The sequence below is a fragment of the Salvelinus fontinalis genome, chromosome 6 (assembly GCF_029448725.1).
Source record: "Salvelinus fontinalis isolate EN_2023a chromosome 6, ASM2944872v1, whole genome shotgun sequence".
NCBI classification, from domain to species: Eukaryota; Metazoa; Chordata; class Actinopteri; order Salmoniformes; family Salmonidae; genus Salvelinus; species Salvelinus fontinalis.
In genome coordinates, this window is record NC_074670.1 from 34,499,826 (window position 1) to 34,557,083 (window position 57,258).

Genomic DNA, 57,258 nt, shown 5'->3' on the forward strand with positions numbered 1-57,258 from the left:
GTCCCTTTGAATAAAAGTGTCTTATAAATGGCATATTTCATATTATCTCAATGTTATGTGTGCTATTGTCCTTCTACTGTCTCACTCCTGCATTATTAATACAGTCACGTACTTGTCATTTATGTGAGGACTAATGTTATACACCTGAACAGCTCTCCACTGTTTACAGTTGAATGTGTTCACTTGTCTGGGATCAAAGTCAGCCTACGTTACTGAGCCTTATACTATCGGAGCCCTGGAAAGCTATGGGGTTTGTGTGTGTGTGGGGAGGGGGGGGGGGGCGTGTTTAACTTTACATGTGGGGAGCAGAAGTCCCCACAAGAATAGTAAACAAACAAAAATGTGACCAACTGGGGACATTTTGTTGGTCCCTTCAAGGTCAAATGCTATTTGTAGGAGGTTAAGGGTTAAGGTTATAATTAGTGTTAGAGTTGGGATCTAAGGTTAGGGTTACATATCATGATATATAGTGTGTGAAAAATAACAGGCATTAGCATACAAATAGCGAAATAAAACCTGATTAAATTAACTTGAAAGCCTTTACTGTAGTTATCTTTTAATACAGTCATCTCATTTGAAGCATCGTTATATTCTTCGCTTGTTAGTAACGATTGCAAAGAAATTAGAAACTTTTAATTGTAGGAATCACATTCGTTTTGAAGTTATCGGGGTCGCAGAAAGACGGATAAACATCTGGATTTTGTGTTTAGCGTAGATCTGTGAATACAGTGACGCAGAAGGGCAAAAAAAGCCTCTGAAGATGCACTTAGAACAGCTAAGTGCGGTCTGAGGCAATCATTAAATAACAATTGTTTTTAAGAGCAATTTTAGAAATGATGGTTTTGGGAAACAGCTCGTAGATTTAACGATGTTCCTACGAAGGTACTAAAGATGAACAGATAAGTATTGATACGGTACGGTGTGACTCATAAAGATAGTTCATAAATAGTTGCACAACCTAGTTACAGGAAATGAGGAGAACTATTTTTCATAACGATGCTCTGCTTGAGGAAATGGGTAGGATTTATTTCGCAATGATCAATCGTTCATCCAAATACAACCCAAGATTGGAGTAATTTGTACACACTATGCACATTTTGAAAACAACAAATATTTTACCTTTATTTTACCAGATTCTCGTTCGCAGCAACAACCTGGGGAAGAGTTGCAGGGAAGAAGGGTTGAATGAGTTAGTTGGAAGCTGGTAATGAATAGATGGAGCATTTGGCATAGCATACCACATAACTTAGTTCGGAGACATTTCTTTATAGTACTGCACCGGTTGTTCCATGTGTAAACACTTCATGGGAACTCTGTTTGGCGAACCCTATTATCAAACATTTGCACAATGCACAGTACAAAAACCAATAATCCAGTAATTACAGCAGCTTGATGAAACTCATCTTGGTCATTCAATAAGTCCTCACATTGACATCAGCATTAAAGTGATAGATAAAGGGATAGTTCACAAAAATAAACAAAAACTTAAACAAAAAAGTAAATTATCACTTTAAGGAGAGTGCTTGGATTTCTCCAGAATCTATGTATGTTATGACACCTCATGAGTTTGAGCTTTTATTTTGGGGTCCTGAATTAGAAATGCACATGATTCAGCAGTTTTGACAGTATCATAAATCATGATTTTTAATATATGAGTATAAATCTCTCATTGTACAGCATTCACAGGTCATATCATATTCACTGATATCAATTAACAGCATAATATTAGATAAAGGGAACCTGAGTTTACAAATAACAAAAATGTATACTTGTTTTATTTATTTAATTAACAAAGTTATGCAACACCCAATTCCCCTGAGTGAATACGTAACACGTAAGCAAAAACCAAACACTGCATTCCACAGTAAGAACCTCATACCAACGGTCAAGCATGATGGTGGTAGTGTGGGCCAAAATTCCTCCACAGCGATGTGAGAGACTGATCAACAACTACAGGAAGCATTTGGTTGCAGTCATTGCAGCTAAAGGTGGCACAACCAGTTATTGAGTGAAATAACTTTTTCACACAGGGGAATTGGGTGTTCCATAAGTTTGTTAATTAAATAAATAAAATAAGTATACATTGTTTCTGTTATTTGTAAACTCAGGTTCCCTTTATCTGACATTAGCTTTTGGTTGAAGATCTGATAGTATGCAGGATAAAAAATATGCAAAAACAAATCAAAGCAAAGACTTTTTCACAGCACTGTATGTTCTAGTAGTCATTGAGAGACTCTAAATGTGCATTGCATATCCATAATACCAAATGGTTCTATCGGCCATGTCATGAACAAGATATACTGTATAGTGTACTTTAATCGAAATGCATAATAAGCTATTACTATTTGAGGCTACAAGACTGTTATTTTATTTCTGAACACAAAGAAAACAGTGTTAGTGCTCATCCCACATATACCATTGTATACAAGTACAGTATATACTACTGTATATAGTATTTCTTATAATTTTGTTCTCTTTTTCTTTAGCCAATGTTGGTCTTTAATACAGGGCCGATATTGACAATTCTATGATCTTTGAATGGGTGCCATATGCCCAGTAAACTTCTGCATATACACTACCGGTCAAAAGTTTTAGAACACCTACTCATTCAAGGGTTTTTCTTTATTTTTACTATTATCTACATTGTAGAATGATAGTGAAGACATCAAAACTATGAAATAACGCATATGGAATCATGTAGTAACTAAAAAAGTGTTCAACAAATCAAAATATATGACAGCTTTGCACAAACTAGGCATTATCTCAGACAGTTTCATGACGTAGTCACCTGGAATGCATTTCAATTAAAAAGTGTGCCTTGTTAAAAGTTAATTTGTGGAATTTATTTCCTTCTTAATGCGTTTGAGCCAGTCAGTTGTGTTGTGAGAAGGTAGGAGGGGTAGACAGAAGATAGCCCTATTTGGTAAAAGACCAAGTTCATATTATAGCAAGAACAGCTCAATTAAGCAAAGAGAAACGACAGTCCATCATTACATTAAGACATGAAGGTCAGTCAATACAGTAAAATTTCAAGAACTTTGAAAGTTTCTTCTACTGCAGTCGCCAAAAACCATCAAGCGCTATGATGAAACTGGCTCTCATGAGGACCGCCACAGGAATGGAAGACCCAGAGTTACCTCTGCTGCAGAGGATAAGTTCATTAGAGTCATTAGAGTTAAGTTCATCATGTTATTTCATAGTTTTGATGTCTTCACTATCATTCTACAATGTAGAAAATAGTCAAATAAATAAAAACCCTTGAATGAGTAAGTGTCGGAAAACTTTTACCCGATAGTGTAAGTTTGCTTTCAGAGACCATTCGTGATTGATGCTAAAGAGTCCAAATGATTCATCCAGATGTGACCCTCCCCCATAGAGACTGAGATGTCATCACTCCCAGGCCATCAACAGCTTGGTGAATGGCACAAAGGCACCGTGGCCAGCCTTGCTGCAAGGGAAGGGAAACAGACAGTCACCACATGGCAGTTAGATTTCAGCACCTTAGAGTAAAAACGAGGCAGACCATTAGGTAATACAACACAGTGTTATAAAAAATATCCTTACAAAATATCCCTTTTCCAATAAAGAAAAGAAATACACTACATGACCAAAAGTCTGTGGACACCTGCTCATTGAACATCTCATTCCTAAATCATGAACATTAGTATTTAGTGGTCCCCCATGTGCTGTTATAACAGCCTCCACTCTTCTGGGAAGGCTTTTCACTTTTCATATTGGAACATTGCTATAGGGACTTGCTTCCATTCAGCCACAAGAGCATTAGTGAGGTTGGGCGCTGATGTTGGGTGATTAGGCCTGGCTCGCAGTCGGCATTCCAATTCATCTCAAAGGTGTTCAATGGGGTTGAGTTCAGGGCTCTGTGCAGGCCAGTCAAGTTCTTCCACACAGATCTCAACAAACCATTTATGTATGGTTCTGGATTTTTGTACAGGGGCATTGTCATGCTGAAACAAGAAAGGGCCTTCCCCAAACTGTTGCCACAAACTACAGAAACGTTTAGAATGTCATTGTATGATGTAGCAATATGTTTTCCATTCACTGGAACTAAAGGGCCTAGCCCGAGCCATGAAAAACAGCCCCAGACCATTATTCCTCCTCCACCAAACTTTACATTTGGCACTATGCATTGCGGCAGGTAGCGTTCTCCTGGAATCCACCAAACCCAGTGTGATCAATCACTCCAGAGAATGCATTTCCACTGCTCCAGAGTCCAATGGCAGCGAGCTTTACACCACTCCAGCCGACGCTTGGCATTGCGCAGTTCCCGATGAACAGTTGCTTCCAATGGCAGTTTGGAACTTGGTAGTGAGTATTGCATCCGAGGCCAGACGATTTTTAGACGCTACGTGCTTCAGCACTCGGCGGTCCCGTTCTGTGAGCTTGTGTGGGCTACCACTTGGCGGCTGAACCGTTGTTGCTCCCGAGACGTTTCCACAAGGGAAGCTTTAGCAGGGCAGAAATTTTACGAACTGTCTTGTTGGAAGGTGGCATCCTATGACATTGCCACGTTGAAAGTCACTAAGCTCTTCAGTAAGGCCATTCCACTGCCAATGTTTGTCTATGGAGATTGCATTGCTGTGTGCTCGATTTTTTTTTCTTTCAGTGGCTGAAATTGCCGAATCCACTAATTTGAAGGGCTGTCCACATACGTTTGTATATATAGTGTTATAGTGTACTTTTATCGAAATGCATAATAAGCCATTACTATTTGATGCTACAAGACTGTTATTGTATTTCAGAACACAAAGAAAACAGTGTTAGTGCTCATCCCACATATACCATTGTATACAAGTACAGTATATACTACTGTAAATAGCATTTTATATCATTTTGTTCTCCTCTTTTGACAAACATGTGCTACTCACGTTTGATTTCAGGTTGATATTTGCATGTTAAGTCAACCAATGACAATGTCAGCAGCACAAGTTGAAGTGTGTCTTGAGCACGGAACCATATTTGCTATATTCTTTTTTTTTTTTATAAAATACAAACAAGTCGATAATGACAGTGACAGACAACCATAAGAACGGAGGACGATGTACAATACATGACGATACTCAAACCGACAAACACACATGATACAACACATTTGGACAAGACAGTTATCAGCAATGCCATGGTGTAGTAGCCTAATACAAAAATAAACAAGGAAAAACTTTGTTTGCTTACCCTCTATTGCCTATGGATCATTTTACCCTTATGGTAGCATATGTTCATTTTAATTTATATTGTTCAATAACAATGTTGTGGACTTTCTCAAATAAGTATTGCCAGGAATTGCTAATTAATTGTTTAAACAGGTTGGGTGTTAGAAATGTAGAACTTTGTGTTTTGAATATTAATATTTTACTATTTAATATTTTTTTTTACCTAGCAGAAGTATTGTGTCATTAATTGAGGGGATATGGACATTGAGGTCACCCAAGATGATGAGTTCGGGGTGAATAGTAGTTTGATGGGAAAGCCAGCCTTGAACCTGTAGCCAAAACAAGCTCACTGTCTGACAGTACCAAAACAGATGCGTTATGTCCTCCTCCTCTTCATTACAGAACCTTAATTTAGAGTCTTGCTCAATACACCAAATGGACAGCATTTTCTTTGTTGACAGCTAAAAAGAATCACACACAGCAGAACGAGAGAGAGAATATCTGCACATATGTGATGTTGTACACAATTTTCGGGGACCACTTTTTGCTTGTGGGCACTACTTTCAGAACTACTGGCTAAAAATAATCCAAAAGTACCAGAGAATCCCTAACTGAAAGGCTCTTGAGTATCTATTGGTGTTTTGTATGTGACATTAAGGACTTGCTTCCATGGTATTGGGTTGTCAAATACATCTTCCTAACACATTTCACATTTGAAATGTGTATGGAATTGCAGATAGGTGATGGAAATTCAAAGTGAGTTGATTTTAGATTTTTGTGTCCATTTTTTGTTTTTTACAGTAGGATGGCATACGGTTAAATTATGCATTACTTTCTTCATCTTAGCTTTACATGTGGGGGATATAGCAGACAGCAATTGTGCATACATATGATTTGTACAAACATCACCATAGGCTCTAAACAATGTTCCAAAATCAAATAACTTTCCATCTTTCCACATCCACAATGTCATTTATAAAATAAATATATTTTTCAATAAACAATTGTTTCAAGTTCATAATTGTTACTTGTGTGTGTGAGGAGCCTGGAGGCCCTACTACTGTAAACAACAGGATTCAGTGGATAACTTATTTAAAGTAAATAAACCCTTCAGTTATAACTAAAAGCACTGTTGAACCGTTTCCTGTCACCTCTAAAAATAGAGATATATTTATACTCCACAGTAGAACTATAGCAATTCTACCAATGTAAAAATGCAAGGATGAAACATCCCTTACGCACAGAATAACTGATTTAAGGCTACAAATTCTTGGTAAATAAAGAGAGCACTTACCATTCAAAGTAGCACTGTCCCCTGTGTGTGCCATCTTGCTGCCCGTGTTCAAGTGTTTCCAGCTCCACTCCCATATGGAAGTCTGGCTCCCCGTCCAGGTGGCCCAGGTAACGAACCGTGCCTGTGCTGATCCGTCCCGAGGGCAGCAGGACTCGAACCCGGTGTCCCGTCCGCAGGTCTAGGGGGGAGTGAGGCACAAAGACCCGGTGTGGACCGATGTAGCTCCTCCAGGAGCCCCCACTGGGGGACATAAGGTTTGCTCTTTTTAGATGGCTTAAAATGAATAGGATTTCAAGGGACATTACACTCTAAAATCAACGTTTTCAGATCAGACCTGGGTTCAAGTACTATTTAGGGTTTTTTCAAAGACATTTTGAAGTAAGGATTTGGATATTTGTCTTTTGAATAATATACAGGCAGTTTATTTTCCAATACAAATATTTAAATACTCCATGCATTTGAACCCAGGTCTGTTTGGTCCTAAGGGTGTTTGAAGTTATGTATTTGTAAACAAATATTAGAAAACTGTTTCAAATCGTAGGCTATTTATGGGATTATTTAAAAAACAATACATTCAAATACTTCAAAGTGGTTGATTTTAGACACATTATTTTAAAACACTCAAATAAATAAAATAAATATTTCAATTACAAATACTTAACTACGCATGTATTTTAACCCAGGTCTGTTTGGCTATGTTTACACAGGCAGCCCAATTCTGATCTTTGTTTCACTAATTGATCTTTTTACCAATCAGATCAGTTCTGAAAAAGATCTCATGTGATTGGTCAAAATACCAATTAGTGGGAAAAATATCAGAATTGGGCTGCCTGTGTAGACACAGCCTTACAGATCTCAAAAGTAGTCATTGTTTGTGTAGATACAGCTACATGCCTCAACTCCAAATTAATGGAAAAGATAAAGCACTGCAAATCTGGAAGGCACATGCTGCATTCCATGGACCAATTTTAAGGTCTGAATACAAGTGCCAAACATTTTTAAGCGTAATGGCCTTTTGACACAGCTGGGAGCAGATGAAGAGAAATGGCTCTACCTGGTGGCTGTAGACAGAGCAGAAATGCGTCTGGAGCCAAATGCTGAGTTCAATGAGACCTGACTGCCAGACAAGCTGCTTTGGCATGTGTCGCCTGTTGATGACATCGTCTCAGACCCTCGGCTTTGGTTGGAATGGCTCAAGCTGCCTGTTATTTTAAGTCATGGATAAGATTATTCTTTCCTATTCAAAACACAGATATTAAAGGGAGATTACACTTCAGAATAAACATTTGTCCGATGTTTTCAGACCTCAAAACTAGTCCAATGGTAAGATGAATACATGTTCCAGGACTTTGAGTGTGTAGATCTAGGTATATGCCTTATCCACAAATGAATGGAAAAGATAAGCACCAAATAAAATCTGGAAAGAGGAAAACGCTTATCTTTTCCATTCATTTGGGATTAAAGCATATAGCTTGATCTACGCAACAAATGGCCTGTGACGTGGACCTATCTACTTTTGAGGTATGGAAACATCTGACTAACTTTTATGCTGGAGTGCAATGTCCCTTTAAATCCCATATGATGGTTACAGCAAATCAAGTACTGTTGATCATGTGATTTACTTGAGCTGTCCTGGTCCTTTTCATCGTAAGGATGTCTGTTCTTCACCTCTGACTCGCCAAGGTCCTCGAAGCTGCCCACCTGAAGTAAACTTTCAGGCCTGGCTACAGTCTCAGAGATCAGCTGATCAAAATAAAACAAAGTTGTCATTAAATTATTATTATGACTAAATGATGAAACACACACACACATAATCATACAGGCGCGCAAAACACACACACACACACACACATTCAGACACACGTTACGTTACGTTAGTCCATCGTATCCGATGATGACTACCACATCTAAGTTAATGGTGAATTCTTTGGTGACTGTCCAATCCGAGATCCACAAACTTTATTGCAGGTAGGGCATATGCAGTCTGTTTGGCATATGTTTGGCATATGCAGGCATGGTTGTATGTCTCCTGAACTGTTTTTGCTGTCTCTTTGTGCTCTCCTCTTCCCACCTCTGTACACCGCTCTGGCAGAGCTGCCTCCAGGTGGAACGGTCAGCAGCAGCATCCTCCAGGTCTGTGCGTTTGATGTTGCACTTCTTCAGCAACATTTTCAGCTGGTCCTTGTAGGGCTTCATCTGCCCCCCCTGCAGACCGCCGGCCAAGATGTAGCTGGCCATAAAGGATCTTCCGCTGCAAGCGCTCCTGAAAATTTCTATTGACATGCCCAAGCCAGCGCAGTTGGTGTTGGGTGACCATAGCATGGTCTTAGCAAGTATTTCTGCATGGGGCACACGGTCACACCAGGTAATTCTCAGGATGCGCTGAATCGCTGGAGCTGCTTGTTGTGGCAACTGTAAGTGACCAAGGATTCACAGCTGTAAAGAAGTGTGGTGATGCAGACGGCTTGATAGACGGCGACTTTGATGTGGAGGTTGAGATCCCTGTTTTTGAAGACCCTGCGTCTGAGTTTCCCAAAGCCAGATGATGCTTGCTTGATCCTATTTTGAATTTCGAGGTCGATGCTGCAGTCCTTCGAGAGGATGCTGCCCAGGTATTTGAAGGACGTGACTATTGCCAGTGATTTGTCTTCAATGGTGAAGACAGGCATGATGGGTGGAGAGCTGGATATCCATTGGAAGACCACCTCTGTCTTGGTGGTGTTGATAGACAGTCCCATCCTGCTATAGACCCTCACAGCCGCTACAAGGACATACTGAAGGTCTTCTGGAGTGTGGGCCACAAGAGAACCGTCATTAGCATACTGCAGCTCAAGAACCTGCTCCGACACAACCTTGGTGGTTGCTTGGAGCCTCCTGATGTTTAGGATGTTATGTTTAGCCTCCAGTATTTATCCTGCAGTAGTTTATGTGTCGGGGGGCTAGGGTCAGTCTGTTATATCTGGAGTATTTCTCCTGTCTTATCCGGTGTCCTGTGTGAATTTAAGTATGCTCTCTCTAATTCTCTCTTTCTTTCTCTCTCTCTGAGGACCTGAGCCCTAGGACCATGCCTCAGGACTACCTGGCCTGATGACTCCTTGCTGTCCCCAGTCCACCTGGCCGTGCTGCTGCTCCAGTTTCAACTGTTCTGCCTGTGGCTATGGAAACCTGACCTTTTCACCGGACGTGCTACCTGTCCCAGAGCTGCTGTTTTCAACTCTCTAGAGACAGCAGGAGCGGTAGAGATACTCTGAATGATTGGCCATGAAAAGCCAACTGACATTTACTCCTGAGGTGCTGACCTGTTGCACCCTCGACAACCACTGTGATTATTATTATTTGACCCTGCTGGTCATCTATGAACATTTGAACATCTTGGCCATGTTCTGTTATAATCTCCACCCGGCACAGCCAGAAGAGGATTGGCTACCCCTCATAGCCTGGTTCCTCTCTAGGTTTCTTCCTAGGTTCTGGCCTTTCTAGGAGTTTTTCCTAGCCACCGTGCTTCTACACCTGCATTGCTTGCTGTTTGGTTTTTAGGCTGGGTTTCTGTACAGCACTTTGAGATATCAGCTGATGTAAGAAAGGCTTTATAAATACATTCGATTTGATTTGATGTTGAATAGGTTTCCATCCAGCCTGAAGTCCACCGCAACCGCGCTGCAGTCCTCAAGCTCCTTGTGGAGAAGTTGGGTGACACATAGGAGGAAGATGTTAAACAGTACAGGTGCCAGCACACACCCCTGCCTCACACCGATGCTTACTCCAAATGGCACTGACTCCTGCCCTCCTATGGCAACCCGAGCCATCATCCTATCATGGAACTGGCAAAGGATGTTGACAAATTTGTCTGGACAGCCAAATTTGAGTAGAATGCCCCATAGTAGTTCCCTGCTCACAGTTTGGAAGGCCTTGAAGAGGTCGACAAAGGCCATGAAAAAGTCCTGATGTTTTTCATGGCACTTCTCCTGGAGTTGCTGTGCCGTGAATATCATGTCGACCGTACTCCTGTTCTTTCTGAAGCCGCATTGTGATTCTGGCAACAGTTCCTCTGTGATGTTGTTCATCAGCCTGTGCAGCATCACCTTGGCCAGGACCTTGCCGGTAACAGCCGGAAGGGATATCCCCCGGCTATTGCTGCAGATTAACTTGTCACCCTTGTTCTTATAGATGGTGACAATGTTTGCATCCCACCACTGTTGGGGGACAATCTCTCGGTCCCAACCTCAGTGATGTACTGGTGGAGCGTTCTGGTGCAGAGTAACCTCCCTTCTTATGTAGCTCTGCCGGGATGCTGTCAGTGACAGGAGCCTTGTTGTTCTTGAGGGAACAGAGAGCTAATCACGCCTTTTGGATGGTTGGTGAATGGTTGACGTATTGAACGAGTGGACGGACAGGCAGTTCTTCCAGGATGGAGTGGTCTGTAGGAGAGTCAGACCATCGGCTGTTTCAGGGGGGTGATGGAGCGACTTTTAGGGACATTGTGCAAATTAGGGAAATTGTGCATGTCGTTTTTGTCGGCATAAATTTGGATTTCCTGTGCCTAAGTCGTCTACCATTCATTCTGTAGAGCACGCAGGGTTGCTTGCACTTCCTTGAGTGTTGCACGCCACTGCTGGCGGAGGGTAGCAGATGTGGGGCTGTTGAGAGTAGCCCTGTGTGCTTTGTGTATAATGTCCAGTAAGGTTGTTGTGGTCTCAGAGTTCTCACCGAACCAGTCCTGATGTTTCCTACCTCTGTAGCCAATGGCGTGGCCCGCTGCCTGATAGAGCACTGAGCTAATAGATGCCCACTCCTGGTCCCTGGGTCCTCTGCGCTCAGAAGAGGCTCAGTCTCCCTCAGTCTTTCAGCGATAGAGCGACAGAACTCTTCCCTTACTGTAGCTTTCTCCAGCTTGGTACACACACACACACACACATACACATACACACACACACACACACACACACACACACACACACACACACACACACACACACACACACACACACACACACACACACACCTGATAACGGAGTTCCTGCTGTTTCCTCTGCGTTTCCACAAACTTCCTCTCCCATGTTGCCCTCTCAAATGTGATCTGGGTCTTGAGGGCCTGGATCTCCCTCTCAGCATTGGACAGTCTCCTCTGCGTGGCACTGCTACAATGACTTCCTGGTATTTCCTGACGCGCAGAGGCTGGAAATCCATCATCCAACACATACAGAGACCAGAATTAGAGCATGCTATTCTATTCTATTCTACAACAAACATAGATGAGATAATTAGAGTGGTCCTCTAGAACACCAATCTTATGCCAGTCTGTATCACTGAAGCCTACATTTTGTTCTGTTTTCATTATTTATTGAGGACAACCCTCATCGTTACCTGTTTTTTGTTTCACTTGATGGTTGTGATCCTTTCCTGTCCTGTGAGGTTCATTGGGCATGTATTTAATTGAGTAGTATGGGCTCACCTGCATCAAAAATCAATGACAGTCAAACAGCATTTCCAGAGCAAGAGGGTTGTCAAATATATAATTGTCAGATAGGACACATAGCCCATGGTCCTAGATCAGTTTGTGCTGTCACGTTCCTGACCGGTTTTCTGTTATTTTGTATGTGTTTGACGGTCAGGGCGTGAGTTTGGGTGGGTATACTATGTTATGTGTTTCTATGTTGGTTAAAGGGTGACCTGATATGGCTCTCAATTAGAGGCAGGTGGTTTTCATTTCCTCTGATTGAGAGCCATATTAAGGTAGGTGTTTTCACATTGATTGTTGTGGGTGGTTGTCTCCTGTGTCTGTGTTTCGGTTTCGTTCGTTCGTTTTGTATGTAGTCTGTTTCCTGTTCATGCGTTCTTCACGTTATATGTAAGTTCGTGTCCAGGTCTGTCTACATCGTTTATTTGTTTTGTAGTTTATCAAGTGTATTTCGTTTCGTCTTCGTCTTGTTTAATAAATCATTATGTCATATTCCAACGCTGCATTTTGGTCGAATCCTTGCTCCTCCTCTTCGGAAGAGGAGGAGGAAATCCGTTACATGTGCTGTATAGTTACCGCCTATGGTCATTGTCGTGCTTGGCTAAGTGTTGCACAAACAGATCTGTGACCAGGCTGTAGGACACACACTCACCCAGAAGAACCTGCAGGTACATAACAGACCCTTGAATGTCCATGCAAACGCACGCCACAGGATGTGCGCCGCCATGCTGTTGTAGTATCACCTCACATTGTCCTATCCTACCTGAGAAAAGAAAGCTGTTGTTGAGGTGTGCCCGTAGGACATCCTTTTACTGTGTAACGCAAACATTCTTGTGTATCTCTATCTCTACTGTGTGTTCCAGAAGTACACACATGTTAATATGCTGACTGGTTTATGCTATGGAGTGGACAGTGTTGTCCCCAGTGACACCATTTGGATTATTTTAAAGGTTCATGTTGGAGATTTCAACCCAGCATTTAGAATGTGACGCTCTGAGGCTTATAATACAGCAGTACTATTTAATAATAGAAGTTCTCTACTAAGTTGTTGGTGACATGTGTAAGGTGTGTTCGTAATTCCCTGAAATATAAAATCAAGCCTGGTCTCTGATCTGTTTGTGCTGTCTTACCAACTCCTACTGTCATTTTTTGGTGTAATGACTATATGAATTGACGAGACAGCACAAACACATCTGGGACCGGGCTATATGATATCGACACTGCATCCACAATTCTACCACCTCCATTCGGATGATGTCTCTGTAATACAGCTAATTCCGGAGATTCATTCACTGAGAGCTTCAACAAACCATTGCAAACGAACATGTAATAGCACTAACAAACATGCAATAGCACTAGCAAGTATGTAATAGCACTACCTTTTATACAGACAAATAGGAGGCTAAATACAGACCTTTCCCAACAGCCAGAAGGTGAAGAGAATGAAAGTCCCGAATGTCAGAATGAAAATAGCTCTGCTCTTTTCAGGTCAATGCCGTCACACTCCGTGGTGAATGCTAGAACACCATATAGTACCCACTGACCTGCTGCTATGTCCATTGCCGTGAGAGCAGTGTTGCTCACGACTAAATCTTATCTAATCTTCTTAGTCGGGCTGTGTCCCGGGCCATGTACTTCCAGACAGCAGCTTCATTTTGCCTCCCGAGCCTCCTCATAAAAACACAGTAAGTGGGTGGTGTTGTTGATGCAGTTTAATGTACTGTCAATTCCAATCATTTTACAAACTACCGTAGGCCTATCTTGATGAGCCGGAGGAAAATGAAGTGTCTTCCTTTCAATGGCATATTCGAGTAGACAGTCCTGAATTGTATCTACTGGCTGATATTTTCCGTAACATTTGATAGTCATGCACAACACACTGTATTATATAGGGTTCTATCATATTTATGGTATCCATATTCGGACAGCCAAGACATGCTTAGGTTGTCCTAATATGGACACCGTACAAAATAATGACCCAAAGGTCAACGGCATGTGTTTGCTTTAAGCACAGACACCCTGTCACTCTCAAACACAGCCCTTTGTTTGCATATAATTTTGCATTGATGGTCTTTGTTTATGCAATAAATATATGAATGGTCGTGGCTCTGAATGGCCATACAAAACGAGTTGTTTTCTTTGATTCGACGTCTTGCCATTTTGCTTACCTTGTGCAGGATATATCTGTTTTCCATCCTAATTTGTTTGCATCTGAAGAGTGAATGGGATATTGTGGCACTTTTACATGAGCGATAATACCCAATCATAATCAAACATATTACAATACACACTTTATAGTTTCGGCAACATTCCCATTTTCACTTGACATTGCAATGTGATTGAATCTCAGTTCAATGGTCACATTTTTGTACCCGTCAAAGGAGAAATTAAAGTGATAGGAATTCTGAGGTAATGGTCTTCAATCCTGCTATCTACATGTGTGATCTTTCGTATGTTTTTACACTTTCTCTGTATGTACAACACCGTTTACACATATTTACAATACAGTACATTTCATAGGCACCGGATACTGGAAACACTCCTGATTTGAATGGCTACTGTGTAACATTAGAAAAGCATTAGATAATAAAATATACTGTATACTAATTTCACCCATTTGCATTAGAAATGATGCACATTTTGTCCGACAAACATATTGACACTGACCATCATACTTTATTTTTTTCACTTTCCTTCCGTTGTCAATGACTGCTAGGAAAGCCAGTAAACACAAACATGTAAACTTGTCTCCCTTGAATAGCTCAAACTGGTTTTGCATTGGACAGGTCTCGCCTGGAAAATGAGATAGGTCACAGGTCATTACCATTACTAATGGTGTAGTCAAATTATTACTGGGTTGTTGTTGTGGAGAAATATTATTTAGTGACGGATAACTCTGCTTTCCGAGTGGTGACTGGTTCTACCTTTTTCATACGCATTCATTACCTGTACATTATTTACAATAAATCCCCACTGAAATAAGTAAATCATGCTTTCATTACTTGGAACAAGAGATTTATTTACATGTGGCCTGTAATTCAGCCCATATCAACTTTCATCACTCGTCATACTTTTGGGGCATCGAGCATGACAGCGTTATTTTCTCCTGGCTTCCTGTTCTTCTCTCCATTGTGGAGAAGAATTGTCTGGTTTCAAAGTCAAACAGAGCATTCAAATTAAATGTGAGCCTGTAGGTATTATCTGGGAGGGTGACTGTTTTGTTTTTGAATAGTCATATAATTGTAACCCTCACACACTCACCACTAAGGTATAATGTATGCAGGTGTCACGTTCCTGACCTGTTTTCTGTTGTTTTGTATGTGTTTAGTTGGTCAGGGCGTGAGTTGGGGTGGGTATTCTATGTTGTGTGTCTAGTTCGTCTGTTTCTATGTTCAGCCTGATATGGTTCTCAATCAGAGACAGCTGTCAATCGTTGTCCCTGATTGACAATCATATATAGGTGGCTTGTTTTGTGTTGGGGATTGTGGGTGGTTGTTTCCTGTCTCTGTGTTTGTGTTCTGCACCAGATAGGACTGTCTCGGCTTTCACGTTTGTTTATTTTGTTATTTGTTAATGTTCATCGTTTAATTAAACATGTTGAACACTAACTGCGCTGCATTTTGGTCTTCTCCTTCATCCCAGGAAGAAAGCCGTTACAGCAGGTCATATACAGTAACTGCAAGGACGGTAGGCCAGGTGTTCTCACCTGGCCTATCTAGTTAAATAAAGGTGAAATAAAATTAAAAATTAAAAGGAACACTCAACTACTATTTTCCAAGGCATGTCCTTTTCTGTCAATAGCTGGACAAATGGGAGGATGTGCTGAAGCACAATACAGTGTATGCCTACCTCATCTGGCTATTGGCTTGTTGGTAAGCTCTTATTATTGTTGTCTTTTACACTGAGGAAACATTTTGCATGATGATACTTGGTGATAACAGATGAATATGCCGGCTGGGACAAAGTGTACAGGAAACATATAAAACAAATATATAACAAATGTAAAGGAAACATATAAAACGAACATATAACAAATGTGAAGGAAACATATATAACAAATGTAAAGGAAACATATATAACGAACATATAACAAATGTAAAGGAAACATATATAACGAACATATAACAAATGTAAAGGAAACATATGAAACGAACATAACAAGTGTGAAGGAAACATATATAACAAACATAACAAATGTGAAGGAAACATATTTAACAAATGTAAAGGTAACATATATAACGAACATATAACAAATGTAGAGGAAACATATATAACGAACATAACAAATGTAAAGGAAACATAACAAACATATAACAAATATAAAGGAAACATATAAAATAAAACATATAACAAATGTAAAGGAAACATACACTGCTCAAAAAAATAAAGGGAACACTAAAATAACACATCCTAGATCTGAATGAATGAACTATTCTTATTAAATACTTTTTTCTTGACATAGTTGAATGTGCTGACAACAAAATCACACAAAAATTATCAATAGAAATCAAATTTATCAACCCATGGAGGTCTGGATTTGGAGTCACACTCAAAATTAAAGTGGAAAACCACACTACAGGCTGATCCAACTTTGATGTAATGTCCTTAAAACAAGTCAAAATGAGGCTCAGTAGTGTGTGTGGCCTCCACGTGCCTGTATGACCTCCCTACAACGCCTGGGCATGCTCCTGGTGAGGTGGCGGATGGTCTCCTGAGGGATCTCCTCCCAGACCTGGACTAAAGCATCCGCCAACTCCTGGACATTCTGTGGTGCAACGTGGCGTTGGTGGATGGAGCGAGACATGATGTCCCAGATGTGCTCAATTGGATTCAGGTCTGGGGAACGGGCGGGCAAGTCCATAGCATCAATGCCTTCCTCTTGCAGGAACTGCTGACACACTCCAGACACATGAGTTCTAGCATTGTCTTGCATTAGGAGGAACCCAGGGCCAACCGCACCAGCATATGGTCTCACAAGGGGTCTGAGGATCTCATCTCGGTAACTAATGGCAGTCAGGCTACCTCTGGCGAGCCCATGGAGGGCTGTGTGGCCCCCCAAAGAAATGCCACCCCACACCATGACTGACCCACCGCCAAACCGGTCATGCTGGAGGATGTTGCAGGCAGCAGAACGTTCTCCATGGCGTCTCCAGACTGTCACGTCTGTCACATGTGCTCAGTGTGAACCTGCTTTCATCTGTGAAGAGCACAGGGCGCCAGTGGCAAATTTGCCAATCTTGGTGTTCTCTGGCAAATGCCAAACGTCCTGCACGGTGTTGGGCTGTAAGCACAACCCCCACCTGTGGACGTCGGGCCCTCATACCACCCTCATGGAGTCTGTTTCTGACCGTTTGAGCAGACACATGCACATTTGTGGCCTGCTGGAGGTCATTTTGCAGGGCTCTGGCAGTGCTCCTTCTGCTCCTTCTTGCACAAAGGCGGAGGTAGCGGTCCTGCTGCTGGGTTGTTGCCCTCCTACGGCCTCCTCCACGTCTCCTGATGTACTGGCCTGTCTCCTGGTAGCGCCTCCATATTCTGGACACTACGCTGACAGACACAGCAGATTTTCTTGCCACAGCTCGCATTGATGTGCCATCCTAGATGAGCTGCACTACCTGAGCCACTTGTGTGGGTTGTAGACTCCGTCTCATGCTGCCACTAGAGTGAAAGCACCGCCAGCATTCAAAAGTGACCAAAACGTCTGCCAGGAAGCATAGGAACTGAGAAGTGGTCTGTGGTCACCACCTGCCGAACCACTCCTTTATTGGGGGTGTCTTGCTAGTTGCCTATAATTTCCACCTGTTTTCTATTCCATTTACACAACAGCATGTGACATTTATTGTCAATCAGGGTTGCTTCCTAAGTGGACAGTTTGATTTCACAGAAGTGTGATTAACTTGGAGTTACATTGTGTTGTTTAAGTGTTCCCTTTATTTTTTTGAGCAGTGTATATAACAAACATATAACAAATGTAAAGGAAACATATAAAACAAACATATAACAAATGTGAAGGAAACATATAAAACAAACATATAACAAATGTGAAGGAAACATATATAACAAATGTAAAGGAAACATATAAAACAAACATATAACAAATGTAAAGGAAACATATAAAACAAACATATAACAAATGTGAAGGAAACATATATAACAAACATATAACAAATGTGAAGGAAACATATAAAACAAACATATAACAAATGTGAAGGAAACATATAAAACAAACATATAACAAATGTGAAGGAAACATATATAACAAACATATAACAAATGTGAAGGAAACATATAAAACAAACATATAACAAATGTGAAGGAAACATATAAAACAAACATATAACAAATGTGAAGGAAACATATATAACAAATGTGAAGGAAACATATAAAACAAACATATAACAAATGTGAAGAAAACAACACATAGGGTGTGATGGAATTAATTGTAAAGTATATTTATATCACATGTCCTTGTAATTTCGGTAGGTTGGTGGGGGGATTTTTCTTAACGTTTTTCAATTACAGAATAAGTTTAAACTAATATGAAATAATGTATTTGAAATACAAATACAGTAGGTAACTTAATATTTTATATTCTTACAATTTCACTACGATAGACACTTTCATGAGTGCCAACGATAACTTTGACCATGAAAACTAACATGGAATGGATTTGTGCAAAGAATGATATTTGGTTGTAATATGTACAATTCCACAAGAGAACTAAAAGCTATACCAGCCTGTGTTTGTCTTTTCTTTTAGGGGTTCTTCTCATAAAACGGTCAGGTTGATTAGAAGGAGGGATTTTTTTGTCACCTGAGTGGCCCAGGTGCCTTTGTGTGGTGCCCAGGTTAGGTATCCCACATTCCAAGAGCCACAATGCCACAAAGAGGTAATTGTTGTCAAAGGGGTTTATTCCTGACAGAGGGGAGTGGGGGGGGGTTCACATTGTGTTGAACAGAAACCAGAATGTTCCCCAAAATCACCTCACCAGTATGGGAATTATCTCACAAGAAACCCATGAGGCAGCAAAGTTGTAGGAGACTGTGGGGCCATTTTGTTTGGAAAAGAAAAGGAATGAGGGGATAGGTAAATAAAGAGAGGAGATGTATAATATTTATCAGATTGTTTTGGGTTGCAGATGTTAATGATGTGACTATGACCTGTTGTATCACTTTGCTCCATTGACATTTTTTCATAAATGTGTCTGATTACATAATTGTATTAATTAGTCTCACATGACCATCTGTCAACTGGCCAGCGGACTCAAGATTTGGTCCTGGTTCCTGAGATTATAGGTGTGGATTGAGTTAGCGGGCCGGAAGTTTACCCTAATTTGATCTCTGGGCCCTTGTATGGTAGTTTTAACCCACCCACCCAGCTCTCTGCCTGTAGTCTCCTCCTCTCTGCTAGTTGTGACTAGTAATTGAGTGGGTGTGCAGGTGAGTTTCCACTTAATAGGTTGCCTCTCCTGTGCTGTCACTAGGAAGAACAGAGGGTAGTGACACTGGGAGAAAAGGAGAGCGGAGAGACGGAGAGAGAGAGGCTCTACACATCATCCGAGGCTGATACAGACAGTTTCATCCTCAGACTTTTGCTCAACGCGACACACGGGTAAGCGCTTGTTGTTGTTTTTTCTGAAAACATTTAGTTAAACAATTGGTTTGCGTTATTTTGTTTCCATTACCTGCTTATCTCAGGCTGATTAAGTTCAACAAGGAGGGTTGCCATGGTTGCTTAAAGATGATAGTGTAGAGAATAATGTTGCTTAGGTTTACTTCACAACAATAAATATAAGGTTATGTTACTGGCATTGAATGCTTCCATATTTTCACATAGTGCAGTGCCTTCTGAAAGTATTAAACTGAGATGTTTTGTCCCTGGCCTACACGCAATACCCCATGATATCAAAGTGGAATTATGTTTTTTGACAATTTTACAAATTAATAAAAAATGAAAAGCAAAAATGTCTTTAGTCAATAAGTATTCAACCCTTTTCTTATGGCAAGCCTAAATAAGTTCAGAAGTAAAAATGTGCTTAACAAGTCACAAAGTAAATTGGATGGACTCTGTCGAGCAGTGAATTTCGAACACAGATTCAGCCACAAAGACCAGGAAGGGTTTCCAATGCCTCGCAAAGAAGGGCACCTATTGGAAGATGGGTAAAAAAAAAACAGACATGGAATATCCCTTTGAGCATGGTGAAGTTTTTAATTACACTTTGGATGGTGAATCAATACAACCAGTCACTACAAAGATATAGGCGTCCTTCCTAACTCAGTTGCCGGAGAGGAAGGAAACCGTTCAGGGATTTCAACATGGTGACTTTAAAACAGTTACAGACTTTAATGGCTATGATAGGAGAAAACCGAGGATGGATCAACAACATTGTAGTTGCTCCACAATACTAACCTAATTGACAGAGTGAAAAGAAGGATGTTTGTACAGAACATAAATATTCCAAAATATGCATCCTGTTTGTAATAAGGCACTAAAGTAAAACTGCAACAAATGTGGCAAAGAAATTAACTTTATGTATTGAATACAAAGCCGTGTGATTGGGGCAAGTCCAACATCACCAAGTAGCAGAGTTGTGGACTCGAGTCACATGACTTGGACTGGAGTCTGACTTGAGTCACACATTTGATCACTTGAGGCTTGATTTGACAGAAAATGAAATAACTTGAGGCTTGACTTGGACTTGGAGCTTTAAGAGCAGTTGAAGGCCACGGAAGGAGTGTTGTATGGCATTGAAGCTTGTCTGGAGGTTTGTTAAGACTCGATATTCAACTTTGACTTGAGACTGATGACTTTACATGATCTGGCCAGGTTTTGTAATGTCCACACAGCCAGAGACAGTAGCCACAGCATCTCCCTTGCAAAAAAACCTGCAACAGATTGGCTAGTGAAACGCACACTCTGCCTTCTGAATGGACCAGCAAACTGCCAATTGACACAGGCCGGGTGAGCTAGCGAACAGATTGCTGATTTAATGTATATGATCAGGGGCAAACGTCAAATTGTAGGGAGAGAGGATTGCCATAATAAATAAATATGCAGGTGCAAAAAAAATTGGTGATCATGAATATTAACAGTTTACTTTGCAAGCTCACCAGTAATTGGGCATTACTTTAGTGCCTTATTGCAAACAGTATTCACGTTTTGGAATATTTTTATTCTCTACAAGTTTCCTTCTTTTCACTCTGTCAATTAGGTTAGTATTGTGGAGTAACTACAATATTGTTTATCCATCCTCAGTTTTCTCCTACTGGTCTTTCAGGAAGTCAAAATTGCTTGAAATTGATCATTTACTTATGAAGCTTGTATTTGAAATTTGTTGTTAAAGTGTATTATTAGTCTACTGCAGAGAATATGCACCATCGGCACGTCTTTCCACTTGTGCTCTCCAAACTCCCCCAGTGGAGAGCACTTTGTTCTCTTGTTGAAATGGTTGCTGTTGCTTTCACACGTTTAGATGAATATGTCATCAATAATCATTAAGTCTCATTAACACGAATGTACCTATGTAACAATGGATGTGGAAATTGCCTTTTACATCGTAGAACCCAGTTTATGGGCTGTAATTGCAAATTGGTTAATTGTATGGTCCTATGGTCTTTTGGGCTATTGCCTGTCTATATTTAGTTATTCTGATTGTATATTTTGTATGATAAGGCACTTTCACTATTGGATCACTAGGACCTGTAAATAAATCTACACTTTGAGCCCGTCAACCTGCCTTGCCTTCTGCTGATTTCATACCCTTAAGACTGCTACAAGGTGCCTATTTTACAATTACAAAATTCAAATGTGTTGTAGACAAAATAATGAAAAGGGCTGCCTGGTGTACTCAATAAATATGCTAATATTTGTAGTTGAACAAGTCATTGCATGTATAGATTTGTTTTACTTGACTTGAGACTTGACTTGAAAAAACTTGTGACTACTTGACTTGACTTGCTCTTAGAATGCACAAGTTAGACTTGACTCAAGACTCGAGCCGTTCTACTTGGGACTTCACTTGCGACTCGGACCCCTTGACTTGAGACTTGCTTGTGACTCAAATAATAGTGACTTGGTCCCACCTCTGCTGAGTACCACTCTTCATATTATCAAGCATAGTGGTGGCCCCCAAAAGGGAGTTTTTTAGGAAAGAAAGAAATGGAATAGAGCTAAGGACAGGCAAAATCCTAGAGGAAAACCTGGTCCAGTCTGCTTTCCAACAGATACTGGGAAACAAATTCACCTTTCAGCAGAAAGTTCCTGAGTGGCCTAGTTACAGTTTAGTCTTCAATTGGATTGAACATCTATGGCAAGAGATAAACATAGCTGTTTAGCAATGATCAACAACCAACTTGACAGAGCTTGAAATGTGCCAAAGGTAATTCTAACATGTTTTGACTCATGGGGTTGAATACTTATCTAATCAAGATACTGTATATTAGTGTGTTTTTTTGTTTTTTTTATTTAACCAATTTTATAATTTTTCTTTCACGTTGACATTACAGAGTATAGATCATTGACAAAAAATTACAATTAAATCCATTTTATTCCTACTTTGTAAAACAACAAAGTGTTTAAAAAAAAAAGTGAAGCAGTGTGAATACTTTCTGAAGGCACTGCGTATCTATAGTATGCTTGTGTCACAATTAATATAACATTTGACAGTGGTTTTATCTAAAACCCTCACTACATCATTTGTTATTTTAATTGAACTGTGTGTAGGTTAGGTTTAAGTCCGGGCACTGGCTGGGCCACTCAAGGAAATTGAGAGACTTGTCCCGAAGCCACTCCTGCGTTGTCTTGGCTGTGTGCTTAGGGTTGTTGTCCTGTTGGAAGGTGAACCTTCACCCCAGTCTGAGGTCAGGAAAGCTCTGGAGCAGGTTTTCATCAAGGATCTCTTTGTACTTTTCTCCATTAATCTTTCCCTCGATCCTGACTAGTCTCCCAGTCCCTGCCACTGAAAAACATCCCCACAGCATGATTCTGCTACCACCATGCTACACCGTAGGGATGGTGCCAGATTTCCTCCAGACATGACGCTTGGCATTCAGGCTAAGAGTTCAATCTTGGTTTCATCAGACTACAGAATCTTGTTTCTCATGGTCTGAGAGTCTTTAGGTGGCTTTTGGCAAACTCCAAGCGGGCTGTCATGTGCCTTTTACTGAGGAGTGGCTTCCGTCTGGCCACTCTACAATAAAGGCCTGATTGGTGGAGTACTGCAGAGATGGTTGTCCTTCTCAAAGATTATCCCATCTTCACAGAGGAACGCTAGATCTCTGTCAGAGTGACCATCAGGTTCTTGGTTACCTCCCTGACCAAGGCCCTTCTCCCCCGATTCCATGTTTGGCCGGGCAGCCAGCTCTAGGAAGAGTCTTGGTGGTTCCAAACTTCTTCCATTTAAGAATGATGGAGGCCACTGCAGAAATGTTTTGGTACCCTTCCCCAGATCTGTGCCTCGACACAATCGTGTCTCGGGGCTCTATTGACAATTCCTTCAACCTCATGCCTTGGTTTTTGCTCTGACATGCACTGTCAACTGTGGGACCTTATATAGAAGGATGTGTGCCTTTCCAAATCATGTCCAAACAATTGAATTTACCACAGGTGGACTCCAGTCAAGTTGTAGAAACATCTCATGGATGATCAATGGAAACAGGATGCACCTGAGCTCAATTTCGAGTCTCATAGAAAAGAGTCTGAATACTTATTTAAATAAGGTATTTCTGTATTTAATTGTTAATAAATCCTGTTTTCACTCTGTCAATATGAGGTATTTTTTATTTCATACATTTTAGATTAAGGCTGTAACGTAACAAAATGTGGAAAAAGTTAAGGGGTCTGAATACTTTCCGAATGCACTGTATATATATATTATATTTGAATATATTATATTTCATATACTTTAAGCAATATAACATTTTTCCTTTACACAAACACCTATAACTAGACCTACTTTTTTAAAAGTGGGCTATTTGTCACGGATTCCCCCGGTACTGCTGCTCATTCCGTGCACCAGTTCCGGAGGTCTACGTCACCGGCCTCTAGGTCGTCACTGAACTATCTCATTACGCACACATGATTCCAATTCCCATTGATTAGTAATTGTATATATGTGCCCTCTGTTCATCAATGTCTTGTCACTTATTGTTCCCATGTCCGTTGGTCTGTGATACCTGTGCTTTGTTATTTCGGCTTTCTTGCTGCGCGTATTGTTCACTTGTTATTACGGGTCTCGTATCGTGTATTGTTGTGCATTTGTTATTACAGGTCTCGACCCGTGTAGTGTATTGCCGGTCTCGTCCTGTGTATTTATTATAGGTTTTACCTCGCTCTTTTGTTTGGGTTACATCCCTGTGTTTTTGCATACGTGTTTGTTTTGGGATTCGTCCCCGTGCCTTTCATGGCATGTTGTATTTTTGGGTGGAGTATTAAAAACCCCTATTACGTATTCCTGCACCTGTCTCCGATCACTTATACAACGTGACACTATTAGCCACTGTTTGACCCTCAGTCTCCATGGTGTTGGGCCCAAAGGAGACTGTGTGGTTGGTTCCTAGGGAGGGATGGAAACATGCCGTGCTTAGATATATTGCCCCGGGGACATCACGAGGAACAAACACATTTTAATTGTGCTCATGGCTGAACGGCTGCCAACCGACACTACCGAACAAAACCATATCCTTTGATGACACACGCATGTGTCTGATTATTTTGGCAATGATTATTTTCTTAATATTGTAATTTACCAGCCACAATGTGGTTGTGAGTGGATGGTTGTTTGACAGTTCAACATCTATTATCTATTCCTAACTCTCTTTTCTACCTCTCTTTCCTACACTTAACCAAATTTAACTTACAAATCAGGCGCTGCGGCCACTGCAAACCATCATCAGATCAGTTTCCCCCATAGAACAATTAGGGAATTGTTTGCAAATGAACCCTCAGATAGATGATGGCATAAGATCAAAGGATAAGTCCAGGTGGGACATAATGAATGGACATGTGTAAACAGTCTGATTGCTCCACTGAATCTGACTTAGGTTGTGTGTCAACGGAAAAGGCATAATAGACCTTATGTGGTTTGTGGTATTACTTTTGTCCTCTACATGCTCCAGGTAGCATTATTCAATAGTCAGGTAACCACGATGCTACAAGACAATAAGGAACCTTTATATCACAATATTCAGGGTGTCACATTTCACTGTTTCTCAGTTTACTTCTAAATGTAAGATCTTCTGTGCCTAATTCGTACTGTAGCCGTGTTAATCGTTAAAGGGACACAGTCGTTATTCATATTGTTTTAAGATTATAGGGGGTCATTTTCTTGGGAACTTTTCTTCTTATCGTTTGTGCAAAAACACCATAGTCACATACTGTATGTACTGTAGATACTGGTATGGAGCTGGAGAAAATGAACATCATGTTAAAACTTATACTGGGTCAAAATGAACTCATCATGACTTCTCTTTCCCTTTCTAGACTGGACTAAGGGCTCCTACTCCATCCAGAAGACTATGGCCTCAACTGCTTCTTTTAAAGGCACAGGTATGTTTACTTTCTAAATATGCCCATTGCCTAAAAAATGTGCATAGACACATACTGACTGATTCTTGAATAATATAACTTCTATAACTTTAATCAAAGTTATATAAGTTACCCATTGATTATTGAAGAATATAACTTATATAACATTAATCAAAGTTATATAAGTTACCCATTGATTATTGAAGAATATAACTTATATAACATTAATCAAAGTTATATAAGTTACCCATTGATTATTGAAGAATATAACTTATATAACATTAATCAAAGTTATATAAGTTACCCATTGATTATTGAAGAATATAACTTATATAACATTAATCAAAGTTATATAAGTTACCCATTGATTATTGTAGAATATAACTTATATAACATTAATCAAAGTTATATAAGTTACCCATTGATTATTGAAGAATATAACTTATATAACATTAATCAAAGTTATATTGTAACGGCAGCCTTCCTCCTCTTCATCTGAAGAGGAGGTGTAGCAGGGATCGGACCAAGACGCAGCGTAGAGCGTGTTCAACATGTTTTTAATAGACAAGACGAAAACTGTGAACACTTACAACGATACAAAATAACAAATGTGGCAAACCGATACAGCCCTATCTGGTGCAGCGAAAACACAGAGACAGGAAACACCCACCCACAATCCCCAACACAAAACAAGCCACCTATATATGATTCCCAATCAGAGACAACACAAAACATCTGCCTCTGATTGAGAACCATATTAGGCCAAACATAGAAACAGACAAACTAGACACACAACATAGAATGCCCACCCAGCTCACGTCCTGACCAACGCTAAAACAAGCACAACACACAAGAACTATGGTCAGAACGTGACATATAAAAGTTACGCATTGATTAATGAAGAATATAACTTATATAACATTAATCAAAGTTATATAAGTTGTACTATTCAAGAAACTATGGGTAAATATCAATAATTGAAATGGACAGATTTTCAGATCCCAGATTGTATCTTTAAGATTCTAGACTGTATCTGCAACTGCAGTTAAACTGCAAAATGCCTGACGTAAAAAAAGTGTTATGTTATGTTGGACGCAGTATTTTCAGCATACTGCAGTTATACTGCACTCTAACTGGAGTTATACTGCAGTTATCCTGCACTCTGAATGCAATCTTTTTTCGTAAGGGAATGACTCATCTAGCCGAACAAAACAGAGGCTTACTGCCTACATGAATGTGACAAAGCATGGTTAAGAGCTTGTTATGTTTAATAGACAGGACCTGCCAAATGATGACAGCTGTATGCCTCTCCTATCTGAACAGGCCTCCTGCTCTTCTTACTACTGGGACTGCAGCCATCGTCATTTATTTCCGGGCAAAACACATCCTCAAGTTCCAATTCAACGACCAATGCTGTATCAACTGTGATGTCACCAGGCATGAGTACTGACTCTGCAGCAACTATCATGACAGCTACCACAGCTCAAACTACAATGTCGTCTGCCATTTCCTCTACGAATGCTACAATGTCGTCTGCCATTTCTTCTACGAATATTACAATGTCGTCTGCAGGGTTGGGTAGGTTCCTTTCTAAATGTAATCCATTATAGTTACTAGTTACCTGTCCAAGATTGTAATCAGTAAATAACTTTTGGGTTTCCCAAACTCAGGAATGTAATCTGATTACCTTAGATACAGTTACTTTTAGATTACTTTCCCCTTAAGAGCCATTAGAAGAAGACAAAAATGTATGTTACCAATTGAACGAAATCTTTTGCAGAATAAATCAGTGTTAAAGTTCACATAGCTGGCCATATATGCATGTTACATTTTACTTTATGGGTTGGATATGAAGGCTTCTTCTAACCCATTGCTTTCTACTACATATATTAATATGATTAAATTATATCTTCACATTGAAAACCAAGGTCTATCAGAATTCCAGTCAAAACACCAGTCTCAATGTCAACAGTGAAGAGGTGACTCCGGGATGCTGGCCTTCTAAGCAGAGTTACAAAGAAAAAGCCATATCTCTGTCCAGTGTCTGTGTTATTTTTCTCATCTTGATCTTTTCTTTTTATTGGCCAGTCTGAGTTATGGTCCCATGTGGCTCAGTTGGTAGAGCATGGCGCTTGCAATGCCAGGGTTGTGGGTTCAATTCCCATGGGGGGACCAGGGTTCACTTCCCACGGGGGGTCGCTTCTTCACTGTTGAGACTGGTGTTTTGCGGGTACTATTTAATGAAGCTGCCAGTTGAGGACTTGTGTTTGTGCTTTTCTTTAAAAAACAAGGACAGTTCTCAGTGATCCCAAAGTTTTAGAACACCTACTCATTTAAGGGTTTTTCTTTATTTTTATTATTTTCTACATTGTAGAATAATAGTGAAGACATCAAAACTATGAAATAACACATATGGAATCATGTAGTAACCAAAAAATTGTTAAACAGATTCTTCAAAGTAGCCAGCCTTTGCCTTGATGACAGCCTTGCACACTCTTGGCATTCTCTCAACCAGCTTCACATGGAATGCTTTTCCAACAGTCTTGAAGTAGTTCCCACATATGCTGAGCACTTGTTGGCTGCTTTTCCTTCACTCTGCGGTCCAACTTATCCCAAACCATTTCATTTGGGTTGAGGTCAGGTGATTGTGGAATCCAGCTCATCTGATGTAGCACTCCATCATTCTCCTTCTTGGTCAAATAGCCCTTACACAGCCTGGAGGTGTGTTGGGTCATTGTCCTGTTGAAAAACAAATGATAGTCCCACTAAGAGCAAACCTGACGGGATGGCGTATCGCTGCAGAATGCTGTGGTAGCCATGCTGTCAAACTAGCCTTCGCTTTGGCTCCCCCTCCTGTCCAGCTCAGGAATTCGGCGTCGCAGGCCTTCTAGCTGCTACTGAACCTACTGCTGGCAAACTCTCTTCACTCATCAACCCCGGACTTGACTTGTCATGTCACGTGTGCTCCCTCTCCGGCCTCTAGGTCACCAGGCTGCTCATTATGGCGCACACCTGTCACCATCATTACGCGCACCTGCGCGTCATCAGAATCACCTGGACTCCATCACCTCCTTGATTACCTGCCATATATATGTCACTCCCTTTGGTTCCTTCCCCAGGCTTCATTGTTTCTGTTTCAGTTTCCTGTCTGTGCGATGTTCGTGTTTCTGGTTTTGTTTATTAAATTATGCACTCCCTTGCTTCCCGACTCCCTGTGCACATGTTACATGACATCATTACACACACCTGGGTCCAATCTCCAATCTATCACTGTATTTATACTCCCTCTGCCATTTGTCTTTGCCGGATAATGAACTTATCCTCTGCAGCAGAGGTAGCTCTGGGTCTTCCTGTGGTGGTCCTCATGAGAGCCAGTCTCAACATCGCGCTTGATGGTTTTTGCGACTGCACTTGAAGAAACTTTCAAAGTTCTTTAAATGTTCCGCATTGACTGACCTTCATGTCTTAAAGTAATGATGGACTGTCATTTCTTTTTGCTTATTTGAGCTGTTCTTGCCGTAATATGGACATTTACCAAATAGGGCTATCTTCTGTATACCACCCCTACCCTGTCACAACACAACTGATTGGCTCAAATGCATTAAGAAGGAAAGAAATTCCACAAATGAACTTTTAACAAGGCACACCTGTTGATTGAAAAGCATTCCAGGTGACTACCACATGAATATGTCATCAAGGCAAAGGGTGGCTACTTTGAAGAATGTCAAATATAAAATATATTTTGATTTGTTTAGCACTTTTTTGGTTACTATATTATATATGTGTTATTTCATAGTTCTGATGTCTTCAATATTATTTTACAATGTAGAAAAAAAAGAGAAAAAAACTCTGGAATGAGTAGGTGTGTCCAAACTTTTGACTGGTACTGTATATATACAGTTAAAGTCAGAAGTTTACATACACCTTAGCCAAATACATTTAAACTCACTTTTTCACAATTCCTGACATTTAATCCTAGTAAAAATTCCCTGTCCTAGGTCAGTTAGAATCACCACTTTATTTTAAGAATGTAAAATGTCAGAATAATAGTAGTGAGAATTATTTATTTAAGCTTTTATTTCTTTCATCACGTTCCAAGTGGGTCAGAAGTTTGCATACACTCAATTAGTATTTGGTAGTATTGGCTTTAAATTGTTTAACTTGGGTCCAAAATTTTGGGTAGCCTTCCACAAGCTTCCCACAATAAGTTGGCTGAATTTTGGCCCATTCATCCTGACAGTGCCGGTGTAACTGAGTCAGGTTGGTAGGCCTCCTTGCTCGCACACGCTTTTTCAGTTCTGCCCACAAATTTTCCATAGGATTGAGGTCAGGGCTTTGTGATGGCCACTCCAATACCTTGACTCTGTTGTCCTTAAGCAATTTTGCCACAATTTTGGAAGTATGCTTGGGGTCATTGTCCATTTGGAAGACCCATTTGCGACCAAGCTTTAACTTCCTGACTGATGTCTTGAGATGTTGCTTCAATATATCCACATAATTTTCCTCCCTCATGATGCCATCTGTTTTGTGAAGTGCACCAGTCCCTCCTGCAGCAAAGCACCCCCACAACATGATGCTGCCACCCCTGTGCTTCACATTTGGGATGGTGTTCTTCAGCTTGCAAGCCTCCCCCTTGTTCCTCCAAACATAACAATAGTACATTTTGCCAAACAGTTAAAAAAAAAAAACATCAGACCAGAGGAGATTTCTCCAAAAGTACGATCGTTGTCCCCATGTGCAGTTGCAAACCGTAGTCTTGCTTTTTTATGGCAGTTTTGGAGCAGTGGCTTCTTCCTTGCTGAGCGGCCTTTCAGGTTATGTCGATATAGGACTCGTTTTACTGTCGATATAGATAATTTTGTACCTGTTTCCTCCAGCATCTTCACAAGGTCCTTAACTTTTGTTCTGGGATTGATTCGCACTTTTTGCACCAAAGTACGTTTATCTCTAGGAGACAGAACGCGTCTCCTTCCTGAGCGGTATGATGGCTGCGTGGTCCCGTGGTGTTTATACTTGCGTACTATTGCTTGTACAGATGAACTTGTTACTTTCAGGTGTTTGGAAATTGCTCCGAAGGATGAACCAGACTTGTGGAGGTCTGAGGTCTTGGCTGATTTCTTTTGATTTTCCCATGATGTCAAGCAAAGAGGCACTGAGTTTGAAGGTAGGCCTTGAAATACATCCACAGGTACACCTCCAATTGACTCAAATTATGTTAATTAGTCTATCAGAAGCTTCTAAAGCCATGACATAATTTTCGGGAATTTTTCAAGCTCTTTAATGGCACAGTCAACTTTGTGTATGTAAACTTCTGACCCACTGGAATTGTGATAGAGTGAATTATAAGTTAAATAATCTGTGTGTAAATAATTGTTGTAAAAATTACTTGTGTCATGCACAAAGTAGATGTCCTAACCGACTTGCCAAAACTATAGTTTGTTAACAAGAAATTTGTGGAGTGGTTGAAAAACTAATTTTAATGACTCCAACCTAAGTGTATGTAAACTTCCAACTTCAACTGTATATATATGTGTATATATATAGATATATATACAGTATATATATATATAATTTATAAGTCCAAAAATGTATGTAGCCACTACATATTGCCCCTTTAAGTCTATCAAAAGTGTGTGAGTTTGAGCATGTGTCCATTAGGCCTTTTATATCAGCATTAATTAGATTGAACAATAAAAGCCCCACTTTTATTTCATAGGCTGGTATCTGCACTATGCAACTGTTACAAGAGCACATTTTTCACTGGCTGTCCACTGGTTTCAAAAACAATGATTGATAGGCAGCTTAAACTTCTTGAATTTAACCATTGTTGGGTTCAAATACACATTTAGATTTGTGAACAGCCATGCACAACAACCACAATCCGTAAGGCGCAAATAGCTAAATGAGAGAGGGGCAGTGTGATTCACATCAATGCGCTATGTAGATATCAATAATAAGTGATATCCGTATCACCCGTAGACTACACCACTGCTGTCATCCTTACCTCCAAGCGTTTATTCAAGTTGGATAATCTTTGGATGCTGACAGGAGTCGCACCATTGGAAGACATAGCTTGGACCGGAGCCTACAAAAACCTATTTTCCCGCGATCGATCAAACACATTTGGTGTGTCATCATAGTGGTCTCTGACTTGTGGTCAGACTTGCTCTGGTGGAACAAACTTTTTTTGTCATTGCTGATTTAAATGTCGATAAGAAGTGTCAAAGAACAACAATGTAGGGCATACGGGATCTGTGAAATGTGTATAGGTGCGGAGCTTTTGTGAAATAGCACAGTTACAAGTGGAAATCAAACTGGATGGACAACAGAAATAGAGGAAGGACTAAGAACAAACAAGAGAGAACTATTATAAAGTAGACTGTGTCTGTAAAATGTGTATAAGATGTATAAATTGAAGGTAAAAACCGAAATGTTTATCAGTTTACTCCAATTGGGGGATCGGTGGTAGGGTTTGCAGGGAATAATAATAAAGGTATATTCTTTTAAAAAGTATGTATGTCTATATAGGTATGTGTATGTATATATGTGTATATGTATGCATACGTGTATGGATATATATATTTACCCAAAAAAATATGGGGGATTGAAAAAAAAAAAAAAAAAAAAAAAAAGAAGTGTCAAAGATTTTCTTTTGCAAACGTCCTTTATGAATTTAAAAGTAATCCTAGAAGTAATCATCTCGTTTTTCAAAAGTATCTGTAATCCGATTACAATATTTTTGTTGGTAACGTAACGGATTACAGTTACCGATTTTTTTGTTTTTTTTTGTAATCCCTTACATGTAAAGGATTACATGTAATCCGTTACTCCCCAACCCTGGTTGTCTGGCATTTCTTCTATGAGTACTACAATGGAATCGGACTCAGCAACCATGTTGGCAGCTACCACAGTTCAACATACTGCTAATACGGCTACCTCTATCTCTAATTCATCCAATACAGTGCCTTGCAAAAGTATTCATCCCCCTTGCCGTTTTTCCGATTTTGTTGCATTACAACCTGTAATTTAAATTGATTTTTATTTGGATTTCATGTCAAATTGGTGAAGTGAAATTTTAAAAAATTACTTGTTTCAACAAAAAAAAAGTTAATAAAACTGAAAAGTTGTGTATTCACCCCTTTGTTATGAAGCCCCTAAATAAGATCTGGTGTAACCAATTACCTTCAGAAGTCACATAATTTGTTAAATACAACCCATCTGTGTGCAATCTGTGTCACATGTGTCACATGATCTCAGTATATATACACCTGTTCTGAAAGGCCCCAGAGTCTGCAACACCACTAAGCAAGGGGCACCGCCAAGCAAGTGGCACCATGAAGACCAAGGAGCTCTCCAAACAGGTCAGGGACAAAGTTGTGGAGAAGTACAGATCAGAGTTGGGTTATAAAAAAATATCTGAAACTTTGAACATCCCACAGAGCACCATTAAATCCATTATTAAAAAATGAAAAGAATATGGAACCACTTTAAGCCATACACAAACGAGTGGCCAGAAAAAAATCCATTGCTTAAAGTAGGCAAACATGTTTGGTGTTCGCCAAGAGGCATGTGGGAGACGGAAGAAGGTACTCTGGTCAGATGAGACTAAAATGTTGCTTTTTGCCCATCAAGGAAAACGCTATGTCTGGTGGAAAGCCAACACCTCCCATCACCCTGAGAACACCATCCCCACAGTGAAGCATGGTGGTGGCAGCATCATGCTGTGGGGATGGTTTTCTTCGGCAGGGACTGGGAAACTGGTCAGAATAGAAGGAATGATGGATGGCGCTAAATACAGGGAAATTCTTGAGGGAAACCTGTTTCATTCTTCCAGAGATTTCAGACTGGGACGCAGGTTCACCTTCCAGCAGGACAATGACCCTAAGCATACTGCTAAAGCAACACTCGAGCGGATTAAAGGGAAACATTTAAATGTCTTGGAATGGCCTAGTCAAAGTCCAGACCTCAATCCATTTGAGAATCTGTGGTATGACTTAAAGATTGCTGTACACCAATGGAACCCATCCAATTTGAAGGAGCTGGAGCAGTTTTGCCTTGAAGAATGGGCAAAAGTCCCAGTGGCTAGATGTGCCAAGCTTATAGAGACATACCCCAAGAGACTTGCAGCTGAATTTGCTGCAAAAGATGGCTCTACAAAGTATTGACTTTGGGGGGAGGGGTTGAATAGTTATGCACGCTCAAGTGTTCTGTTTTTTTGTCTTATTTCTTGTTTGTATCACAATTAAATATATTTTCCATCTTCAAAGTGGCATGTTGTGTAAATCAAATGATACACACCCCCAAAAATCTATTTTAATTCCAGGTTGTAAGGCAACAAAATAGGGAAAATGCCAAGGGGGTGTATAATTTCGCAAGCCACTGTATAGGTTCAATGACAACAGCCATGACCTCCACTTCAAGAAGTGTAACCATTGACAACTCAGGGAATACAATGGCGGGTAATTTAAAATGCTGATTGTTTTATGAATTATCATTCAGGATATTCGGTAGATATATTATTTTGCCACTTTGGTCTCACACTACATGTTGTCCTTGCTAACACAGGTAGTGGAACCACAAGCACGGACAATACCACTTCATGGGGCACCAGTGGCATGACCATGGTGAGTCTAGTAGTTTAGTAGTCTAGTAGATTTAATATATGATATGATATTATGTTAACACTTTATTTGAAGGGGGTATGCATAATGCATCTATATCACCTTTATGAAACCAATCATGACACCTTTGTGAATGTTGCAGTATCATTAATAGCAACCTTCATTACAGATTTTTTACTCAACATCATTCATGAGGCCACTAAGTAAATAGTCCTTGGAATTATTGCAAATTGTTTTAGAAAATAATTCAGCTGAATTTGCTGATATGCGCCTCTTTTGCACCGTAAGGGAGTCTAAACAAAGAGCTCTTTATATTTTGTACATATTTTTGATGATTTTAAGTGTTTTTTGTTTTTGCTAAGTCATTTAGTGTTTATTGGGTATATCTGGTTGTTTTCACCCATGGAGTTGAAGGACTGATGGCAAGTCTACTGGTGTGGTTTGGCTATACCTAGCTAGCGAATGTTTGCATTTAAAAGATCTCACTAAGCACCGGTTTCTTGACGAACGAGACCGGACTGCATTTTGGAAATGGGGATGGCTGATGTGGACTGATGTGTGGTGAACTTTTTTGCGCTGTAGCAGCTTCAGAGGCATCACCCAAGTGGGTGCTACTCGTTAGTTGTGGAGGAGTACTAAGTCCAGGCTACAGAGATGTTGAGCTGAGGACGACATCAGGGCCAGCAAGCCAACTGCATCATCTGGCATCGATCATCTGGCATCACCATCATCAAATCATCTAGCCTAACTCCAGTCGGTTATCAGAAGCCCCAGTCTCTGTCATAAGTGGGTACACTCTGTTGTGACGGAACTCTCAGAGCTGGCTTCATCACCATCAACATCAATTTCTTTGTTTTTAATCTACCTAATTGTTATGTCAATGTACATTTTTCCTTTTTAATCTGTTGCCCTATTCTGCAATTCAGCTTTTAGCTGCAAATGTGTAGTTTACAAGATTAAATGAACCAATGAAACAATATACCCTTCATATACTGTATAGCAATATATCCCACTCATTATCTACATTTCATTGATACACTGTAACCTGAATCATTTTCTCCAGCAGAGAGACAGGTCATACTGTATTAGTTGACAAGTCACATAGAAAAGGTGATCTTGTACAATGTTGCATGGGGCAGAAATGGGCATTCACACACAGTGCTACACAAATACCTTTTTACTGTAGGCTGCTGCTTTACAATAGATTCTACCCTGATATCTGATTATTTATTTGACTCATGTACTGTATAAGGATACTGCAACTGATTTTTTTTTTAATCCCGTAAACTTTGCTAGCTAAACACTGTATGGAAAATGGTATTTACCATTATTTACCGTCTACCATCTACTAAAAAGAACAGCTTTGAAAATTGTATCTAGTATTTTTTGCTGTTGGATTAAATGTTAGATAAAATGACTAAACGGTGAGTCTATCATTATCTGACTAAACTAAACTAAACTAAATGTTCTTATGGTATTTCATGAAAAACTTTTGCATGTATGACTCAGGGGTTAAATATGTATTCAACTCCAATTAATGCACAATGAAAGGTTCTGAACATAAGATAATGGGTATTACTCAGTGTTTTGAAAATGCACCCCCTTACATCTGAAAAGTGATTGAAAAAAACTATAAGTGAATACAGACAGTTTTTTTTTCAGTTCTACCACTGAGTGTACATAACCACAGTGCGTGTGTGTTGGTGGGTGTGGGTGTGAGTGAGGGGGTTGAGGGGATGGTGACTGGGCCAATGTTTGTGTCTGTGCATGTTGGCACCGAGGAATGAAGTAACTTGGTGGGAGAGATTGTTTCATGATACATGTAGTCCGCTTTACCATCCTTTTAATGCCTTATCTGGGAGCTTTCCTCAAGACAAGTATAACGGTCGTCATATTCGTTCTCCTCCTCCTCCTCAATCAGCTCCTGATTGGCTGGCGGCTCTGGCAGCTCCTGACTGGCTGGCGGCTCTGGCAGCTCCTGACTGGCTGGCGGCTCTGACAGCTCCTGACTGGCTGGCGGCTCTGGCGGCTCCTGACTGGCTGGCGGCTCTGGCGGTTCCTGACTGGCTGGCGGCTCTGGCGGCTTCTGACTGGCTGGCGGCTCTGGCAGCTCCTGACTGGCTGGCGGCTCTGGCAGCTCCTGACTGGCTGGCGGCTCTGGCAGCTCCTGACTGGCTGGCGGCTCTAACGACTCGGGGCAGACGGATGGCTCAGATGGCGCCGGGCAGACGGATGGCTCAGATGGCGCCGGGCAGACGGATGGCTCAGATGGCGCTGGGCAGACGGATGGCTCAGATGGAGCTGGGCAGACGGATGGCTCAGATGGCGCTGGGCAGACGGATGGCTCAGATGGCGCTGGGCAGACGGATGGCTCAGATGGTGCTGGGCAGACGGATGGCTCAGATGGTGCTGGGCAGACGGATGACTCAGATGGCGCTGGGCAGACGGATGGCTCAGATGGCGCTGGGCAGACGGATGACTCAGATGGCGCTGGGCAGACGGATGGCTCAGACGGCGCTGGGCAGACGAGCAGTGCAGGCGGCGTTGGGCAGACGGCCGACTCTGACCTGCTGAGGCGCACAGTAGGCCTGGTGCGTGGTGCCGGAACTGGTGGTACCTGACTGGAGACACGCACCTCAAGGCTAGTGCGGGGAACTGGAACAGGGCACACTGGACTCTCGAGGCGCACTATAGGCCTGGTGCGTGGTACCGGAACTGGAGGTACCGGGCTGAGGGCACGCACCTCAGGGCGAGTGCGGGGAGAAGGAACAGTGCGTACAGGGCTCTGGAGACGCACAGGAGGCTTGGTGCGTGGTGCCGGAACTGGAGGTACTGGGCTGGAGACACGCACCACAGGGAGAGTGCATGGAGGAGGAACAGGGCTCTGGAGACGCACTGGAAGCCTGGTGCGTGGTGTAGGCACTGGTGGTACTGGGCTGGGGCGGGAAGGTGGTGCCGGATATACCGGACCGTGCAGGCGTACTGGCTCCCTTGAGCACCGAGCCTGCCCAACCTTACCTGGTTGAATGCTCCCCGTAGCCCGTCCAGTGCGGGGAGGTGGAATAACCTGCACTGGGCTGTGTAGGCGAACCGGGGACACCATGCGTAAGGCTGGTGCCATGTACACTGGCCCAAGGAGACGTACTGGAGGCCAGATATGTAGAGCCGGCTTCATGGCACTTGGCCTAATGCTCACTCTAGCCCGGCCAGTGCGGGGAGGTGGAATAACCCGCACCGGGCTATGCACACGTACAGGAGACACCGTGCGCTCTTCCGCATAACACGGTGTCTGCCCGTACTCCCGCTCTCCACGGTAAGCATGGGAAGTGGGCGCAGGTTTCCTACCTGCCTTCGCCACACTCCCTTTTCTTCACGGGCTTCTTACCGCGTCGTCGTGCTAACCTCATTCGCCGGTATCCCTCTGCACATTGCTCCATCGAATCCCAGGCGGGCTCCGGCACTCTCCCTGGGTCAACCGACCACCTGTCTATTTCCTCCCAAGTGGTGTAACCCAGATCCGGCTCCTGCTGCCGAGCTAGCTCCTCGACACACCGCCTCTCTGCTTTTGCTGCCTCCAGCTCTGCTTGGGGCGTTGATACTCCTCTGGCTCTGCCCAGGGTCCTTTTCTGTCTACCTCGTCCTCCCATGTCCATTTCTCCTGGTCCTGCTGCTGCTGCTGCCCGTTACCCCGCTGCTTGATCCTTTGTTGGTGGGTGATTCTGTAACGGTCGTCATATTCGTTCTCCTCCTCAGACGAGGAGGAGCATGGATCGGACCAACACGCAGCGAGGTATGTAGACATAATGAATTTAATAGGCAAGACGAACACTGACACGAACTACACTTGATAATTTACAAAATAACAAACAAACGACGTAGACTGACCTGAGCATGAGAACTACATATAACGAAGAATGCACGAACAGGAAAAACGAATGAACGAACGAGACAGTACCGTGTGGTGCAACAAAACACAGACACAGCGACAATCACCCACAAACAAACAGTGAGAACAGCCTACCTTAATATGGTTCTCAATCAGAGGAAACGTCAAACACCTGCCTCTAATTGAGAACCATATCAGGCAACACATTTAACCAAACATAGAAACACATAACATAGAATGCCCACCCCAACTCACGCCCTGACCAACTAAACACGTACAAAAAACAACAGAAAACAGGTCAGGAACGTGACAACAAGCAATTTCACATCAATTAGCATGCACGATGTCACCCTTTATAAAGCACAGTTTTTGAGGGAATTAGCCAGTTATGTCACATTTAGTAATGCCCTTTAAGTTGTTTAAGTCCTCCTTTATGCACCCTTTATTGTGGAGTATGACACATAAGTACAGTTGATCTGTGTAGTGCAGACTTGATGTATGCTGTATAGACTTTCTAAGTAGTACTTCATTCAATCCGAAATTACTGTTGTTTGACTGTTTAGAGAAATCATACATAGATGCGGTGCTCAGTATCTGATTGTCTCTCTCTCTCTCATTCTCTCTCTCTCTCTCTCGCTCTCTCTCTCTCAAAGATATCCTGTCGCCAGTTCTCCTGTAACTCCTCAGACTGCTACGATGTGTACATGAACATGACTTCTGTTTCATGCGACGCTAACATCACCTTCTGTGAGGTACAGTATGCGCTATGCGTGTATTGCAGAATTTTTGAATTTGAATAATACAAATGTACTTACATTTCTCATGCAACTTTTGCATGCTATAGTTCATATTGCATCTGCTGTCATTAATTCACGTCACACCTATTTTAGATGCGATCTTCCTGGCCCTAATACTAAAAGTTTCACATAATTTTTATTATTTTAAGTCAGTTGCATTTGTAACAACTATACCGGAATGTGGTTCTAACTCCATCTTTTATTCCCTTGTTGAACAATAACAAAACATTTAAATGTATTTGCTTTTAAGAGTGTGCTAACAAAATGTGTGTGATACCTTCTCAGCTGAAGAGACAGGAAGACATGACTTACACCGGTGGCTGCAGTTCCTCCTGCAGTAATGCCTGTGTCAACGACACTCAGACCAACTGTTCGATGGGATGCTGCAACTCCACTGGCTGTCTTAGCTCTACCCTGGCCTCCATTGTTCTCACAAACACTACAACAGGTAAACCGTTTTTAGTCCCCCCCCCCCCCAAAAAAAAATTACAATAAAGAAAACCAATGTCCTGTGGCCTACGGTGGTCCACTGGTTTAAACCACTGCCTCTGGATCACATGCACTGTGTACCTCCGAGAGCATGGGTTCAAATCTGTCCCACTGCTCAAGCACCTTCTCTCCTCCTTACTTTCTTCTCTAGCCATCCTGTCTATTAAACACAAAAAATACCTAAGGGACTAGCCCCCTCCATACATTTTTGGGGGATATCTAAGTGCCCTGCATTATGATTGTTTTCTATGCTATTCTGCAATTCTTCAGTTTCCTTGTAAACTGTGTGCAAGACTCAATAAAGTCAAAGTCAAACCGTACTATGGTGTCCTTTGTGTTAGAATTGGTGAGCCTGTAAAAACCCTGTATTTTACTGTGAGGGATCCATGCTTACATGTATCACCACCACATTGGGAGACTGTTACTGTATGGGGCTGAGCTATATCTGCTGGTCTGTTGAACTATTCGTTTTCTGACAATGCATAGCATCTTATCACTATTCCTTTCATTTCAACACATCTGTAAAACGTGCTATTTATTTTTGATTAAATCTGAATTGTATTATATGAGCATGAAAGTACAATGCACTATATACAGTGCAAGATTGAGACATGAGTCATCTCAAAGATACTTATTTTATTTGTTCCTCCAGTGACTACAGTGATGATGACCACCACCACAACAACAGCAGCAGCCACCACTACAACTGCTGAACCAACCGATGTAAGAACTAGCTTTTGGGCAGCAACTTGATGTTCTCAGGTTGATGTAGGCCTACAATAGTAAATTTCCCAATATGTTAGGGTACATTTATATACACATTAAACGGGCAATCTGGGAGTGTGTGTGTGTGTGTGTGTGTGTGTGTGTGTGTGTGTGTGTGTGTGTGTGTGTGTGTGTGTGTGTGTGTGTGTGTGTGTGTGTGTGTGTGTTAGAGCTGTGACGGTCATGGAATTTTGGATAATAGTTATTGTTCAGGCAAGTGACAGCGGTCACCATTATAATAGTCTTAAAGACACATTTTCTCCTCTCCTCCGCTCCCGTGCTGCTGTTGCAGGGAGGGGGAGTTGTCTAGACAACCAAAGACACCTTGCTTGTTTCAGCAAGGAGCAACACTGTTTAATCACTGAGTTGATGTTAACGCGGAAAAGGGCTCAACTGCATGAATGCCCGGTAGTCCCGTCTTCAGTGAGCTATCTGTTTGTCGTCGGCTCTAAGAACCGGCTCGCATATCAGAAGAGCCGAATCTATTTATAAAAATATAACAAAAATTAAGATATGAATAATGAAAAGATTTAAATGAATAGAATTAACTAATTCTAAGAACAAAAAAAGAAAATAAATGATATAGGCCTAAATGCTCAAGCGCACACACATTCGTTCTGACTATCTGCTCAGACTAACAGCCTCACCTGTTGCTCCTGTCAATCAGACACGCAGTGTAAACCAAGGAACCAAAGCCGTTGAGAGAGAGGAAAACTGTGAAAACAACAGCTGGAAAATGAGTCGGAAGCACAGTAGCATTTGGATGCATTTTAATAATGTAGACAATGTTAAAGCACAGTGTAGAATTTGCCAAAACAAAATCTCATATAAAGCCGGTTCTACGCACAATCTACACCAGCATATGCGAACTGTGAAGCTAGCTGTAGCGGAGCTTCAAGAAACTAGCGGGCCTGCTAGTGATAGTGGTGGAGCCAGCACCTCCACACGTGGAGATATATCCACTCAGTCAAGTAGGCCTACTCCGTGACCCACAGCAACGCAGTCTTCTATGGACCAGTTTATGCCCAAAGTCTATGTCTGTAACAAAACAAGGCCAAATTGATATTGCATTGGCTAAAATGATTGCCACCGATTTCCAGCCATTTTCGATCGTGGAGGACAGAGGTTTTAGAAATTATAGCAATAGTCTAAATCCAATGTACACAAATCTAAGCAGGAAAACCCTTTCAAATTCATTTATTCCACAACTGTACGAGAGCACACAGGCTTCAGTGCGGGAAAGAGTCCAAAAAGCGACTGCAGTTTGCCTTACCGCTGACTGCTGGACATCAAGGATAACCACTTCTTACATGTCGGTTACATGTTACTTCATTGAAGATTTTTTGATGTCTAGCTGTCTTCTGGACTGCTTAGAGTTCAGCGACAGACACACCTCAGAGAACTTGGCAGACGAACTGTTGAGAGTGTCCAGAGAATGGCAAGTAGATGGAAAAGTGGTCTGTTGTGTTAGCAACAATGCAGCTAACATAACCAAAGCCATGAGCATTTTTAAATGGAACCCTCATCCATGTCTTGCCCACACAATCAACCTGATTGTTAGAGATGCTCTGGAGGTGATGAAGCCCACTGTGAACAAAGTGAAAGCAGCCTTGGAATACTTCTACGGGAGCACAATAGGTGCTGAAAAACTAAAGTCTACGCAACGCCAGATGGGGATGCCTGAGCTGAGGCCTAAACACGACTGCACTACAAGGTGGAATTCAACATTTTATATGTTGAAGCGGTTTCTTGAGTCAAAGGATGCCATCATCTCTACCCTGACCATTGTCAATGCACCTGTTGATGCTCTGACCCAAGAGGAATGGGAGGTGGCGTGCAGAGTCCTGGAACCCTTTGAGCAGTTCCCTGTTGAGATCAGTGGAGAGAGATACAGTAGGCAGTTATTACTACATCATAATTTAATCCAGTACTATATATGTATGTGGGCAGTAGAGGAGAATGTAGTATCAGTAGGCAAAACATGAACCTGAACTAATAAGTTACTGTTCTCTCTTATCAGCTATTTGACAGCCGCAAAAAATGATACTCCTGTGTAAGGGTCTGCAGCGAATCACAGCCAGCTGCCAGAGAGAAGCAAATGTAACCACAGGACATTTGACAGAGTTGATTGACACACTATGTTCATCAATGGACAGAAAGTTCCACAGAATGGAATATAATCACGTGCTTTCAGAAACCGCTGCACTTGACCCCAGGTTTAAGAAGTTAGCCTTCACTGATGCCAGAGTAATTGATGAGGCTCTTCATAGAATAACTTCAGCAGCAGGGAGGGACAGCCCCAGCAGTCAGCTGGCTCAGGTACCAGGGCAACAGGAATAAGAGGGAGCAGATGGAGCAGAAGCACCACTAGTGGTGCCACAAACATCTGCTGTTTGGATGCTGTTTGATGAGAGAGCAACTGGGGATGCAGCACGAAGGAATCCCTCAGCTGGTGCCATAACGGAGCCTGTCCTTCAAAGATCTGCAGATCCTATGAGCTGCTGGAAGAACAAGGCCTCTGTCTACCCACGGCTTACTAAAGTCATGACAGGGAGACTCTGCATAGTAGCCACATCCGTTCCCTCTGAGAGGGTCTTCTCGAAAACGGGACAAATAATTACTGAAAGAAGAAACCGCATTAGCCCCTCGAAAGTGAGGCAGCTTGCATTTCTGAATGCAAATCGCTCAAAAGCAAAATATGGTCAGCATTGCTGTGTGCTGCTGGTTATAACATGGCAATAAAGAAGAGAGAGAAAAGAGGGACCAGTTTAATGTTTTAAGTCGGATGCCCTCAGTTTTGCACATTGTTATTTATTTATTTTTTGATATGGTGCAATATTCTATTATTATGTTGTTCAGATTGTATTTGTTTTGAATGGTTAGATTTATATGCATTTTGTTTATATACATTCAAAAGTTATACTTTAAATGCAAATGTTTAATAGCATTCTTTTTCACAACAAACCAATGCTTTTTAAATAAATTCTGGTTAAGGTAGAGATGGTTTCATTTAATAATTGAATTAGAATTGTTTTACACCAATCATAGTCAAACTATCACAAACTGTTTGACTTGAAAAAATACAAAACATGTTTTTTTTAAAGAGACGTTTGGGAGCCAAAAGAACCGTCTCTTATTGGTGAGCTGAGCCGAATGAGCCGGCTCACTGAAAAGAGCCGGAATGCCCATCACTACTCTGAAGCTTTGTCAGAGTGATCATTGCGTTCTTGGTCACCTCCCTGACCAAGGCCCTTCTCCCCCGATTCCATGTTTGGCCAGGCGGCCAGCTCTAGGAAGAGTCTTGGTGGTTCCAAACTTCTTCCATTTAAGGATTATGGAGGCCCCTGTGTTCTTGGAGACATCCAATGCTGCAGAAATTGTTGGGTACCCTTCCCCAGATCTGTGCCTCGACACAATCCTTTCTTAGAGCTCTACGGCGGTTCCTTCGACCTCATGTCTTTGTTTTTGCTCTGACATGCACTGTCAACTGTGGGACCTTATATAGACGGGTGTGTGCATTTCCAAATAATGTCCAATCAATTGAATTTACCACAGGTGGACTCCAATCAAGTTGTAGAAACATCTCAAGGATGATCAATGGAAACAGGATGCACCTGAGCTCAATTTTGAGTCTCACAGCAAAGGGTCTGAATACTTATATTTTTGCTCATTATGGGGTGTTGTTTGTAGATTGCTGACGAATTTAAAAAATACAATCCATTTTAGAATAGGGCTGTAACGTTGCAAAATGTAGAAAAAGACCCAGAGTTACCTCTAATGCCCAGGATAAGTTCATTAGATTTACCAGCCTTTACCAGCCTCAGCCCTCCAGGCTGTGTAAGGGCTATTTGACCAAGAAGGAGAGTTATAGAGTACTGCATCAGATGTACATTATGCCTTGAATCTATGCTATCGTGCCTGTAACGGCTTTTTTCCAGTCCTAGCTGGTGCAGAGAAACACAAAGACAGGAAACAATCACCCACAAACAAACAGTGAACACGGGATACCTTAATATGGTTCCCAATCAGAGACAATGACAAACACCTGCCTCTGATTGAGAACCATATTAGGCCAAACAAGAAACCCAACATAGAAACACAAAACATAGAATGCCCACCCAGCTCACGTCCTGACCAACTAAACAAAGACTAAACAAAGGAAATAAGGTCAGGAACGTGACAGTACCCCCCCCCCCCCCCCCCCCCCCCACCCCCCAAGGTGCAGACTCCGGCCGCAAAACCTGAACCTATAGGGGAGGGTCTGGGTGGGCATCTGTCCACGGTGGCGGCTCTGGCGCTGGACGTGGTCCACACCCCACCATAGTTAACCCCCGCTTCCGTGGCCTCCTCTTAACGGCGACCCTCCAAATTAACCCCACTGGACTGATGGGCGCCTCTGGACGGAGGGGCAGCACCGGACTGAGGGGCAGCTCCGGCCTAAGAGGCAGCACCGGACTAAGGGGCAGCACCGGACTGAGGGGCAGCACCGGACTGAGGGGCAGCACCGGACTGAGGGGTAGCTCATGATTTAAGGGCAACACACACCACTGGGCGAGTGCTGGGAGGAGGAATAGGGCGTACTGGACTCTGGAGACGCACAGGAAGCCTGGTGCGTGGTGTTGGCACTGGTGGTACTGGGCTGGGGCGGGGAGGTGGCACCGGATAGACCGGACCGTGAAGGCCTACTGGAGCTCTTGAGCACCGAACCTGCCCTACCTTACCTGGTTGAATGTTCCCCGTGGCCAGGCCAGTGCGGGGAGGTGGAATAACCCGCACTGGGCTGTGCTGGCGAACCGGGGACACCATGCGTAAGGCTGTTGCCATGTACACCGGCCAGAGGAAACACACTGGAGACCAGATGCGTTGAGCCGGCTTCATGGCACCTGGCTCAATGCCCAACCTAGCCCGGCCGATACGTGGAGCTGGGATGTACCGCACCGGGCTATGCACACGTACAGGAGACACCGTGCGCTCTTCCGCATAACACGGTGTCTGCCCGTACTCTCGCTCTCCACGGTAAGCCCGGGAAGTTGGCGCAGGTCTCCTACCTGACTTCGCCACACTCCCCCTCCAGCTCTGCTTTGGGGCGGCGATGTTCCCCTGGCTGTGCCCAGGGTCCTTTACAACGTGAACACTACAAGTAACAAAACAATAAATGTGAAAACTGAAACAGTCCTAGCTGGTGCAGAGAAACACAAAGACAGGAAACAATCACCCACAAACAAACAGTGAACACAGGCTACCTTAATATGGTTCCCAATCAGAGACAATGACAAACACCTGCCTCTGATTGAGAACCAAATTAGGCCAAACAATAAACCCAACATAGAAACACAAAACATAGAATGCCCACCCAGCTCACATCCTGACCAACTAAACAAAGACTAAACAGAGGAAATAAGGTCAGGAACGAGACAGTGCCCAGAAACGTGCTAGACGGCCAGTTCTTATAGCCTTTAGCCGTACCCTTATCCTACTTCTCCTATGTTCCTCTGGTGATGTAGAGGTTAATCCAGGACCTGCAGTGCCTAGCTCCACTCCTATTCCCCAGGTGCTCTCATTTGTTGACTTCTGTAACTTTAAAAGCCTTGGTTTCATGCATGTTAACATTAGAAGCCCACTCCCTAAGTTTGCTTTATTCACTGCTTTAGCACATTCTGCCAACCCGGATGTCTTAGCCGTGTCTGAATCCTGGCTTAGGAAGACAACCAAAAACCCAGAAATGTCCATCCCTAACTATAACATTTTCCGCCAAGATAGAACTGCCAAAGCGAGCGGTGTTGCAATCTACTGCAGAGATAGCCTACAGAGTTCTATCTTACTATCCAGGTCTGTACCAAAACAATTCGAGCTTCTACTTCTAAAAATTCACCTTTCCAGAAACAAGTCTCTCACCGTTGCTGCTTGCTATAGACCAGCCTCTGCCCCCAGCTGTGCCCTGGACAGCATATGTTAATTGATTGTTCCCCATCTATCTTCTGAGCTCGTGCTGCTGGGTGACCTAAACTGGGACATGCTTAACACCCTGGTCATCCTACAATCTAAGCTTGATGCCCTCAATCTCACACAAATTATCAATGAACCTACCAGGTACAACCCCAAATCCGTAAACACGAGCACCCTCATAGATATCATCCTAACTAACTCGCCCTCCAAATACACCTCTGCTGTTTTCAACCAAGATCTCAGCGATCACTGCCTCATTGCCTGCATCCGTAATGGGACTGCGGTCAAACGACCACCCCTCATCACTGTCAAACGCTCCCTAAAACACTTCTGCGAACAGGCCTTTCTAATTGACCTGGCCGGGGTATCCTGGAATGACATTGACCTCATCCCATCAGTAGAGGATGCCTGGTTATTCTTTAAATGTGCCTACCTCACCATCTTAAATAGGCATGCTGTCACGCCCTGGCCTTAGTATTCTTTGTTTTCTTTATTATTTTAGTTAGGTCAGGGTGTGACATGGGGAATGTTTGTGTTTTGTTGGTTTTGGGTGTTTTTATGGTAAAGGGGTTGTTGGGTATAGGATATGGGTTTGTGTGGAGTACATGTGTCTAGTGTTGTCTATGTATGGTTAGTTGTCTAGGAGAGTCTATGGTTACCTGAATGAGTTCCCAATTAGAGACAGCTGATTTCGGTTGTCTCTGATTGGGAGCCTTATTTAGGGTAGCCATAGGCTCTCATTGGTTGTGAGTAATTGTCTATGTCAGAACGTTTGTAGCCTGTGTGTGTGTGCACGACGTTTATTAGCTTCACGATCGTTTGTTGTTTTGTATAGTTTGTATCAAGTGTTTTGTGTTTATTTTTCGTCATCTTTTTTTATAATAAAAGAAGATGGCTTATTTTCCAACTGCTGCGTTTTGGTCCGTCAATCCGCCACACGATCGTGACAGAATTACTCCCCATTATAGGACCAAGCGGCATGGAAAGCGGCAACAGGACCTACCTACACAGGATTCATGGACATGGGAGGAGATACTGGATGGTAAGGGGCCGTGGGCTCAACCGGGAGAATATCGCCTTCCTCGTGAAGAGCTGGAGGCAGCTAAAGCCGAGAGGAGGCGATATGAGGAGGCAGCACGGAGACAAGGCTGGAAACCCGTGAGTACAACCCAAAAATTTCTTGGGGGGGGCCTTAAAGGGAGTGTGGCGAAGTCAGGTAGGAAACCTGCGCCTACTCCCTGTACTTACCGTGGAGAGCGAGAGTACGGGCAGACACCGTGTTACGCAGTAGAGCGCACGGTGTCTCCTGTACGCGTGCATAGCCCGGTTCGGTACATTTCAGCTCCACGTATCGGCCGGGCTAGACTGAGCGTTGAGCCGTATGTCATGAAGCCGGCCCAACGCATCTGGTCACCAGTGCGTCTCCTCGGGCCGGCGTACATGGCACCAGCCTTACGCATGGTGTCCCCGGTTCGCCTACATAGGCCGGTGCGGGTTATTCCACCTCCCCGCACTGGTCAGGCGACGGGGAGCATACAACCAGGTAAGGTTGGGCAGGCTCGGCGCTCAAGGGAGCCAGTACGCCTGCACGGTCCGGTATTTCCGGCGCCACCTCCTCGCCCCAACCCAGTACCACCAGTGCCTCCTCCACGCACTAGCTATATGGTGCGTGTCTCCTGCCCTTTACCACCAGTGCCTAAACCACGCATCAAGCCTCCTGTGTGTCCCCAGAGTCCTGTGCGTCCTGTTGCTGCTCCCCGCACTAGCCCTGAGATGCGTGTCCCCAGCCCGGTGCCACCAGTCCCGGCACCACGCACCAGGCCTACAGTGCGCCTCAGCCGGCAGGAGTCTGCCGTCTGCACAGCGATGACTGAACTGCCCGTCTGCCAAGCGCCATCTGAGCCATCCGTCTCCCCAGCGCCATCTGAGCCATCCGTCTCCCCAGCGCCATCTGAGCCATCCGTCTCCCCAGCGCCATCTGAGCCATCCGTCTGCAATGAGCCTGCAAAGCCGCCCGTCTGCCATGAGCCTGCAAAGCCCCCCGTCTGCCATGAGCCTACTGAGCCGTCCGCCAGACAGGAGCCGCTAGAGCCGCCAGCCAGACAGGATCTGCCAGAGCCGTCCGTCAGACAGGATCTGCCAGAGCCGCCAACCAGACAGGATCTGCCAGAGCCGCCAACCAGACAGGATCTGCCAGAGCCGCCAACCAGACAGGATCTGCCAGAGCCGCCAATCAGACAGGATCTGCCAGAGCCGCCAACCAGACAGGATCTGCCAGAGCCGCCAATCAGCCATGAGCAGCCAGATCCGTCAGCCAGCCATGAGCAGCCAGATCCGTCAGCCAGCCATGAGCAGCCAGATCCGTCAGCTAGCCATGAGCAGCCAGATCCGTCAGCTAGCCATGAGCAGCCAGATCCGTCAGCCAGCCATGAGCAGCCAGATCCGTCAGCTAGCCATGAGCAGCCAGATCCGTCAGCTAGCCATGAGCAGCCAGATCCGTCAGCTAGCCATGAGCAGCCAGATCCGTCAGCTAGCCATGAGCAGCCAGATCCGTCAGCTAGCCATGAGCAGCCAGATCCGTCAGCTAGCCATGAGCAGCCAGATCCGTCAGCTAGCCATGAGCAGCCAGATCCGTCAGCTAGCCATGAGCAGCCAGATCCGTCAGCTAGCCATGAGCAGCCAGATCCGTCAGCTAGCCATGAGCAGCCAGATCCGTCAGCTAGCCATGAGCAGCCAGATCCGTCAGCCAGCCATGAGCAGCCAGATCCGTCAGCCAGCCATGAGCAGCCAGATCCGTCAGCCAGCCATGAGCAGCCAGATCCGTCAGCCAGCCATGAGCAGCCAGATCCGTCAGCTAGCCATGAGCAGCCAGATCCGTCAGCTAGCCATGAGCAGCCAGATCCGTCAGCTAGCCATGAGCAGCCAGATCCGTCAGCTAGCCATGAGCAGCCAGATCCGTCAGCCAGCCATGAGCAGCCAGATCCGTCAGCCAGCCATGGGCCGTCCCTCAGTCCGGAGCTGCAGTCCCTCAGTCCGGAGCTGCCATTCCTCAGTCCGGAGCTGCCATTCCTCAGTCCGGAGCTGCCCCTTACCCTGGTGCTGCCCCTTACCCTGGTACTGCCCCTTACCCTGGTACTGCCCCTTACCCTGGTGCTGCCCCTTACCCTGGTACTGCCCCTTACCCTGGTACTGCCCCTTACCCTGGTGCTGCCCCTTACCCTGGTACTGCCCCTTACCCTGGTACTGCCCCTTAGTCCGGAACTGCCCCTTAATGCAGTGTGGTTAATGTGGAGGGGGGTCATCTGGAGGAAGCTAAGGAGGCGGTTAGGGACTGTGGTGACGTGGGGACCACGACCAGAGCCGGAGCCGCCACCATGGAGGGAAGCCCACCCAGACCCTCCCCTAGACTGTGTAATGGTGCGCCCGGAGTTCGCACCTTAAGGGGGGGGTTATGTCACGCCCTGGCCTTAGTATTCTTTGTTTTCTTTATTATTTTAGTTAGGTCAGGGTGTGACATGGGGAATGTTTGTGTTTTGTTGGTTTTGGGTGTTTTTATGGTAAAGGGGTTGTTGGGTATAGGATATGGGTTTGTGTGGAGTACATGTGTCTAGTGTTGTCTATGTATGGTTAGTTGTCTAGGAGAGTCTATGGTTACCTGAATGAGTTCCCAATTAGAGACAGCTGATTTCGGTTGTCTCTGATTGGGAGCCTTATTTAGGGTAGCCATAGGCTCTCATTGGTTGTGAGTAATTGTCTATGTCAGAACGTTTGTAGCCTGTGTGTGTGTGCACGACGTTTATTAGCTTCACGATCGTTTGTTGTTTTGTATAGTTTGTATTAAGTGTTTCGTGTTTATTTTTCGTCATCTTTTTTTATAATAAAAGAAGATGGCTTATTTTCCAACTGCTGCGTTTTGGTCCGTCAATCCGCCACACGATCGTGACACATGCTCCATTCAAAAAATGTAGAACTAGGAATAGATATAGCCCTTAGTTCACTCCAGACCTGTCTGCCCTTGACCAGCACAAAAACATCCTGTGGAGTTCTGTATTAGCATTGAATAGCCCCCGTGATATGCAACTTTTAGGGAAGTTAGGAACCAATATACACAGGCAGTTAGGAAAGCTAAGGCTAGCTTTTTCAAACAGAAATTTGCATCCTGTAGTACAAACTCAAAAAAGTTTTGGGACACTGTAAAGTCCATGGAGAATAAGAGCACCTCCTCCCAGCTGCCCACTGCACTGAGGCTAGGAAACATTGTCACTACCGATAAATCTACAATAATTGAGAATTTCAATAAGCATTTTTCCACGGCTGGCCATGCTTTCCACCTGGCTACCCCTACCCCGGTCAACAGCCCTGCGCTCCCCACAGCAACTCGCCCAAACCTCCCCCACTTCTCCTTCACCCAAATCCAGGTAGCTGGTGTTCTGAAAGAGCGGCAAAATTTGGACCCCTACAAATCAGCCGGGCTAGACAATCTGCACCCTCTCTTTCTAAAATTTTCCTCCGCAATTATTGCAACCCCTATTACTAGCCTGTTCAACCACTCTTTCGTATCGTCTGAGATTCCCATAGATTGGAAACCTGCCGCGGTCATCCCCCTCTTCAAAGGGGGAGACACTACAGTTGTGGCCAAAAGTTTTGAGAATGACACAAATATTAAAAAATTGTGTGAGCCCACTCCCTTGGCTGAGAAGCAACCCCACACATGAATAGTCTCAGGATGCTTTACTGTTGGCATGACACAGGACTGATGGTAGCGCTCACCTTGTCTTCTCTGGACAAGCTTTTTTTCCGGATGCCCCAAACAATCAGAAAGGGGATTCATCAGAGAAAATGACTTTACCCCAGTCCTCAGCAGTCCAATCCCTGTACCTTTTGCAGAATATCAGTCTGTCCCTGATGTTTTTCCTGGAGAGAAGTGGCTTCTCTGCTGCCCTTCTTGACACCAGGCCATCTTCCAAAAGTCTTCTCCTCCCTGTGCGTGCAGATGCACTCACACCTACCTGCTGCCATTCCTGAGCAAGCTCTGTACTGGTGGTGCCCCGATCCCGCAGCTGAATCAACTTTAGGAGATGGTCCTGGCACTTGCTGGACTTTCTTGGGCGCCCTGAAGCCTTCTTCACAACAATTGAACCGCTCTCCTTGAAGTTCTTGATCCGATAAATGGTTGATTTAGGTGCAATCTTACTGGCAGCAATATCCTTGCCTGTGAAGCCCTTTTTGTGCAAAACAATAATGGCCGCACGTGTTTCCTTGCAGGTAAACATGTCTGACAGAAGAAGAACATTGATTCCAAGCACCACCCTCCTTTTGAAGCTTCCAGTCTGTTATTTGAACTCAATCAGCATGACAGAGTGATCTCCAGCCTTGTCCTCGTCAACACTCAACACTCACTCACACCTGTGTTAACGAGAGAATCACTGACATGATGTCAGCTGGTCCTTTTGTGGCAGGGCTGAAATGCAGTGGAAATGTTTTGCGGGGATTCAGTTTATTTGCATGGCAAATAAGGACTTTGCAATTGATTGCAATTCATCTGATCACTCTTCGTAACATTCTGGAGTTATGCAAATTGCCATCACTCAAATTAAGGCAGCAGACTTTGTGAAAATTAATATTTGCGTCATTCTCAAAACTTTTGGCCAAGACTGTACAATTATCTGTAAGATTCCTTAATGAATCAGTGATTTTCAAACACAGATTCAACCCCAAAGACCAGGGAGGTTTTCCGATGTTTCGCAAAGAAGATCACCTGTTTATAGATAGATTTTTAAAAAGAATCTGGCATTGAATAGCCCTATGAGCATGGTGAAGTTATTAATTATGGTGTATCAATACACTCAGTCACTACAAAGATATAGGCATCCTTCTGAACTCAGTTGCCGGAGAGGAATGAAACCGTTCAGGGATTTCACCATGAGTTTAATTGTAGTTACTCCACAATATTTACCTAATTGACAGAGTGAAAAGAAGGAAGCCTGTACAAATATTCCAAAACATGCATCTTGTTTGCAACAAGGCACTAAATGAATACAGTGGGGCAAAAAAGTATTTACTCAGCCACCAATTGTGCAAGTTCTCCCACTTAAAAAGATGAGAGAGGCCTGTAATTTTCATCATAGGTACCCTTCAACTATGACAGACAAAATGAGAAAAAAAATCCAGAAAATCACATTGTAGGATTTTTAAGGAATTTATTTGCAAATTATGGTGGAAATTTGTGTCCTCAATACAAAGTGTTATGTTTGGGGCAAATTCAATACAACACATTACTGAGTACCACTCTCCATATTTTCAAGCATAGTGGTGGCTGCATCATGTTATGGGGGTTGAATACTTATCTTATCAAGATACTGTACATTCGTGTTTTATTTTTTGTAAATGTTTTGGTCTTGTTCAAATTTTTCTTTCACTCCTACATTACAGAGTATTTTGTGTAGATCGTTGACAAAAAATGACAATTACGTACATTTTTATCCCACTTTGTAACACAACAAAATGTGGAAAAAGTCAAGGGGTGTGAATACTTAGTTTTTTTAAACGGTTATAAAGGTTATTTTATTTTCATGACTGTCTTCATCCATAATCGTCAGTTACACGATTATACGGTAATTGTCCATCCCTAGTGTGTGTGTGTGTGTGCAAATGACTCAATGTCAGTGAATTTAACAGTCTTTATTAACATCATCCATCTATTTGCAGAAACTTAAGAAGTGTCAGATGTTTATGTGCACAGAGCAGAACTGTTACAAGACTTGGATAACCAAAGACCCAATGCCTTGTCCCCTCAACCAGCCCTACTGTGAGGTAGGCTTAAAAGTGCACCCCTACCCTATCCTATTCATCATTCTATACCCATAATAGACAAACTAGACATCCTTCATTGAACTGTAAATGCTGTAGGATACAAATGTACACTTTAAGTATTTCATAACGAAAGAAGGAAAATACATTTGTCCACGACAAGAATGATTATCTGTTATGATCACAACAACATCACTCAGACAAGAGAGCATTTCCTTTCGCCAATCTCGTACATTCTTAAACTCATCAAACTCCATGCATTCTCAATCCACGTTTCTCTTTTCAGCTGAAAAAGATGACAACTGGTTCAACAACGATCTGGATGGGAGGCTGCAATGCCAACTGCACAAGAAACACCTGGTGTACAACCACAACAGATACATGCCACCAAGAGTGCTGCAACACCTCCATGACCTCCTGCCTCAAGCTGGATGGTACTCTGAACGTTCCTTCTTTTGCCGCGAGGGGTCCACACTTCCCTTTAGCATTGGTTACTGCTGCTCTGCTGGTTTGTCTGCTCAGCATTGGTTCTCTGGTTTAAACTGGGTCGTGTTTAGTAGGTACCAAGCGGGAAAGAAATGTATTGAACGAGGGAGGAAATACCTTGACTTGTCAGTTGCAAAATGGTTTAAAAACATTGCCTGTTGTGTGACTTAATGAACACAACCCTGATGTGTTGACCTACTGAGCCATTGCTTGAATAATATACAGCGGTAGTAGTTAGCACAGCAAAACCTGGTTTCAATTCCACATGAATACTATACTGGTTGTAGGTCTAGCCTACTCTGTTTATGTTTGTTTGTTTGTTTGCTTGTATATGAGATGTATTGAGATACTGTATATGAGGGCTTGTCACGTCCTGACCATAGAACACCTTTATTTTCTATGGTAGAGTAGGTCAGGGCGTAACTAGGGGGGTTAGTCTAGTTTATATTTTCTATGTGGGGTTCCAGGTTGTTTTTTCTATGTTGGGGTTTTTGGTATGATTCCCAATTAGAGGCAGCTGGCTATCGTTGTCTCTTATTGGGGATCATACTTAAGAAGCATTTTTTCCACCTGTGGGTTATGGGATATTGTTTCTGTGTAGTTGCTTGTTTAGCACTGCATTGTCATCCCGGTTCGTTTGTTCTTTATTTTGTTTTTGTATTTGCTTAAGTTTCACTTTCATTAAAATTATGTGGAACTCAACGTACGCTGCGCCTTGGTCCGATCATTACTACGAACATCGTGATGGAATATCCCATCACCAAAGGACCAAGCAGCGTGACCAGGAGGATCAACGACGACTCCGGGGTTCGCAATCATGACGCAAGCATGAGAGGCAGCCCCCCAAAATATTTGGGAGGGGTAGACGAGGTGGTTGGCGGAGCCAGGTTTCAGACCAGAGCCAACTCCCCGCACTCGTTTAAAGGATCGTGTGACCGTTCAGGCACCAAGTTATGTGATGATACGCACTGTGTCTCCAGTGCGCATTCACAGCCTGGTGTGCTCGGTGCCAGATCCCCGCACTTGCCGTGCGAAAATGAGCATCCAGCCAGGATGGGTTGTGCCAGCTCTACGCTCTAGACCTCCAGTGCGCCTCCACAGTCTAGTACGTCCTGTGCCTCCTCCTCGCACTCGCCCTGAGGTGCGAGTCATCAGCCCGGTGCCACCTGTACCGGTCCCACGCATCAGGCCTCCAGGGCGCCTCCACAGTCCTGAGCTTCCAGCGACAGTTCCCAGTCCAGAGCTTCCGGCGACAGTTCCCAGTCCAGAGCTTCCGGCGACAGTTCCCAGTCCAGAGCTTCCGGCGACAGTTCCCAGTCCAGAGTTTCCGGCGACAGTTCCCAGTCCAGAGCTTCCGGCGACAGTTCCCAGTCCAGAGCTTCCGGCGACAGTTCCCAGTCCAGAGCTTCCGGCGACAGTTCCCAGTCCAGAGCTTCCGGCGACAGTTCCCAGTCCAGAGCTTCCGGCGACAGTTCCCAGTCCAGAGCTTCCGGCGACAGTTCCCAGTCCAGAGCTTCCGGCGACAGTTCCCAGTCCAGAGCTTCCGGCGACAGTTCCCAGTCCAGAGCTTCCGGCGACAGTTCCCAGTCCAGAGCTTCCGGCGACAGTTCCCAGTCCAGAGCTTCCGGCGACGTTTCAGAGCTTCCGGCGACATTTCACAGTCCGGAACCTCCAACGACGGTCCATAGTCCGGAACCTCCAACGACGGTCCACGGTCCGGAACCTCCTGAGATGGTCCACGGTCCGGAACCTCCTGAGATGGTAAATCGGCCCGCACCAGAGCCACCACCAAATATGGTGGATACGAGAGCCAAGCGGGTTCTCCGTCCCGCACCAGAGCTGCCCCCGATGCTGGCGGATCTGCGGGATGAGCGGGTAACTCGCCCCGCACCAGAGCCTCCACCGACACTAGACATCCCCCCAACCCTCCCTTTTTTCCCAGGTTTTGTGGTCGGACTCCGCACCTTTGGAGGGGGTACTGTCATGTCCTTACCATAGAAAGCCTTTATTTTCTATGGTAGAGTAGGTCAGGGCGTGACTTGGGGGGTTAGTCTAGTTTATATTTTCTATGTGGGGTTCCAGGTTGTTTTTTCTATGTTGGGGTTTTTGGTATGATTCCCAATTAGAGGCAGCTGGCTATCGTTGTCTCTAATTGGGGATAATACTTAAGAAGCATTTTTTTCCACCTGTGGGTTATGGGATATTGTTTCTGTGTAGTTGTCACGTTCCTGACCTTATTTCCTTGGTTTAGTCTTTGTTTAGTTGGTCAGGACATGAGCTGGGTGGGTGTAGTCTATGTTTTGTGTTTCTATGTTGGGTTTGTTGTTTGGCCTAATATGGTTCTCAATCAGAGGCAGGTGTTTTGCATTGTCTCTGATTGGGAACCATATTAAGGTAGCCTGTTTGCACTGTTGGTTTGTGGGTGATTGTTTCCTGTCTTTGTGTTCTGCACCAGATAGGACTGTTTTCGGTTTTCACATTTATTGTTTTGTTGCTTGTAGTGTTCACGTTATATTCTTTATTAAATCATGTTGAACACTAGCCGCGCTGCGTTTTGGTCCTCTCCTTCATCCCAGGAAGAAAGCCGTTACAGTAGTTGCCTGTTTAGCACTGCATTGTCATCACGGTTCGTTTGTTCTTTATTTTGTTTTTGTATTTGCTTAAGTTTCACTTTCATTAAAATGATGTGGAACTCAATGTACCCTGCGCCTTGGTCGATCATTACTATGAACATCGTGACGGAGCTCATATGTGCTTTTGAGAAATTTAGACAATTTAAGTGATAATGATTCCCCTATGTGAGTCCAAACCAAATGGGTTTAAAGGGTATTATTGAAGAATATGACGATTAATATGGCTACAGAAAGCTATTCGACCATACCATCATACCCATTTATAAATCAGTAATGCGTAAAACATAATACACGGAAGATGATAGCTATTTACGATCATAGATGACTGACCTAATTTATAGTATGGTAATAAATGATCTGCTTGTTGATACTTATTGAGATTTGTGTAAGTTGAAGTTTACAATTATGACATTTTCACAAATGTTCTCTTTTTTTAGGCACACCGTTATTTTCTTTCGCCAGTGGTTTGCATGATGACTTGAATGTTTTCTTTGATTTTGCACTTGCAAAGACCTTCTAGCCTGGTCTCAGATCTGGTTGTGCTCTTTGCTCACTCAATTGCTCATTGACAAACCAAACATGCCCAGGACAAGGAGTTGGCATGATAGCACAAACAGACTGGCACTCAGGCTAAAGACTTTCTCCAATACAAAAGCAAATATCTGTTCTTTACAGATATTGCATAATAACTCAGTTATTACCTAGTCGTAGCATATTGTGAAGGACAGATTGACAATTTATGCACTTATAAAAAAAATACAAAATATTGGGCTATAGAAGGTGTTTGAAATATTTGTGCTGACGTATTGAGGTGTAATTCATATCTGTGAATGTAGTCATACGCTGTACAACTGTAATATGTGTTTTACGCCTTTTATTATTTAGCTGTATTCTTATTTATAATTCACCATCATAACAATATGGAAATTGATTTATAAAAATTGGTTTTGAAATTGGGTTATAAAAAATATCAAAGTGTATATTTTTGCAGTAGTTTCATGGAAAGTTGACATACAACACCTGATATGTCATATCTAATATTTGGAGAAAAGTTACTAAAAGAAATGTGTCATGTTGGATACTTTCTACATTGTGTATATTGTACAAACTGTAACAACTGCTATAAATATAAATGAAATAAATGTTTGACCAAAACAAAATGTGAATATTTTCTTTGAAATTGTCTGCAGAGCTCACCTGTTATGAGATTTATTTAACTATTTGAATCAACTAGACTTCTTTAACAAATGCTGCATCAAAAGAAACACAACAAATTATCTACAAGAGGACAGGCCAGGTCCTTGTGGACTTGTTCTTATTTAGTAATTGTACCTTAAAAAGTATTGGCCATTCAGAATTAATACTTAGATTAAAAGTTCTG

The 57,258-nt window shown here is 42.9% G+C and overlaps 1 protein-coding gene across 1 annotated transcript; it reads left to right on the forward strand.

Annotated features, from left to right (window-relative positions):
* Positions 1 to 19,393: 19,393 nt before the first annotated feature.
* LOC129857726 (uncharacterized) lies at positions 19,394 to 56,848 on the forward strand. Its single transcript, XM_055926239.1, has 9 exons — positions 19,394 to 19,531; positions 25,400 to 25,465; positions 26,768 to 27,022; positions 34,010 to 34,068; positions 38,605 to 38,703; positions 39,034 to 39,196; positions 39,890 to 39,960; positions 52,657 to 52,761; positions 53,045 to 56,848. The coding sequence occupies exons 2-9, from the start codon at positions 25,435 to 25,437 to the stop codon at positions 53,297 to 53,299; spliced, it is 1,038 nt and encodes a 345-aa protein (XP_055782214.1). The 5' UTR covers positions 19,394 to 19,531; positions 25,400 to 25,434; the 3' UTR covers positions 53,300 to 56,848.
* Positions 56,849 to 57,258: the final 410 nt, after the last annotated feature.

Bases quoted from the DNA above. Each gene is read 5' to 3' on its own strand.
- LOC129857726 (XM_055926239.1), top strand. From the start codon at position 25,435: ATGGCCTCAACTGCTTCTTTTAAAGGCACAG. The intron at 25,466-26,767 runs GTATGTTTACTT...CTATCTGAACAG, and splicing joins TGCTTCTTTTAAAGGCACAG to GCCTCCTGCTCTTCTTACTA. The intron at 38,704-39,033 runs GTACAGTATGCG...ATACCTTCTCAG, and splicing joins CTAACATCACCTTCTGTGAG to CTGAAGAGACAGGAAGACAT.